A 72,089-nucleotide genomic window follows, 5' to 3' on the forward strand; every position below is an offset into this window, starting at 1 on the left:
ATTATCCATCTCTGAAGTATAAAAATCACTATGCAACACATACTTGTGCATAGAAATCTTCAAATCCTTATACACTTGAACATCCTCATCATCAACCTGTGCGTTTTCAATGTTTTTTGCTGGCACTTGCAATTTTTTTTCCAAGTTGACATTTATGAGATTTTTCTTGCAACCTAGATTTATAGACACAATGATTGTCTCCTTCTAAATCAATACATGAACCTACAATAAGGAGACACCAGTTGAAAATAACCTCTTACGTGTCTCATCCTTTTTTCTAGCACAAAACCATTTGTCCATACAGAGTTTTTCCAATTCTTTATTCGAAAATTTAGACAAATCTTTGATGCCAAGTGAGTACCACCATATGGTGGCCTCTTCTTTCAAACTAATCGGTACTATATACCTCCAAAATTCCCCATATTTGAACTTTAGTCCTTGTATTAATTCTTCAATAGTAGGGCTATCATATTTTCTTGTAAAATTTTCCATGAAGAGGGTTTGAGAAAAATTCACTTGGCGAAAATTTGAAATGGCCACAATTCCATCAATATTGCCCAAAATCTCTATTATGACCTATTTTCAGAAATGGAACAACCATTCTGCATCTACCCATGTAATAGAAATCTTGATCCAGGCACTAAAATTTCATATCTACGCTGCAACTCTCCCGTCGTCACCAAAAATTCTGAAAAAAGAGCTAATTTTAAATCAGCGATATCTCCCTCATCCAGACTTCGATTCGACTGATGTCTTTTTTGAAATTAGGTATTTTTTCACAAAGAAACCAGATCTACAATTAGATTTTGTATAATTTTCCCCAAAACGTACAGATCCACCCGCAAACTCATTGCCCCGAAAAAATGTTTGCAACACCACTGATTTTTAGATCAGCGATATCTCCTTCATTCAGACTAATTCAGCCGATTTTTTTCTTGAAATAGGGTATTTTTTCACAAAGAATCCAAATATGCAATTATATTTTGTAGATTTTTCACCAAAATCTACAAATATGATCTAAAAACTCGTCAGCCCCAAAAAGTTCCTGCAAAAAATAATAAAAAAGTTCTCCACTTTTGCCCAAGATAGTGCTCTGATACCACTTGTTATAAAGCTGATCCAAAAATATATGATAATAGAGATAAAACCAAGAATAAGAAGATCTGGATATAGAAATGTTTCACTTTATTAATCAAACCCTTAAGGTAGGGCAACACCATACATTCACTCCTTAAGCGAGGAGAACACTCCACAAGCCATATGCCTGTTCATACAATAATCTTTCACATCCCTCAATGTGGAGTCTCTAGCCTCTATATAGGCCTCATATATACAATGCCATGGGTCATTACCATGGTTCCCTCAATACCATCTATCTAATACCATGGGCCCATTACATTATTACTAACTACTTGTGGTCCCTTACATGATACCGGTTAACCAACTAATTTATTACTATGACCATCCCATTATTACATTATTCCCTTGGGTACCTCCCTTTGTACCCCATATTATCCACCCTAGGTATATAACAGGCCACCTCACCTCCTCACCACGGATTACGACATCAGTTAAGTATAGTGCAGTCTAAGCCTCCACCACCTTTTGTTTCATTTTCATTTACGAAGTTCTCGACTGCAGTACTCATCTACCACCTTCAGAACAACGAACCAGTTGTTTTCTGCCAGTTTTTCAAAACCCTACCACCTATCGCCTTCTACAGGAGCACTACTGCATTCTACAAGAGCAATAACACCTTTTACAGGAGGATTTCTACAGGAGGGATAGAGGGCAGCTCTGCAGCAGAAAGAGTTGGAATTTTTTGTCAAATTCAAGCTGGGAATGAGGTAGGCTCGAAAACCTGCTCTGCATATGATATGTCTAGATAAGGTGGTGGATTAAAAATAGAGTATTGGTTGAAGAAAAACAAGGAAAGAGAGATTCAAAACTTTGCTATGTGTTTTCTGAGCTCTACATAGTCTCTTTGTTTCCTTCTCTGCATTCAAAATATGCCTTTCTCTTCCTCACATCCTACTGTAAAAAAGGGGAATGCAATCATAGAAATAAAACCTGGGAAGGAAATGAAATTGCAAGTCTGTTTACTCTGTGAAAAACCATTGTTTTATATAGTCCCTGTTCTGTCAAAGTATTGATTTCTTCCAAGAACCAAGAAGCAAATTCACATTGAGAGCAATTTGAAGGAAGGGAAAATTGTGTTGGCATTATGATACATATGTTGTACTTGATAGCAACCAACTCATCTCAGTTGATAAATTATAGTGCAACAAATTTCACGCACTTTCATGAAGATAAAAGTTTCTTTCATGAAGATAAAAGTTTATTTCATGTAGAGAAAAGTTCACGCACTTTTATGCAGAGAAAAGTTTATTTCATGTAAAGAAAAGTTCACGCACTTTTATGCAGAGAAAAGTTTATTTCATGTAGAGAAACATTCACGCACTTTCATGCAGAGAAAAGTCTCTTTCATGAAGAGAAAAGTTCACGCACTTTCATGGTTGGCTCATGGTATTAGTCCGACAGTTTCTGATCCTATGGTTTTGGTCCGTGGTATTGCATCCAAAAGTGTTGATCTCACGCACTTTCATGGTTGGTTCATGGTATTAGTCCTATAGTTTTTGATCCTATGGTTTTGGCTCGTGGTATTGCATCCAAAAGTGTTGATGTCACGCACTTTCATGGTTGGTTCATGGTATTAGTCCAACAGTTTTTTGATCTTATGGTTTTGGACCGTGGTATTGTGGAAGGCCTAAGACTATAAAAGAGGAAGGAGATCATTTGGCAAAGCATCATCGAATAAATTGAATATCTAATAAGTGCTAGATCTGAAATATTTGTGATTCCGTTATGGTGCAGATCTGGATCTGAATGAAGGAGGAACCTTAGCGCTTAAAGAAGGATAAATTCTATTGATGGGTCATAATCTTTATGCTTGAATAATAGTATCTTTGCATGATTTTGATCTGTTATATGAGGCGCATGCTTGATCTATAAATCTGACAATCTGGGTTAATTAGTGTCTGAATATTTGAAAGAAGGAATTATCCTTTATAGATCTGCACGCAGGTTTCAGGTTGTTGAAGTAGCGTATATCTTTAAATTATGATCTAGCTGCCTCTTTCTATTGCTGCAGTATTCTGGGTTCATAATTTGGTGTGTGGTTACTGTTACTGTGTTCTGGGTACAACTCTCAGAGAAGTGTTTACTTGATTCAGTGCTAATTGGGAAAATGAGATTGTTTGATGCATATATACTTGATGATTGATTGATGTTCATGGATCCAGTCTGAAAATTTATGAAACGTGGTCCCTGGAAGAAAGAGAAGGTTGTAGCCTTCAGTAGGCCAGCACCTACGTACTAGTATCTTGGCTAGTACAAGAGCTAAGGGGGTTGTAGCTCCCTTCCAGGAGAAGCTGGAGAACGAGAGAGGGTTGTAGCTCTCTGCAAGTTGTAGCCTGCGTACTGGTAAAGGACTGCACCAGTACAAAATCATTGTAAAAGGAGTTTCTAATTGAAAGAAGATAGAGACATATTGCAGCAGGTGGTTTTCACCCACATTGGGTTTCCACCTTATATCTGGTGTTCTTTTGTGTGACTATTTGCTTTTCTTGTTCCTGCTCATTATTTTATGATACTAACATACAAAGTAATGATCAATATTTGAAGAATTATTCAAAGTATAAATAAGGAAGATAGATTGAAAAGAATTTGATAATATTGATTCACCCCCCCCAGTATTATTTCCAATAATTGGTATCAGAGCAGGTCCTTTTGAAGAAGCTTGATCGCTTGAAGGAAGATCTAACATCATGAGCAACTACGAGAGGGAAGCATCAATCAGGCCACCGATTTTTGATGGGACAAACTTCGTATATTGGAAGGTAAGAGTTACTGCCTATCTTCGATCTTTGGGTACAGAAGTATGGGACATTATAGAAACAGGGTATACTTTTCCATTAGCTACTCCTACAGATTCAGCTGAGAAGAAGAAATATGAAACAAATGCAAAGGCGGTTAATACTCTTCTAGGATGTCTATCTCAATCTAAATTTGTGAAGGTTATGCAACATAAATCCGCAAAAAAAATATGGGACAAGATTGTTTTGAGCTACGAAGGAGATGAACAGGTAAAACGTGCAAAACTTCAAACCCTCAGGATTCACTATGAGAATCTCAGAATGTATAATGATGAATGTTGAAATTTGGGACCGGAGGACAGGTGGTTCCCTTAGGCTTTGATCTTTGGCCTAGGGAAAAGTGTCCAAAAGAATTTAATTTTTCTCCTAAAGTGACTATAATTTTATAAAGTTAAATCTAATTTAAAAGTGACTTTAAGTGATAAAGTTATTAAGTCTAATTTTAAAGTGACTTTTATAAAGTCAATGAAAAATTAGAAAGGAAAAGTGACTTTGGAAATAAATGACTAAGTGGGTCTTTATTAAAGTGGGGTGAATTGAAAAATAGAAAGTGAGATTTAAATGAGCATTTAATCTCAACCATTGATCTAAATCTATTTTAGCCATTGGATTTAGAGATCACCCAAAAGTCACTTGGATTACGCAAAAGTCACTTGGAGTTATATTAAAGGAGGAAAAGGTCATTCATTCTTTCATGAGCAGATTGGGAGAAGGAGAGCAAGAGAGCAAGAGAGATTTCTGAGCAGGGAGAAGAAGGAGACAGCAGCTTGGCACACATTCCAAGGCAGCAGTTGAGCAGATTTGTACAGCTGATTCAGCACATAGTGAAAGGCAGATTTTTGCACAAAAATCGAGGAGCAGTTTGCTGATTTTTCTGCACACAAAACGGAGGCCGTACAACATTTATTGTTGTCATGTTTGCTGTAATTTCCAGATTGCTGTGAGGCACGGGAAAGGAGATAAGTTGTAAATTTGCTTGCTGATTTTTTGCTGAATAATTCTCACTGTAAAAAGGCAATTTTCAGAAATAAAGAAGAGCTCTCAAACTGGTTTTCCCCAAGAGTTGTAGGGGGTTTTTCCAGGGTCAAGTTGACCAAAAATACCAGTGTTTTAATGTGTTTTAATGGCTGTTTTTGATTGCTGATTTTTAATTCTGCAATTTCCAGCATTCTAAAAAATTTCCAGAATTTGTGTTTTCAGCAATATTTATTTTTTTCAGTCTGTTAAATGTATGGTTATGGGAATGGGCATTTAACTACATGGGAGAAATAAGGAGAAACTGAAAACCAGGGTGGGAAAACAGAAATTTTTACATGGTATCAGAGCTTGAGTGCTGAAGGGCAGTTTGGGACAGCAAAAGGAAAAATTACAGTTGCTGATTTTTCACTCAGAAAATTCCAGCAAGCTGATTTTTTCATAAACAGCAGTTTTATCTTTACTACAGCAGTGCTATTTTTTCAGTTTTAGGACAGCAGGATGTCATTGGGATTGAGGGTGGAGGATAGGTTGGATGGGCATACAAATTACAGTGTTTGGAAGGACAGAATGCAAAGTATCTTTGAGGAGGCAGAAGTCTGGGATATCATGGTGCATACCGCACAGAACCCTGTTGTTGTGCCCACTGATGTTACTCAGTTGGCTGAGTATAAAAAGAAGAACAATAAGGGTAAGAGGTTGATTCTAGACGGAATCAAAGACCATTGCATTCCTCATGTGAGAGGAAAGAGCAATGCCCATGAGATGTGGACAGCATTGTCCAATCTCTACCAGAGTACCAATGAGAACCGGAAGATGGTCCTGAAGGAGAAGCTGAAGAACATTAAGATGGGTAATGATAGTGCAGCTGGATATCTCACAAAGATTACTAATGTGAGAGATGAGTTGGCAGCGATTGGAGAGGCCATTCCACCCACTGAGTTGGTGCAGATTGCAGTGAATGGCCTCCCCCGTTCATGGTTGAACTTTGCTGATGGGGTTTGTGCACGTGAGACCCTTCCCACATGGGAGAGGTTTTGGGATGATTGCATTCAGACAGAGATCAGGAAAGGTCAGCTTGGAGCAGCCAAGCCAGTTGAGCAGGATGATGATGTAGCACTGGTGGCAGGAGGCAAGAAAGGCAAAGGGAAGAAGCAGGCTTCCACAAGCAGTGGTGGGGGCAAAGGCAAAGGTAAAGGTAAACAGGGGAACACACAGAAGGACTATTCCAAGGTGAAATGTTGGAATTGTCAAAAGATGGGACACTATGCAGTGGTGTGTCCGGACAAGAAGAAGAAGAAGGGGAAGAACCAGGACGTGGCAGCTTCAGCAGAGATTGAGGACTTTGCTGGTCGTTTTGACCGAGAGTTTGCGTTCACTACGTGTGAGTCCTCTAGTGCAGGATCACCTGCCACACAGGTTCAGAGGGAGCATGCTTTTCCCTCGATTAGCGGAGCATCTATAGGTATCTGGTATGTGGACAGTGGGGCTTCACGTCACATGACAGGAGTTCGTGAGTACTTCTCAGAGCTTTCAGAGGGTGGCACTGATATTGAGGTAGTACTTGGTGATGACAGAGTTGTTAGAGTAGTCGGGGTGGGGACAGTGACATTTCAGAGGGAGTCCAAACCTCCCTTGAAGGTGTCAGAGGTTCTTTATGTGCCAGGGATGAGGAAGAACCTCATATCCGTCTCAACTTTGGAGGACAGAGGATATGAGGTACTGTTCAGGGGAGGACAGGTGTTGATGTATCCCAAGGGCGCTACAGCGGATTCAGCTAGAGTGATAGGTGTACGCCATGCAAAGGTGTACAAGTTTGCATTTCAGCCCCTTTTGGCATTGAGCAGTAGTACCGACAGCAAAGCTAGCAGTTCTGAGCTGTGTGAGATTTGGCACCGTAGGATGGGACATATGTATCATGGAGCCTTGAGGACATTGCGGGAGATCACTACAGCTGTGCCAGATTTCAGTACTGATCACTTTGATACTTGCAGAGGTTGTGCGATGGGCAAGTTTGCCAAATCCCCTTTTCCCAGCAGTGACAGCAGAGCGACGGGGATACTTGATTTGATTCATTCCGATGTGAGCGGTCGGATGTCTCATGTTTCCTTGAGTGGATATGAGTACTATGTGTTATTCATTGATGATCACTCCAGGAAGACCTGGATTTATTTTTTGAAGACCAACAGTGAGGTATTCAAGCGGTTTCAGGAGTTCAGAGCTCTTGTGGAGACTCAGACAGGTCGAAAGATCAAGTCCTTGAGGTCGGACAATGGAGGAGAGTACACCCTTGGAGAGTTTGTTGATTATTGTGCGGAGGCAGGCATTAGGAGGGAGTTCACTGTTTCTTACAACCCCCAGCAGAACGGGGTTGCGGAGAGGAAGAACAGATCCATCATAGGGGCTGCCAAAGCCATGATACATGATCAGGGGTTGCCATTGTTCTTGTGGGCAGAGGCCCGCAACACAGCTGTTTACTTGTAGAACAGGAGTCCGCATCGTGCCTTGGGGCACATGACTCCGGAGGAGGCTTTCTCTGGGAAGAAGCCTGATATTGGTCATCTTCATATCTTTGGATGCATAACATACTCCTATATACCCAAGGAGAAGAGGACCAAACTAGAGCCCACCGCAGAGAAGGGTATCTTTGTGGGCTACAGTGAGACCTCAAAGGCCTTTCGGATTTACATTCCTGCACAGAGGAGAGTTGTTTTCAGACGGGATGTGAAGTTCGAGGAGGACAGGGCCTTTAGGAGGGCACGGGAGTTAGAGTATCTGGATCAGCCAGACCTTCAGCAGCAGTTGAGTCAGTGGCAGGGATCCAGTTGGCAGGGATCAGGAGGATCCAGAGGTACATCTATGAGGATGTCATGTCCATCAATGAGCAGTGGCTCGCCGAGCCAGAGGGGTGGTGCTCCGGGCAGCATGCAGAGCAGTTTACAGAGCAGTTCACTAGGGAGTCCACTGATGGACAGTTCACACGGTACCTCAGCTTCTACAGGTTCAGGTGCAGGCAAGAGGACAGCAGACAGACAGTCACGAGTTCAGGCTACTGATGATGATGAGGAGGAGGAGTTTCATTCTCCAGTGGGAGAAGTACGCTCAGGGAAGAGGAAGCCCAAGTGGCTTCAGGACACCTTGAGAGATGCCACATATGTTGCTGAGCCGAAGAGGCCGGTCAGAGAGAGTAGACCACCTGAGAGGTTTTGTAGCTATATGGCGATGGTTACCAGCATCCTTGACTCTGAGCCTTCTAGCTATGAGGAGGCAGCTAGCCAGCAGGTCTGGAGAGAGGCCATGCAGGAGGAGTATTCTTCTATCATGAAGAATGATGTTTGGGAGGTGGTGCCGAGGCCTGAGGGCAAATCCGTGGTTACTTCCAGATGGCTTTACAAGGTAAAGCATGCTGCAGATGGCAACATTGAGAAATTCAAAGCGAGGTTTGTGGCTAGAGGGTTCTCCCAGGTAGAGGGAGTTGATTATGAGGGGTCCTTCGCTCCCGTGGCTCGATATACTTCGATCCGCTCCATTATATCGATAGCAGCAGAGATGGGTTGGAAGATCCACCAGATGGATGTGAGGACCGCATTTCTCAATGGCTTCATACAGGAGGAGGTGTACATTGAGCAGCTACAAGGCTTTGAGGTGCATGGGAAGGAGTCCCATGTGTGCGGATTGAAGAAGGCCCTTTATGGCCTGAAGCAAGCTCCCAGAGCTTGGTACTCTAGGATAGATGCATACTTGCACGGGATGGGTTTCACAAAGAGTGAGGCAGATCCGAACCTTTACTTTATTGTGATTGGTGAGGAGCCTCTCATTCTGGTGCTGTATGTGGATGACTTGATCATTACAGGTGCAGAGAGACTCATAGAGCACTGCAAGAGAGATCTTGCGGCGGAGTTTGAGATGAAGGACATCGGCTTGATGCATTAGTTTTTGGGTTTGGAGGTGTGGCAGGAGGAGGGGCATTTCTTCCTGGGGCAGGGGAAGTATATTGTGGACATCCTTAGCAGATTCAACATGGAGGATTGTAGACCTATGTCGACACCGATGATCACCAACTGGAAGAAGCTTCATGCTTCGGATTCCGAGTTGGTGGATCCCACATTGTACAGGCAGCTGATTGGTTCCTTGATGTATTTGGTCAACACTAGACCAGATATCTGTTTTGCAGTCAACACGATGAGTCAGTTTATGTGTGAGCCTAGGAAGGTTCACTGGGTGGCTGCAAAACACATTTTGCAGTACTTGCAGGGGACAGTGGATTATGGTCTGGACTACAGGCAAGGAGATGGAGTGAGATTGGCAGGATACACTGATTCTGATTGGGCAGGTTGTGCTTCTGCTAGGAAGAGCACTTCAGGGTGTTGTTTTGGGTTGGGTTCAGCAGTAGTGTCATGGTTCAGCCGGAAGCAGCAGTCAGTAGCACTGAGTTCAGCGGAAGCAGAGTATATGGCAGCCATTCTAGCTAGTTGTGAGGCTATCTGGCTTCGCAAGATGTTGTTTGGATTATTTGGTCAGCCGTTGAGACCTTTAGTGATTTACTGTGATAATCAGAGTTGCATTAAACTCACGGAGAATCCAGTATTTCATGACAGGTCAAAGCATATCGGGATCAGATATCATTTCATCAAAGACTATGTTCAGAAGGGAGTTGTGAAGCTTGCGTATATTTCCACTGATGAGCAGGTTACAGATATCCTTACCAAAGCCTTACCACGGGGCAAGCATGTCTACTTCAGGGACAAGATGGGTGTGGTGAGGAACACCTTCCTCGGTAAGAGGGAGTGTTGAAATTTGGTACAGGAGGACAGGTGGTTCCCTTAGGCTTTGATCTTTGGCCTATGGAAAAGTGTCCAAAAGAATTTAATTTTTCTACTAAAGTGACTTTATAATTTTATAAAGTTAAATCTAATTTAAAAGTGACTTTAAGTGATAAAGTTATTAAGTCTAATTTTAAAGTGACTTTTATAAAGTCAATGAAAAATTAGAAAGGAAAAGTGACTTTGGAAATAAATGACTAAGTGGGTCTTTATTAAAGTGGGGTGAATTAAAAAATAGAAAGTGAGATTTAAATGAGCATTTAATCTCAACCATTGATCTAAATCTATTTTAGCCATTGGATTTAGAGATCACCCAAAAGTCACTTGGATTACCCAAAAGTCACTTGGAGTTATATTAAAGGAGGAAAAGGAGGAAAAGGTCATTCATTCTTTCATGAGCAGATTGGGAGAAGGAGAGCAAGAGAGCAAGAGAGATTTCTGAGCAGGGAGGAGAAGGAGACAGCAGCTTGGCACACATTCCAAGGCAGCGGTTGAGCAGATTTGTACAGCTGATTCAACACATAGTGAAAGGCAGATTTTTGCACAAAAATCGAGGAGCAGTTTGCTGATTTTTCTGCACACAAAACGGAGGTCGTACAACATTTATTGTTGTCCTGTTTGCTGTAATTTCCAGATTGCTGTGAGGCACGGGAAAGGAGATAAGTTGTAAATTTGCTTGCTGATTTTTTGCTGAATAATTCTCACTGTAAAAAGGCAATTTTCAGAAATAAAGAAGAGCTCTCAAACTGGTTTTCCCCAAGAGTTGTAGGGGGTTTTTCCAGGGTCAAGTTGACCAAAAATACCAGTGTTTTAATGTGTTTTAATGGCTGTTTTTTATTGCTGATTTTTAATTCTGCAATTTCCAGCATTCTGAAAAATTTCCAGAATTTGTGTTTTCAGCAATATTTATTTTTTTCAGTCTGTTAAATGTATGGTTATGGGAATGGGCATTTAACTACATGGGAGAAATAAGAAGAAACTGAAAACCGGGGTGGGAAAACAGAATTTTTTACAATGAAATTGTGGCTATCTATTTCCTTCGGGTAGATGAGATTATTAATTGTATGAAAAACTTGGGTGGAGAAATAAAAAAGGCTGTTGTGGTTGAAAAAGTCCTAAGATCATTGTCCCCCAAGTTTGAATCTAAAGTGTCTGCAATAGAAGAAAAGGAAAATCTACGAACTCCTACTATTCTCAGCTACACAGAATTATAACTGCTTATGAAATGAGAAAAGGAGGTCCATCAGACAGGAGAGAAGCTGCTTTTAAGGCTTCAGGCAAAGGAGACTACTATGAATCAAGTCACGTGCCAGAAGAAGAAGAAGAATCAAATTTTGTGAGAAATCTTCAACGGGGTACTGGAAGATTCAGAGGTAAGATACCTTTTAAATGCTTTGCTTGTGGAAGAGTAGGTCATTATGCTGCCAAATGTCCTCATAAGGATAAGATTGACAAAGGAAAGGAACCTGCCAGATGGAACAAGAAACAGAATGCAAATAAGAAAAGCTACTACACTCATGAAGACAGTGATGGTCTATCAAATAGTGATGAAGATGAACGAAGTAATGACTATAAACTTTTAATGGCATTTGAAGATGATAATTACATGGATCCTATAGATGTGTATAGTTTTTATGAAGAGATTTCTAGACTTAAGACATGTATAGAAGAAAAGAATATGATCATTGATACTCTACAATTTCAAATTGATGAAAAAGAAAAATATCTTGAAAAGTTAGAAGGTGAAATTGTTGGCCTTAGAAAAGAAATTGAGAAAACAAAGGCTATTAATCTTAAGTTTGTCAAAGGATCTGAAACTCTGGATGAGATCATCAATGTACAACGTTCTCCACTAAACAAGACATGTCTGGGGTATAATGGAGAAACATCTCAAGCATCCACCTCAAAGAGTTATCTTGATTGTAGAAATTTTTGTTTTCTCACCCCGGTTTTCAGTTTCTCCTTATTTCTCCCATATAGTTAAATGCCCTTTCCCATAACCATACATTTAACAAGCTGAAAAAAAATAAATATTGCTGAAAACACAAATTCTGGAAATTTTTCAGAATGTTGGAAATTTCAGAATTAAAAATCAGCAATAAAAAACAGTCATTAAAACAAATTAAAACACTGATATTTTTGGTCAACTTGACCCTGGAAAAACCCCCTACAACTCTTGGGGAAAACCAGTTTGAGAGATCTTCTTTATTTCTGAAAATTGCCTTTTTACAGTGAGAATTATTCAGCAAAAATCAGCAAGCAAATTTACAACTTATCTCCTTTCCCGTGCCTCACAGCAATCTGGAAATTACAGCAAACAGGACAACAATAAATGCTGTACGGCCTCTGTTTTGTGTGCAGAAAAATCAGCAAACTGCTCCTCGATTTTTGTGCAAAAATCTGCCTTTCACTATGTGCTGAATCAGCTGTACAAATCTGCTCAACTGCTGCCTTGGAATGTGTGCCAAGCTGCTGTCTCCTTCTCCTCCCTGCTCAGAAATCTCTCTTGCTCTCTTGCTCTCCTTCTCTCAATCTGCTCATGAAAGAATGAATGACATTTTCCTTCTTTTCCTCCTTTAATATAACTCCAAGTGACTTTTGGGTGATCTCTAAATCCAATGGCTGATATAGATTTAGATCAATGGCTGAGATTAAATGCTTATTTAAATCTCACTTTCTATTTTTTAATTCACCCCACTTTAATAAAGACCCACTTAGTCATTTATTTCCAAAGTCACTTTTCCTTTCTAATTTTTCATTTACTTTATAAAAGTTACTTTAAAATTAGACTTAGTAACTTTATCACTTAAAGTCACTTTTAAATTAGATTTAACTTTATAAAATTATAAAGTCACTTTAGGAGAAAAATTAAATTCTTTTGGACACTTTTCCCTAGGCCAAAGATCAAAGCGTAAGGGAACCACCTGTCCTCCGATACCAAATTTCAACACTCCCTCTTACCGAGGAAGGTGTTCCTCACCACACCCATCTTGTCCCTGAAGTAGACATGCTTGCCCCGTGGTAAGGCTTTGGTAAGGATATCTGCAACCTGCTCATCAGTGGAAATATACTCAAGCTTCACAACTCCCTTCTGAACATAGTCTCTGATGAAATGATATCTGATCCCGATATGCTTTGACCTGTCATGAAATACTGGATTCTCCGTGAGTTTAATGCAACTCTGATTATCACAGTAAATCACTGAAGGTCTCAACGGCTGACCAAATAAGCCAAACAACATCTTGCGAAGCCAGATGGCCTCAGAACTAGCTAGACTGGCTGCCATATACTCTGCTTCCGCTGAACTCAGTGCTACTGACTACTTCTTCCGGCTGAACCATGACACTACTGCTGAACCCAACCCAAAACAACACCCCGAAGTGCTCTTCCTATCAGAAGCACAACTTGCCCAATCAGAATCAGTGTATCCTGCCAATCTCACTCCATCTCCCTACCTGTAGTCCAGACCATAATCCATTGTCCCCTGCAAGTACCGCAAAATGTGTTTTGCAGCCACCCAGTGAACCTTCCTAGGCTCACACATAAACTCACTCATCGTGTTGACTGCAAAACATATATCTGGTCTAGTGTTGACCAAATACATCAAGGAACCAATCAGCTGCCTGTACAATGTGGGATCCACCAACTCGGGATCCGAAGCATGAAGCTTCTTCCAGTTGGTGATCATCGGTGTCGACATGGGTCTACAATCCTCCATGTGGAATCTGCTAAGGATGTCTACAATATACTTCCACTGCCCCAGGAAGAAATGCCCCTCCTCCTGCCACACCTCCAAACCCAAAAAGTAATGCATCAAGCTGATGTCCTTCATCTCAAACTCCGCCGCAAGATCTCTCTTGCAGTGCTCTATGAGTCTCCCTGCACCTGTAATGATCAAGTCATCCACATACAGCACCAGAATGAGAGGCTCCTCACCAATCACAATAAAGTAAAGGTTCGGATCTGCCTCACTCTTTATGAAACCCATCCCCTGCAAATATGTATCTATCCTAGAGTACCAAGCTCTGGGAGCTTGCTTCAGGCCATAAAGGGCCTTCTTCAATCTGCACACATGGGACTCCTTCCCATGCACCTCAAAGCCCTGTGGTTGTTCAATGTACACCTCCTCCTGTATGAAGCCATTGAAAAATGAGGTCTTCACATCCATCTGGTGGATCTTCCAACCCATCTCTGCTACTATCGATATAATGGAGCGGATCGAAGTATATCGAGCCACGGGAGCGAAGGTCTCCTCATAATCAACTCCCTCTACCTGGGAGAACCCTCTAGCCACAAACCTTGCTTTGAATTTCTCAATGCTGCCATCTACAGCATGCTTTACCTTGTAAAGCCATCTGGAAGTAACCACGGATTTGCCCTCAGGCCTCGGCACCACCTCCCAAACATCATTCTTCATCATAGAAGAATACTCCTCCTGCATGGCCTCTCTCCAGACCTACTGGCTAGCTGCCTCCTCATAGCTAGAAGGCTCAGAGTCAAGGATGCTGGTAACCATCGCCATATAGCTACAAAACCTCTCAGGTGGTCTACTCTCTCTGACCGGCCTCTTCGGCTCAGCAACAGATGTGGCATCTCTCAAGGTGTCCTGAAGCCACTTGGGCTTCCTCTTCCTGAGCGCACTTCTCCCACTGGAGAATGAAACTCCTCCTCCTCATCATCAGAAGCCTGAACTCCTGACTGTCTGTCTGCTGTCCTCCTGCCTGCACCTGAACCTGTAGAAGCTGAGGTACCGTGTGAACTGTACATCAGTGGACTCCCCAGTGAACTGCTCTGTGAACTGCTCTGCATGCTGCCCTGAGCACCACCCCTCTGGCTCGATGAGCCACTGCTCACTGACGGACCTGACATCCTCATAGATGTACCTCCTGATCCTTCTGATCCCTACCCACTGGATCCCTGCGACTGACTCAACTGCTGCTAAGAGTCTGGCTGATCCAGATACTCTAACTCCCGTGACCTCCTAAAGGCCCTGTCCTCCTCGAACTTTACATCCCGTCTGACAACAACTCTCCTCTGTGCAAGAATGTAAATCTGAAAGGCCTTTGAGGTCTCACTGTAGCCCACAAAGATACCCTTCTCTGCGGTGGGCTCTACTTTGGTCCTCTTCTCCTTGGGTATATAGGAGTATGTAATGCATCCAAGGATATGAAGATGACCAATATCAGGCTTCTTCCCAGAGAAAGCCTCCTCCGGAGTCATGTGCCCCAAGGCACGATGCGGACTCCTGTTCTGCAAGTAAACAGCTGTGTTGCAGGCCTCTGCCCACAAGAACAATGGAAACCCCTGATCATGTAACATGGCTTTGGCAGCCCCTATGATGGATCTGTTCTTCCTCTCTGCAACCCCGTTCTGTCGGGGGTTGTAAGGAACAGTGAACTCCCTCCTAATGCCTGCCTCCGCACAATAGTCAACAAACTCTCCAACGGTGTACTCTCCTCCATTGTCCGACCTCAAGGACTTGATCTTTCGACCTGTCTGAGTCTCCACAAGAGCTCTGAACTCCTGAAACTTCTTGAAGACCTCACTCTTGGTCTTCAGAAAATAAATCCAGGTCCTCCTGGAGTGATCATCAATGAATAAAACATAGTACTCATATCCACTCAAGGAAACATGAGACATCTGATCGCTCACATCGGAATGAATCAAATCAAGTATCCCTGTCGCTTTGCTGTCACTGCTGGGAAAAGGGGATTTGGCAAATTTGCCCATCGCACAACCTCTGCAAGTATCAAAGTGATCAGTACTGAAATCTGGCACACCTGTAGTGATCTCCCGCAATGTCCTCAAGGCTCCATGATACATATGTCCCATCCTGCGGTGCCAAATCTCACACAGCTCAGAACTGCTAGTTCTGATGTCGGTACTACTGCTCAATGCCAAAAGGGGCTGGAATGCAAACTTGTACACCTTTGCATGGCGTACACCTATCACTCTAGCTGAATCAGCTGGAGTGTCCCTGGGATACATCAACACCTGTCCTCCCCTGAACAGTACGTCATATCCTCTGTCCTCCAAAGCTGAGACGGATATGAGGTTCTTCCTCATCCCTGGCACATAAAGAACCTCTGACACCTTCAAGGGAGGTTTGGACTCCCTCTGAAATGTCACTGTCCCCACCCCGACTGCTCTAACAACTCTGTCATCACCGAGTACTACCTCAATATCAGTGCCACTCTCTGAAAGCTCTGAGAAGTACTCACGGACTCCTGTCATATGATGTGAAGCCCCACTGTCCACATACCAGATACCTGTAGATGCTCCGCTAATCGAGAGAAAAGCATGCTCCCTCTGAACCTGTGTGGCAGGTGATCCTGCACTAGAGGACTCACATGTAGTGAACGCAAACTCCCGGTCAAAACGACCTGCAAAGTCCTCAATCTCAGCTGAAGCTGCCACATCCTGGTTCTTCCCCTTCTTCTTCTTCTCCGGACACACAACTGCATAGTGTCCCATCTTCTAACAATTCCAACACTTCACTTTGGAATAGTCCTTCTGTGAGTTACTCTGTTTACCTTTACCTTTGCCTTTACCTCCACCACCGCTTGTGGAAGCCTGCTTTTTCCCTTTGCCTTTCTTGCCTCCTGCCACCAGTGCTACGTCCTCATCCTGCTCAACTGGCTTGGCTGCCTCAAGCTGTCCTTTCCTGATCTCTGTCTGAATACAATCATCCCAAAACCTCTCCCATGTGGGAAGGGTCTCACGTGCACAAACCCCATCAGCAAAGTTCAACCATGAACGGGGGAGGCAATTCACTGCAATACGCACCAACTCAGTGGATGGAATGGCCTCTCCAATCGCTGCCAACTCATCTCTCACATTGGTAATCTTTGTGAGATATCTAGCTGCACTATCATTCCCCATCTTAATGTTCTTTAGCTTCTCCTTCAGGACCATCTTCCGATTCTCATTGGTACTCTGGTAGAGATTGGATAATGTTGTCCACATCTCATGGGCATTGCTTTTTCCTCTCACATGAGGAATGAAATGGTCTTTGATTCCGTCTAGAATCAGCCTCTTACCCTTATTGTTCTTCTTTTTATACTCAGCCAACTGAGTAACATCAGTGGGCACAACAACAAGGTTCTGTGCGGTATGCACCATGATATCCCAGACTTCTGCCTCCTCAAAGATACTCTGCATTCTCTCCTTCCAAACACTGTAATTTGTATGCCCATCCAACCTATCCTCCACCCTCAATCCCAATGACATCCTGCTATCCTAAAACTGAAAAATAGCACTGCTGTAGTAAAGATAAAACTGTTGTTTATGAAAAAATCAGCTTGTTGGAATTTTCTGAGTGAAAAATCAGCAACTGTAATTTTTCCTTTTGCTGTCCCAAACTGCCCTTCAGCACTCAAGCTCTGATACCATGTAGAAATTTCTGTTTTCCCACCCCGGTTTTCAGTTTCTCCTTATTTCTCCCATATAGTTAAATGCCCTTTCCCATAACCATACATTTAACAAGCTGAAAAAAATAAATATTGTTGAAAACACAAATTCTGGAAATTTTTCAGAATGCTGGAAATTGCAGAATTAAAAATCAGCAATCAAAAACAGCCATTAAAACACATTAAAACACTGATATTTTTGGTCAACTTGACCCTGGAAAAACCCCCTACAACTCTTGCGGAAAACTAGTTTGAGAGCTCTTCTTTATTTCTGAAAATTGCCTTTTTACAGTGAGAATTATTCAGCAAAAATCAGCGAGCAAATTTACAACTTATCTCCTTTCCCGTGCCTCACAGCAATCTAGAAATTACAGCAAACAGGACAGCAATAAATGCTGTACGGCCTCTGTTTTGTGTGCAGAAAAATCAGCGAACTGCTCCTCGATTTTTGTGCAAAAATTTGCCTTTCAGTATGTGCTGAATCAGCTGTACAAATCTGCCCAACTGCTGCCTTGGAATGTGTGCCAAGCTGCTGTCTTCTTCTCCTCCCTGCTCAGAAATCTCTCTTGCTCTCTTGCTCTCCTTCTCCCAATCTGCTCATGAAAGAATGAATGACCTTTTCCTCCTTTTCCTCCTTTAATATAACTCCAAGCGACTTTTGGGTGATCCAAGTGACTTTTGGGTGATCTCTAAATCCAATGGCTGAAATAGATTTAGATCAATGGCTGAGATTAAATGCTCATTTAAATCTCACTTTCTATTTTTTAATTCACCCCACTTTAATAAAGACCCACTTAGTCATTTATTTCCAAAGTCACTTTTCCTTTCTAAGTTTTCATTTGCTCTATAAAAGTTACTTTAAAATTAGACTTAGTAACTTTATCACTTAAAGTCACTTTTAAATTAGATTTAACTTTATAAAATTATAAAGTCACTTTAGGAGAAAAATTAAATTCTTTTGGACACTTTTCCCTAGGCCAAAGATGAAAGCCTAAGGGAACCACCTGTCCTCCGGTACCAAATTTCAACATTGATGTAGCAAGAAGGAATTAGCAAAAGCACAATGGAGATCACCAGGTAAAGCAGGGACGAATTACATCAAGAACAAACAAAGACTATCAGGTAAACCAGGGGCAATCTGTCTTAAGGATGAACAAAAGCTACAACCAGCCACAGGTAAAATCTTCTCAATTTGCTTCAAAAATGGATGACAATAGAAATTACAATCATTTTGCCGGTAGATTTGATAATCGCAGAAGTTTCTTCAATGGGCAATGTTTCTCTTGCCATAACTTTGGTCACAAAGCAGCTCAATGTGTTGCATATAAAACAATCATGACTAGAGAAGCTCAAAAACAAAGAAGTATGATCAGGATTACAAAAAGGACCTATAACAACTTTTCGGCTCTTGAAAATGAAGTTGAATGTTCTATTTGCAATAACTTTGGTCATGAAGATTCTGAATGCAGGAGCAGGTTTCAACAGACAAAGGAACAAGCCTCAAGCACCAGAACATGGAGAATAAAGGAACCACAAACAGAAAGATGTGGGATAGCATTTTATGCAGAAGGACAAGAAAATCTATGGTACATTGACAGTGGATGTTCGAAACATATGACAGGTGATAAAGAAAAACTTGAATCATATTCTGCTTCAGAAAAGGGAAAGAAAGTCTCTTTTGGAAATGATACTCCTGCAACTATAAAAGGAAAAGGCACTGCTCAGTTAAAAGAAAAGGTCAAAGCTAGAAATGTTTTGTATGTTGATGGATTGAAGCATAATCTTCTAAGTGTCAGCCAGATGTGTGATCAAGGAACCGAGGTGATATTTAGATCAAACGGATGTCGTGTTCGTGATCTTGATACAGGTGAAACAGTGATCAAAGGTAGAAGAACTCCAAATATTCTATACATATTTGAAGAAGGAAAACAACAATGTTATTTGAGCAAGGATGATGAACACTGGTTATGGCACCGGAGGTTCGGTCATCTAAGTTTTTCACAAATAAGGAAAGCATGCAAATATCAGGCAGTTCATGGTCTTCTAGATATCAAAATTCCAGACAACACCATATGCAAATCATGTCAGTTTGGAAAGCAAACTAGAACTAACTTTCCAGAGAAGGAAGGATCAGCTAGCATGCCTCTTGAGCTAGTCCATATAGATGTATGTGGTCCATTTAGGAAAAGGACACCTCGAAGAGAAAAATACTTGATATTATTCATTGACGATTTCTCCAGGTTTGTTTGGTTAGGACTTATGAAGCACAAAGACGAAGCATTCGAGAAATTCAAATCCTTCAAAGCCTTGGTTGAAAATGAATTAGGTTACAAAATTAAGTGCCTCAGGTCTGACAGAGGTGGGGATTTTACCTCAAATGAATTTTTCGATTTCTGTGAAGAACATGGGATAAGAAGAGAATTCTCTACAGCTAGAACTCCTCAGCAAAATGGAGTGGTGGAAAGGATGAACAGAACAGTCCAACAAATGGCTTGTGCTATGCTGGATGAGTCTGGAACTCCTGCAACTTTCTGGGGTGAAGTCGCATATGCTGCGGTTGTTATTCTCAACAAAACAAATGTCCGAGTGAACAGCACTCAAACTCCTCATGAGCTCTGGTATGGTGAGACTCCTTTAGTAAAGCACTTCAAAATCTTTGGGAGCAAATGCTATATTAAGAATACTGATGAGCAACTTGGAAAACTTGAACCTAGAGCAGATGAAGGCATTCTTCTTGGTTATTCTCCACACAACAAAGCATATAAGTGCTACAATAAAAGACTTGGAAGAATTGTTGACAGCATTGATGTAGTGGTTGATGAAAAGGGATACATTCCTAGGCAAGTAATCATGAAAATATCGAAGAAGAAGAACCTCAAGAAGCACCAGAGGAACAGATAAGGATAGAAGGTAAGACTCCATCCCGGTACGTTCAGAAGAATCATCCAGAATCTCAGATTTTGGGGCAGAAAGAAGCAGGTGTACAAACAAGAAAAACAATTGTAGAAGCTTCAAGCTATTTGGCATTACTCTCCTCCACTGAACCACAAAATGTAAAAGAGACATGCAAAGATGAATGTTGGGTCAAAGCAATGGATGAAGAACTTGAGAAGATCGAAAAGAACAACACTTGGGAGTTGGTTCCTAGACCAAAGGATAAGAATGTTATAGGGACAAAATGGGTCTTCAAAAATAAGTTGAATGAAAATGGGGAAGTAATTAGAAACAAGGCAAGACTTGTTTGTAAAGGGTATGCACAGCAAGAAGGAATAGATTTTGAGGAAAATTTTTCTCTTGTTGCAAGACTTGAGGCCATCTGAATGTTCCTTGCTCTCTCAAGCTTTCAAAAGTTCAAAGTATTTCAAATGGACGTGAAATCAGCCTTTCTGAATGGAGACTTAGAAGAAGAAGTATACATTGAGCAGCCAGATGGTTTCATTCTTGGAAATGATCCAAATCTTGTATGCAGACTGAAAAAGGCTCTCTATGGTCTTAAACAAGCTCCAAGGGCTTGGTACTATCGTTTGGAGAAATATCTTCATCAACAAGGTTTTTAAAAAGGATCAGCAGATAGCAATCTTTATATAAAAATTTAAAATGACAAATTGCTAATACTTGTTGTGTATGTAGATGACATTATCTTTGGCAGCAATGAAGAATCTATGAGTTAAAGCTTTGGCTTGGTGATGCAGAAAGAATTCAAAATGTCCTTGCTTGGAGAATTGACATATTTTCTTGGCCTGCAAATCCAACAAAAGGAAGGAGGGATCTTCTTGTCTCAAACCAAGTATCTCAAGCAGATTTTGAAGAAATATGGCATGGAAGATGCAAAACCAGTATGTACACCCATGGTCACAGGATGTAGCCTCAGTGCAAATGATGAATCAGCAGCAGTACATCAACCAACCTACAGATCTATGATTGGAAGTCTACTTTATTTGACAGGTACCCGACCAGACATCATGCATGCAGTGGGAATAGTTGGAAGATTTCAGGCAAATCCAAAGGAAACTCATCTTCAGGCAGTAAAGAGAATCTTCAAATATCTTCAAGGGACTCAAAATTATGGCTTATGGTATCCTAGAGATACAGATCTCACACTTCATGCTTATACTGATGTAGATTGGGCCGGAAGCGTGGATGACAGGAAGAGCACAAGTGGTGGTGCATTCTTTGGGTTCCAGATTAGTATCTTGGTTCAGCAAGAAACAGAGTTCGATTGCCTTGTCTACAGCTGAAGCAGAATATGTTGCTGCTGCATCTTGCTGCACTCAACTCCTTTGGATGATGCAGACCTTGCAGGATTTTCAAATCACTTGTACACCACCCATCTCCATCTTATGTGATAATACAAGTGCAATCATCATTTCAAAGAACCCAGTCATGCATTCAAAAACCAAGCACATACCAATCAAGTATCACTTTCTCTGGGAACAAGTGCTTGAACAAAAGGTCAAGTTGGAGTATGGTCCTTCTAAGGAACAGGTTGCTGATATACTCACCAAACCATTGCCTAGGGAGACCTTTGAATACCTCAGGCAAAAGCTGGGGGTTGTTGATGCATCATCTTGTTGTTGAATCTCTTCTGATTGTTGGTTGTACGCAAGGTTCATCTGAAGTATATTCGTACATGTGCTGGGTTGCGGATTTGTCAAAGATCGAATGGCACAGGTTCAGGGGGAGCATATCATGCATTGTTGGCATTATGGAGGAAGTACAGAAGGAGATCATGGATGCTGGTCTGAATATTGTTGCAATACGTCTCTATCTCTTTCATGGTCATTTATAGTGTTTGATGGATTATGGTTCTTCTTTGCAGATCTGGTTTATAGTCAGGGGGAGCATGTTCTTAGGGGGAGCATAACCCTTTGCCCTTGATGTCAAAGGGGGAGAGTGATTGGTTGTTGTTGCCATCAAGTCCAAAGGGGGAGATTGTTGGCATTATGATACATATGTTGTACTTGATGGAAACCCACTCATCTCAGATGATAAATTATAGTGCAGCAAAGTTCACGCACTTTCATGAAGATAAAAGTTTCTTTCATGAAGATAAAAGTTTATTTCATGTAGAGAAAATTTCACGCACTTTTATGCAGAGAAAAGTTTATTTCATGTAAAGAAAAGTTCACGCACTTTTATGCAGAGAAAAGTTTATTTCATGTAGAGAAAATTCACGCACTTTCATGCAGAGAAAAGTCCCTTTCATGAAGAGAAAAGTTCACGCACTTTCATGGTTGGCTCATGGTATTAGTCCGACAGTTTTTGATCCTATGGTTTTGGTCCGTGGTATTGCATCCAAAAGTGTTGATCTCACGCACTTTCATGGTTGGTTCATGGTATTAGTCCTATAGTTTTTGATCCTATGGTTTTCGCTCATGGTATTGCTTCCAAAAGTGTTGATCTCACGCACTTTCATGGTTGGTTCATGGTATAAGTCCAACAGTTTTTTGATCCTATGGTTTTGGACCGTGGTATTGTGGAAGGCCTAAGAGTATAAAAGAGGAAGGAGATCATTTGGCAAAGCATCATCGAATAAATTGAATATCTAATAAGTGCTAGATCTGAAATATTTGTGATTGGGTTATGGTGCAGATCTGGATCTGAATGGAGGAACCTTAGCGCATAAAGAAGGATAAGTTCTATTGATTGGTCATAATCTTTATGCTTGAATAATAGTATCTGTGCATGATTTTGATCTGTTATATGAGGCGCATGCTTGATCTATAAATCTGAAAATCTGGGTTAATTAGTGTCTGAATATTTGAAAGAAGGAATTATCCTTTATAGATCTGCACGCAGGTTTCAGGTTGTTGAAGTAGCGTATATCTTTAAATTATGATCTAGCTGCCTCTGTCTATTGCTGCAGTATTCTGGGTTCAAAATTTGGTGTGTGGTTACTGTTACTGTGTTCTAGGTACAGCTGTCAGAGAAGTGTTTACTTGATTCAGTGCTAATTGGGAAAAGGAGATTGTTTGATGCAGATATACTTGATGATTGATTGATGTTCATGGATCCAGTCTGAAAATTTATGAAACGTGGTCCCTGGAAGAAAGAGAAGGTTGTAGCCTTCAGTAGGCCAGCACCTACGTACTAGTATCTTGGCTAGTACAAGAGCTAAGGGGGTTGTAGCTCCCTTCCAGGAGAAGCTGGAGAACGAGAGAGGGTTGTAGCTCTCTGCAGGTTGTAGCCTGCGTACTGGTAAAGGACTGCACCAGTACAAAATCATTGTAAAAGGAGTTTCTAATTGAAAGAAGATAGAGACATATTGCAGCAGGTGGTTTTCACCCACATTGGGTTTCCACCTTATATCTGGTGTTCTTTTGTGACTATTTGCTTTTCTTTTTCCTGCTCATTATTTTATGATACTGACATACAAAGTAATGATCAATATTTGAAGAATTATTCAAAGTATAAATAAGGAATATAGATTGAAAAGAATTTTATAATACTGATTCACCCCCCCCTCAGTATTATTTCCAACAAATTGCATAATGGTGTTGTGAAGAAGAAGCACACAGACAATTCCTCCTATAGTTTCAGAAAAAAACAAAACTCAGTTGTCCCTCTATTTCTGATTTTGAAAATTGTTGTTTTTTTCATCACCTGAGCACTTTCAGAAACCACTAAACACCATGCCAGGAGGTTTTATGAGAAAGGAGCCTTTGAACTCCAATAAATTGCATGAGCACCCCGAGCTGGTGGCCCTCTTCAACATGGCAAACTGGATGTCTTTCTTTGAAAGAATTCATGGATATGATGATGAGGTGATTGAAGGATTTTTTATGTCCTTAAGACCCAATTCGAAAACACATGCTACAGTCAATCTCAGGGGTCTGACCCTAGAGCTTATACCTAATTTCATTAGCAGAATCACAGGTCTTCCACCTGGGCTGCCTTGGATCAAGGAGGAAAAAACATTAGGGCAGGTTGTTAAGAAGACATTTTTTCAGCCTGAGGAGCATCATGTAGACGATAAAAATGGAGTTAGAAGGACAAGCTTACCTCCTCCATGGAGTGAAGTCAACTACCAGATAATGAAATATATCACTTGTGAAGGAAGGTTCAATATAATTTATGGTTATCACTTCATATTATTGCATGAATTGAGATATGGGATGGACCCACCTGCAGTTAGGAAACTCAGTCTCCCATATTTCCTCCTCCAATCCTTGATAGAATGTGGCACCAAGTTGAATGCAGGTGTCCCAGACCAACTGGCCCACCATGGCCTCATTAAATTATTGATGGAAGATTCCCTACACACATACACTATCCCCCTAGCTTGGGAAATTTTCAGGAATATTTCTAGAGGAGATGACATCAAAACTTTGATTGAGGATATTAGCCCATTTGGCAGTGAGGAGGAGGAAGAGAAAGAGGAAATTGAGAAGGAAATTCATGAGGAGACATAAAATATTCAAACATAGGAGGATCAGGAAATAGAGGAGAAGCAAAAAGAAGAGGAGAAACTTGACAAATCCACTATTGTACCTAAGGTAGAAAAGAAAACAACCTCAAAAATAGAGAAGAGGAAAATAAAAGAAGTTGAGAAGAAAAAGCCCAAGAAAGCCTAGAAGAAGACTGCCACAGGGGAGGCAGGGACCCAACATGAAAAAGAGAAGACACCACCAGAGATAGCAAACACACAAGCAAAAACAGCAGACACAGGAAAGACTGCAGAAGATGAAGGAAAAGAACAACAGAAAGGAACATCCCCTGAAACATTGGAAAAGGAAGCAGCAGCTGTGCTTGCTGCACTAAGCACTCCATAAAAAAGAAAAGGGGAAAAATAAAAAGACAAACATCCATGTATTTCAAGGCCAGGAGGAGCACCGAAATTAAGGTGGGCAAGCCCCAGCCACCATCAAAAGAACCTATAATAATTGAGGATGCACCTACTGAGAAAAAGGAGGAATCCCCCTCCAAAATCTCTATCACCTATGAGAGAGGGAGTCCCAAAACTTCCACCTAGAAGGAAAGAATCAAATTGATGGACTCCAAAGCAGTCCTACAAGAAGCTCAAACCTCTCTACATGAGACACTGGCCAAGCTGAAAGAAACTGAAAAATTAGAAGAGAAGGTAGCAGAATAGTCACAAGAGGAAGGCAAGGCCAAAGAGAACCTGAACCAAGACCTCAGCCTAATTTAAGCTCCTATTACAATCTCTTAGAAAGTGGGAAGATCATCCCACAGAGATTCGTTGTACCTCCTTTCTTTGAATTAGAACAAGAAAGGGTTAGAACCCACACCTGGATGCAGATTGATAAATCTAAAGGAGTTGAAGATATAGGGCACATGGAAGACCAGTTGAGAGAGTTGAGAAGGGAGGTGGGCATGGTCAAACACACAGAGAGCATTAGAAAAGCCCAACTACAGGAAGAAAATGAACAACTGAAAAAGCAGTTATAGGAACAGGAATTTAAAGGGGAAGACAAGCTATATATCTTGCAAGGGCAAAAACAACAAGAAGGACCCCTAGCAGAGAGTCAAGCAGCACAAAAATAGCAGCAAGAGGAAGAGCCACAGACCGATGTTGAAACACTGATGAAATAGCAGGAACAAAAAGAATCTCAGACAACAGTTGAAGTGCTGATTTTGAAACAGCAGTTGTAGGAAAAAGAATCTAAGATGGCCTGCATGGCCAGCTGGGCAATGGAGGCCTTGCAGTGCAAACAACCAGCTAGATCCTATGCACTATATCTCAAAGACCAATGGCTCCAATTCCAGATCAAAACATTGGCCCAAAGGGGCACCATCCCATTTCAGGATTATGATTAGTTTATGTATTTATGTGACAATAGTTCAGTCGAGGATAAAGCCAAATTATCATAATTTTACCTCCATAATATGACACTACCAGACATGAACTTATGGGATGCAAATGTTGCACTGGGAGACCTAGAGCTCATGGCTATGGTTTCCTGGATGAGCCACGAGGAAAAGAGAGCAGGGGAAATTCAAAAGATAATGGAAAAAGAACTAAGTGAGCCCCTAATGATAAGGGCAGAACCAGCAGAACCACTAGCTCTTATTTATGCCCATGAACACCTTGCAGCCAACCCCCAAGTTCTCCCTGATTATGTTGACAGGCAAGCACAAGCTATCACTCATTTTGAAGATATGGAGAGATTATTTGGCGATGACTACATTCATGCTTGCATGAGAAGGTGGAATACATTGTCATATAGCTTAAAGATCAAAGAGTATCACTCCCCAACCAGAATGAGGGAAGCTATGATGAGAATGCCCCTATACAAACAATCAATGCAAAACTTGAAGGCCAACTGGATTGGTCTTAAGTTCAGTCCTCCACTACTGTTAGGACTGTTGGAAGGGGTCAAGGAGGAGGAAAAAAAAACAATGGGAGGAAGTGGACAGAAAATCAGGTTTTCATGATAGAGAAGAGGACATCACCTCAGAGGCTTGGGATGTCAGGGAAGCTATTAAAGCTATTAAAGATGAAGAACTGGATTAGTTGCTCAGAGGATGAGCAACCAATTCAATAGGGGGGTGATGATGAGCCCCAGAAATGGGTAACTATATAGGCTCATTATTCCTAATATTTTCATTTAATCCACCATTCTCAATAGTTTTGTGCGTGTTTTTGAATATACTTATGTCAAAACAGTGAATTGGGATAGTCACTTTCCCACATAGTCTAATGAGTGTTTACTGCAGATTTTTAGACATTTTTGGACAATGACCAAGCATTTATGAGAAAATTGGCAGCCAAACTCAAGGAAACAGGGATGAAGACTTATAGAAGGGGTGTTTCCTGCATTAATGACCCCTTCCTCGAGTTCTCCACCAGTAGCTCGGAGTACAAAGGCCCACAATGATGATCAAAAGGGGAAGTCGAGCAAGTCTAGTAGAGCCGCTGTTATCTTCAGTTTAGGTAACCGAGTTCCTTAAGTTTAGGAGGATTGTTTGGATTCCCCCACTTGTACAAATAATAAGGCTTCAAACCTCAGTAGGTTAGCCATTTGATAGTCTATTTTTGCACTTTTGTGCAGTGTTGTACTCAGCTCATTTTCGAGCTCTTTTTGCAGACAATTTTGTGATGTAACTATTTTTTTTTATCAATGAAAATGAATCTAGCTTTGAACCAGCACTGATCTCTTCTAGAGGGCTGAAGCTCTTGGGTTAGGGCCTAACCCAAGTTCCCAACACCTCCTTTTTGTATTTATATGTTTTTTTCTTGCATTCATAAGCTGATTTATGTTGTTTAGGTTAAAGCTTTCTTTGGTAAAATAGGTTGCTTTTGATGGTTAAATTAGTTGTTCTTGCTTCAAGTTGCTTAAGTAATTTGTTGTAGTAACAGATAAAGATCCAAAAAGGCTACCAACAAGTCTTGATCTCCTTTCTCCCTCCTTGGGACCATGATTTGAGGTCAAGGCACTACTGCTGCCTCCAAAAACACAGTTTTTTCCTTTCATGCAATTGCTAGTGTGATGTTTTGAGTTGGAGAAGTTGATAATTTCTTGGATTCACATGCTCGACCATTTCATGTTCATTTACCATGGCTTTTTTCGCATAACTTTCTGTTCATAAAGTTCTGATCAACAATACTCTATTTTTAGGTCAGATTTAAGGTCAAAATAGACAAACCCTGTTTTTTCCAGTTCTTGCTTAGGTCAGTTGAGAAGTAAATGTGCAGCTCACTTGTATAACATTCTAGCTTGTTATTCCTCCATAGTAAAACCTCTACCAGTTCATATTTCTAAGATTTCGCCACTCTTTCACCATATTTCGCCAATCTGCCCTAATTCCTATATTTTTCCATAAAGTTGTTTTCTCGCCTCTTTGAACAAATCAGACCATCTTCTTCATTCCTAATCTTCATTAACAGAGTCCTAGATTCCTCAACACCTTCATCCAACCTTCATTTCCCTTTTCCCATCACTTTTCCACCTTCAAACCTCCAAAAAACTACTTTCGGCCTCCTCCTGTAGATCCTCCTGTAGAATCTCCTATAGCTCCCCTGCAGCCTCCTGTAGAAGTTCATGCGAGTGATTTTTTGAAGTCTTATCACAATGGAAGTCTCCAGAAGGGTGCTAAGGACTTCTTAGGACCTCTCCACACCTTCCTCACCTTCAACAAAAGTCAACTCCAGCTTCCTTGGCCACCAAACCTCTGCACAGTCACAACCAGTCAAACCATCAGCATAATAATTCCACATAAAAACACTCAAAAGTACAAAAAGATGTCTTCTCCTCATTTCTCTTCAGAAGTAGCTTTAATAAATGCAATTTACCTTTTCAGTAGTCAATGGCACCCATTTCAGTAGTTTCTATCTCTTTTCTTGCAAAATTAGGATTTGCTAGGGTTTGCTAGGTTTTGCACTTCCTTTCAGTTTTACTTCTCTTTCTGCAAGTAGAATAGCCCCTGTAGAATTAGCTCTCTTCCATCACAGTAAAAGCTTCTTCTGAGAACTCATATAACTTGGCTTAAGCTCCTAGCAAACTTGCACCAGGTAATCAAGTGACAGCCTACAGTAAGAGCTAGTACTTGTGCATACAACATCGTCACTTCCAAGTTTGTTATGAACTGCCGAGTTGATAAAAGTAAAGAAGGAAGCCCTAGGAGTTGCAGCATTATTGCTGCAATACTAGAGCTCACCACTCTTTTTGGTGCCGTTGCTGGGGAAGTGTCATAGTATTTCATGATTACTGCGTTTCTTTTATTTTCTACTGCAACTTTCTGCTAAGTAGTTTATTTCAACAAAAGTAGAGTAGTTGTTTTATTTCAATTCTGCAATTTTATTTCAGCAAGCGTATATTAGACATTTCATGCTTTCATTTCAATTCTACAATTTCATTTCAGCAAGCATAGATTAGACATTTCCTGCTTTCATTTCAATTCTACAATTTCATTTCATCAAGTGTAGATTAGACATTTCTTGCTTCCATTTCAATTCTGAAATTTTCATTTCAACAAGGTTTATTTTAATTAGTTGCAATTTTCTATTCAATCCATTTCAGTTTTTGCAGGTACAAGCAGAAAAAGAAACACAAAAATCACCAAAAAAAATAGATTTCCTTTCATGCCTCGTAGGAACAGAGTCAATTCAAGAAAATTCGTACCCAACACCCCCAACACATCACTAAGTCACCCTTCTCTCTTCTTTGGTGGCAGTGATCTAGAAGATCCTATAGGTGAACCTTCAGAGATATACGAAGATCCTATAATAGAAGAAGAGAAAGAAATCATTCCTCCTGAGACCATGGCTAAAAACGAAAACGTTAAAGGGAATGGGGAAAGAATAGAAGGTGCCTTTCCTATCCGGGAGACCAATGGGGACACAAAAATGAAAAACATAAGTCCTTCAGCCTTACCTCACTTCCATGGACTAACTACCGAAGATCTTGATACTTTCTTATTTTAATTTGTTGTTCTCTATCGAACCTATGACTATGCAGAAGACGAGCAGAAGTTGAAACTATTTCCTTCTACCCTCAAGGATGTAACCTTGCGTTGGTTCATGGGGTTATTTGGAAACAGTATCACAACTTGGGCTCAAATGCAGCAAGCCTTTAACAACAAATACCAGGACTATTTCAGGTCAAAGGAAACCAAGGAAGAAATCTTTCGAATGACCATGGGTAGTGATGAATCTTTAGATGACTATGAAGAGAGGTTTCAACTCAGTTATAGAAGGGCCAAGTGCACACTTGATTCTGAATCCCTGAAGTTGGTTCTACTCAGAGGAGTTCCTAAAGACCTTCTTGATACCCTCCATTTGATGGCTGGGGGAGACATTTACCAGCTACCTTATGATGACATAAAGACTATGTTTAGAAACCATTCCAGGTTAACTAGAAAGAGAGGTAGATCTATAATAATCACATTTACATTAAAGAAGACTGTAAACTAGTTAGGCAACCTCAAAGTAGGATGAATCCACCCCTTAAAGACATTGTCAAAGAAGAACTGCAAAAGTTGTTGGATGCAAGATTCATCTACCCCATCTCTAACAGCGAATGGGTTTCTCCTTTGGTGCTAGTGCCAAAGAAAAACAGGAAGTGGAGAATCTGTATAGATTATCGAGAACTGAACAAGGCCACCAAGAAGGACCATTTCCCTTTGCCTTTCATAGATCAAGTGTTAGATGGCCTGGAGGGAAGAAGTTCTTTTCCTTCCTAGATGGGTTTAGCGGGTACAACCAGATCCAAATCAGTCCGAAAGACCAAGATAAGACCACTTTCACTTGTGCATGGGGTACTTTTGCATACCGGGTCCTTCCTTTTGGGTTGTGCAATGTTCCCGCCACTTTCCAGAGAGCAGTACTGAGCATATTTACTGAACTGGTTCATGATTCAGTGGAGATATATATGGATGAATTTACTCCTTATGGTTCTAACTTCCAGGAAGATTTGACTAACCTGGGAAAAGTTTTAGCCAAGTGCATTGAAATGAACCTATCCCTCAGTCCTGAAAAATGCGAATTTTTGATGACTGAAGGGACCATGCTAGGTCATACAATTTCTCAACAACGATTACAGGTGGATCCCAACAAGATTATTATCATCCAAAGGGTCCCACCTCCTCAAAAGGTAAGAGATGTTCGGAGTTTTCTAGGCTTAGTAGGGTATTATAGGAGATTCATTAAGGATTTTAGTAAGCTAGCCTCTCCATTGTTTGGTCTTTTGGGAAAAGATGTTGAGTTTATAAGGACTGACAACTGTCAAGAGGCTCTGGATGCCTTGAAAGGTAAGTTGGTAACTGCCCCAATCTTGAGAGGTTCAAACTGGGCCCTTCCTTTCCACATTCACACAGATGCCTCAAACAAAGCGATAGGAGCAGCCTTAGGGCAAGTTGAAGAGAAGCTACCTTATGCCATATATTTTGTCAGTAAAAACCTGTCCAAGGCAGAATTAAACTACACTGTAACCGAAAAGGAGCTCCTAGCTGTAGTCCATTCCCTGAACAAGTTCAGACACAACATCATTGGCTATCAAACATTCATACACACTAATCATGTTGCAATTAGGTATTTGATGAATAAACCAGAAGTAAATGCTTGTATCATTATATGGTTACTTTTATTGCAGCAATTTGATTTGACTATTGTTGATAAGGCAGGTAAGAAAAATGTTGTTGCTGACTTTCTGTCTAAACTAGATCTGCCTGCAGGTGAAGAAGGAATGATGGATGATCAAATGCCAGATGAACACCTATTTGCTATTTCAGTACTCTCTCTATGGTTTTTTGTTATAGAAAATTACTTAGTTTCAGCATTGTTTCCACCACACCTGTCCTCAAAACAGAAGAGAAATATCATGAGGAAAAGTGCCCCATTCACTTGGATTGGGGGCAATCTTTTTAAACTTGGCCCAAATCAGATTTTAAGGTGATGTGTCAGGGAGGAGGAAGTCTTTGACATCCTCTTAACCTGTCATGATGGGCCTTATGGGGGCCACTTTGCAGCAAAGAGGACTGCCTTCAAAATTTTGTAAGCAGGTTACTATTGGCCCGCTCTTCATCAAGATGTCAGGAGATACATCAACCAACGTGACCGATCTCGAAGGATGGGGAAACTCCAAGGGATGAGATGCCCCTGCAACCTCAAGTGACTTTCGTGCCATTTGAGAAGTGGGGCATGGACTTTGTGGGTCCTATCAACCCTCCTTCAAAAAAGAAATCTTACATCATTGTGTGTACTGATTATCTGAAAAAATGGGCAGAAACAAAGGCAATCAAAGTAGCAACAGAAGAAAATGTAGCAGAGTTTTTGAGGGAAAATATCTTCTACAAGTTTGGATATCCAAGAGAATTAGTCACAGATCAAGGGAGTTAGTTTACCTCCAATTTGGTTGAATATCTACTCACACATCACAAGATTAAGCACAGAACTTCCACCCTTTATCATGCACGAGCAAATAGATAGGTGGAAGTCACCAACAAAGCTTTGGAAGGGATTTTGACTAAGGTAGTGAGTAGCAGCAGAAAATATTGGGCAGATCGATTAGTTGAGGCCACCTGGGCCTATAACACCACCTAGAAAACCACCATAGGGTTTACACCCTATGAGCTGGTCTATGGGAAGAAGGCTCTGTTGTCAATAGAATTTGAATATAACACATTAAGGATGGCATCTTAGCTGGACCTAGATCTCAGCCATGCACAAAAGGAAAGATTGTTTCAGCTAAATGGATTGGATGAATAGAGAATGAAGGCCCTACTCCACTTAGAGGTAGTCCAACTTCAAAGAAAAATATGGCATGACAGACACCTAAAAGAAAAACAATTCCAGCAAGGAGATTGGGCGCTGTTGTATGATTCAAGATATAACGATTTCAAGGGAAAACTGAGGACAAGATGGCTAGGACCATATACAGTATAAAAGTGCAATGAAAATGGTTCAATCCTTATCCAGGCCATAGATGAAGAAGCCATTCCCATGCTCGTCAATGGGCATAGGTTGAATATCTACAGGAAGCCCTTTTCCAAGCAATAGTTCATTGAGAATCTGGTAAAATCAGTGTTGGTAGTGGAGCAGGTAGCTGTCTCCACTCCACCCACACCATGAGAAAACACAAAAAAAAAGCACAAATTTAAACAGAAAAAATAGAAAAAGGAATAAAATACCCCTGGGTGAAAACCTTTTGGAGGCACCCAGGGTAGTAAGTGAGGGTGAAAACCTCTTGGAGGCACCCCAACTGTCTCAAAAAAAAAGCCTAACTTCTTTTGAATAAATTGCAGCTTGCAAGAGGATCACATAGGATAAAAAAGACATTGCCAGGCTGCATACACCCTTCATATTCCATCCCTCCATCACCGTTATCCTTTTCCAGGCCTTGGTCTCATTTATTTTGAAAATTCTTTGTCCTACAAAAAACTCTGTGTATTCTATAGGAGGATCCTGTAGAAACTACAGAAAGGCCAAAATCAAGTTTAGAAAAGAACCCGAGGGCTGGGAGTTTGTCTAAAAGGCCTGTGGACCTCCCTACCACCATCCATCTACCTAACTCTCCATTCCACCCCTATGCACTCACACTTCCACTTGCATTTCTTTCCCTGCACAAACAAAATACAGAAATCCCGCTTCTTTCATTCTGTAAAGACAAAAAAATGATGACAAATAAAGTAGCAGTGTTCTTCTTGCTTATTCTTACCTAATACCTCCCAGCTGCTATTTCTTTCATTTAGAATCTTTGTTAGCTGTCTTTTTAAGCCTGTTCAAGCATCAAACTGAATTTCAGAAGGAGAAGCAGCTATATGAAATCATGTAGGATTCTTGTAGCAGCTGACCCCTTTGAAAAACAAACTCCAGAGACAGGGTCAGCGCAACAAGATGTATGAAGCATGTAAGGAGCGGATCTTGATTGGGAAATCATCAGCATAAGCCGATGGCCGAGCATGCAGAACACTAGCAGCAACAGCAACGAGGAAATGAAGTGCCAAAGTCCGAAGCATGCATAGCACAACAGCGACTAAGCAGGTAAGTGGCTAAACCTATTCATTGATTGCATGAATATTATTTCAAAACTGCATGAACTATGGGAATGGTCACGATTAAGTGAAATGAGTGGCCAACTAACTGGCCACCCTCATTTAGTTTACACATCCTTGTGGAATTCAATTGAGCCACATCCAATTCAAACTGTCGATCAGATACGCAGTCAGCACGTGTGGCATGTCAACTCAAGAGGGAAACATTTGAAACAGATAGTGGTGGCAGCATATAACGGGAGTAAGGGAGGTGATGGTGGTCAGGTGGCATGAAGAACCATAATTACACTGGCATAGGACCAATGGTCTGGATGAGGATAACGTACCCATCCGGCCACCTCACCTCCTCATCGCAGATTACGCCATCAGTTAAGTATCGTGCAGTCTAAGCCACCACCACCCTTTGTTTCATTTTCATTTACGAAGTTCTTGACAGCAATACTCATCTGCCACCTTCAGAACAACAAACCAGTCGTTTTCTGCCAGTTTTTCAAAACCCTCCTGCCTATCAGGTTCTACAGGAGCACTACTGCATTCTACAGGAGCAGTAACACCTTCTACAGGAAGGACATAGGGTAGCTCTGCAGTAGAAAAAGTCAAATTTTTTTGTCAAATTCAAGCTGGGAATGAGGTAGGCTCAAAAACCTGCTCTGCATACGATATGTCTAGATAAGGTGGTGGATTAAAAATAGAGGATTGGTTGAAGAAAAACAAGGAAAGAGAGATTCAAAAGTATGTTGTGTCTTTTCTGAGTTCTACACAATCTCTCCATTTCCTTCTCTGCATTCAAAATCTGCGTTTTTCTTCCTCACATTCTACTATAAAAAAGGGGGATGCAATCATAGAAGTGAAACCTGGGAAGGAAATGAAATTGCATGTTTGTTTACTCTGTGAAAAACCACTATTTTATAGAGTCCCTGTTCTGTCAAAGTATTGATTTCTTCCAAGAACCAAGAAGAAAATTCACGTGAGAACAGTTTGAAGAAAGGGAAAATTGCAAATTGGTGTTGTGAAGAAGAAGCACACAGGAAATTCCTCCTACAGTTTCATAAAAAAACAAAACTCAGTTGTCCCTTAGTTTCTGATTTTGGAAATTGTTGTTTTTTCCTCATCTGAGCACTTTCAGAAACCACTAAACACCATTCCAGGAGGTTTTATGAGAAAGGAGCCTTTGAACTCCAACAAATTGCATGAGCACCCCGAGGTAGTGGCCCTCTTCACCAGGGAAAACTGGATGTCTTTCTTTGAAAGAATTCATGGATATGATGATGAGGTGACTGAAGAATTTTTTATGTCCTTAAGATCCCATTCAAAAACACATGCTACAGTCAATCTCAAGGGTATGACCCTAGAGCTTACACCTGATTTCATTAGCAGAATCACAGATCTTCCACTTGGGCTCCCTTGGAGCAAGAAGGAAAAAACACTGGGACAGGTTGCTAAGACGACATTTTTTCAGCCTGAGGAGCATCCTATAGAGGATAAAAATAGGGTCAGAAGGACAAGCTTACCTCCTCCATGGAGTGAAGTCAGCTACCAGATAATGAAATATATCACTTGTGAAGGAAGATTCAGTATAATTTATGGTTATCACTTCAGGTTATTGCATGAATTGAGATATGGGATGGACCTACTTGCAATTAGGAAACTCAGTCTCCCACATTTCCTCCTCCAGTCCTTGATAGAATGTGGCACCAAGTTGAATGCAGGTGTCTCAGACCAACTGGCCCACCATGGCCTCGTTAAATTATTGGTGGAAGATGCCCTACACATATACCATCCCCCTAGATTTGGAAATTTTCAGGAATATGTCTAGAGGAGATGACATCAAAACTTTGATTGAGGACATTAGCCCATTTGGCAGTGAGGAGGAAGAGAAAGAGGAAATTGAGAAGGAAATTCATTAGGAGATATAAAATGTTCAAACAAAGGAGGATCAGGAAACAGAGGAGAAGTAGAAAGAAGAGGAGAAACTTGACAAATCCACTGTTGTACCTATTGCAGAAAAGAAAAACAACCTCAAAAATAGAGAAGAGGAAAAGAACTGAAGTTGAGAAGAAAAAGCCTAAGAAAACCCAGAAGAAGACTGCCACAGGGGAGGTAGGGACCAAGCAAGAAAAAGAGAAGACACCACCAGAGATAGCAGAGACACAAGCAAAAATAGTAGACAGAGCAAAGACTGCAGAAGATGAAGGAAAAGAATAGCAGAAAGAAACATCCCCTAAAACATTGACAAAGGAAGCAACAGTTGTGCTTGCTGCATTGAGCACTCCAAAAAAACAAAAGGGAAAAAGAAAAAGACAAACATCCATGTATTTCAAGGCCAAGAGGAGCACCAGGATTAAGGTGGACAAGCCCCAACCACCATAAAAGAACCTATAATAATTGAGGATGCACCTACTGAGAAAAAGGAGGAATCCCCCTCCAAAATCTCTGTCACCTATGAGAGAGGGAGTCCCAAAACTTCCACCTAGAAGGAAAGAATCAAATTAATGGAATCCAAAGTAGTCCTACAGGAAGCTCAAACCTCTCTATAGGAGACACTAGCCAAGCTGAAAGAAACTGAAAAATTAGAAGAGAAAGCAACAGAACAATCACAAGAGGAAGGCAAGGCCAAAGAGATACATGAACCAAGCCCTCATCCTAATTTAGGCTCCTATTACAATCTCCTAGAAGGTTGGAAGATCATCCCACAAAAATTCGTTGTACCTCTTTTCTTTGAATTAGAACAAGAAAGGGTCAGAACCCACACCTAGATGCAGATTGCTAAATCTAAAGGAGTTGAAGATATAGGGCACATAGAAGACCAGTTGAGAGAGTTAAGAAGGGAGTTGGGCATGGTAAGACACACAGAGAGCATTAGAACAGCCCAACTATAGGAAGAAAATGAATTGCTGAAAAAGCAGTTACAAGAACAGGAATCTAAAGGGGAAGACAAGTTTCTGATCTCACAAGAGCAGCAACAACAAGAAGGACCCCTAGCAGACAGTGAAGCAACACAGAAACAACAACAAGAGAAAGAGCCACATACCGATGTTGAAATGCTGATGAAACAACAGGAAGAAAAAGAATCTCAGACAGCAGCTGAAGTGTTGATTTTGAAATAGCAGTTGCAGGAAAAGGAAGCACAGATGGCCTACATGTCCAGCTAGGCAATGAAGGCCTTCCAGTGTAGACAACTAGCTAGATCCTATTCACTATATCTCAAAGACCAATGGCTCCAATTCCAGATCAAAACATTAGCCCAAAGGGGCACCATCCCATTTCAGGATTATGGTCAGTTTATGCATTTATGTGACAATAGTTCAGCCGAGGATAAAGCCAAATTCTCATAATTTTACCTCCATAATATGGCACTAACAAACATGAACTTATGGGATCCAAATTTTGCACTAGGAGACCTATAGCTCATGGCTATGGCTTCCTAGATGAGCCACGAGGAAAAGAGAGTAGGGGAAATTCAAAAGATAATGGCAAAAGAACTAAGTAAGCCCCTGGTGATAAGGGTAAAACCAGCAGAACCACTGGCTCTTATTTATGCCCATGAACACCTTGCATCCAACCCCCAAGTTCTCCCTGATTATGTTGACAGGCAAGCACAAGCTATCGCTCATTTTGAAGATATGGAGAGATTATTTGGCGATGACTACCTTCATGCTTTCATGAGAAGGTGGAATACATTGTCATATAGCTTAAAGATTAGAGAAATCACTCCCCAACCAGAATGAGGGAAGCTATGATGAGAGTGCCCCTATACAAACAATCAATGCAAAAATTGAAGGCCAACTGGATTGGTCTTAATTTCAGTCCTCCATTACTGTTAGGACTGTTGGAAGGGGTCAAGGAGGAGGAAGAACAAAAACAATGGGAGGAAGTGGAAAAAAAGGCAGGTTTTCATGACAGAGAAGAGGACATCACCTCAGAGGCTTGGGATGTCAGGAACGCTGTTAAACCTATTAAAGATGAAGAATTGGATTAGTTGCTCAAAGAATGAGCAACCCATTCAACAGGGGGTGATGATGAGCCCCGGAAATGGGTAACTATATGGGCTCATTCTGCCTATTATTTTCATTTAATCCACCATTCTCAATAGTTTTGTGCATGTTTTTGAATATATCTATGTCAAAACAATGAATGGGGATAGTCACAGATGAAACAATAGGAAGAAAAAGAATCTCAGACAGTAGCTGAAGTGCTGATTTTGAAATAGCAGTTGTAGGAAAAGGAAGCACAGATGGCCTACATGGCCAGCTAGGCAATGGAGGCCTTCCAGTGTAGACAACTAGCTAGATCCTATTCACTATATCTCAAAGACCAATGGCTCCAATTCCAGATCAAAACATTAGCCCAAAGGGGCACCATCCCATTTCAGGATTATGGTCAGTTTATGCATTTATGTGACAATAGTTCAGCCGAGGATAAAGCCAAATTCTCATAATTTTACCTCCATAATATGGCACTACCAAACATGAACTTATGGGATCCAAATTTTGCACTAGGAGACCTATAGCTCATGGCTATGGCTTCCTAGATGAGCCACGAGGAAAAGAGAGTAGGGGAAATTCAAAAGATAATGGCAAAAGAACCAAGTAAGCCCCTGGTGATAAGGGCAGAACCAGCAGAACCACTGGCTCTTATTTATGCCCATGAACACGTTGCAGCCAACCCCCAAGTTCTCCCTGATTATGTTGACAAGCAAGCACAAGCTATCGCTCATTTTGAAGATATGGAGAGATTATTTAGCGATGAATACCTTCATGCTTTCATGAGAAGGTGGAATACATTGTCATATATCTTAAAGATTAGAGAAATCACTCCCCAACTAGAATGAGGGAAGCTATGATGAGAGTGCCCCTATACAAACAATCAATGCAAAAATTGAAGGCCAACTGGATTGGTCTTAAGTTCAGTCCTCCATTACTGTTAGGACTGTTGGAAGTGGTCAAGGAGGAGGAAGAACAAAAACAATGGGAGGAAGTGGAAAAAAAGGCAGTTTTTCATGACAGAGAAGAGGACATCACCTCAGAGGCTTGGGATGTCAGGAACGCTGTTAAACCTATTAAAGATGAAGAATTGGATTAGTTGCTCAAAGGATGAGCAACCCATTCAACAGGGGGGTGATGATGAGCCCCGGAAATGGGTAACTATATGGGCTCATTCTGCCTATTATTTTCATTTAATCCACCATTCTCAATAGTTTTGTGCATGTTTTTGAATATATCTATGTCAAAACAATGAATGGGGATAGTCACTTTGCCACATAGTCTAATGAGAATTTATTGCAGATTTTTAGACATTTTTGGATAAGGACCAAGCATTTATGAGCAGATTGGCAGCCAAACTGGAGGAAACAGGGCCGAGGACTTATAGGAGTGGTGTCTCCTGCATTAATGACCCCTTCCTCGAGTTCTCCACCAGCAGCTCGGAGTACAAAGGCCCACAATGATGATCAAAAGGAGCAACCGAGCAAGTCTAGTAGAGTTGTTATTATCTTCAGTTTAGGCAGTCGAATTCCTTATGTTTAGGAGGACTGTTGGGAGTCCCCACTTGTGTAAATAAGAAGGCTTCAAGCCTCAGTATGTTATCCATTTGATAGTCTATTTTCGCACTTTTGTGCAGTCTTCTACTCAGCTCATTTTTGAGCTCTTTTTGCAGATAGTTTCGTGATGTAACTATTATTTTTTGATCAATGAAGATGAATCCAAATTTGAACCAACGCCGATATTTTCTAGAGGGCTGCAGCTCTTCGGTTAGGGCCCAACCCAAGGTCCAGCACCTCCTTTGTGTATTTATACGTTTTTTTCTTGCATTCATACGCTGATTTTTGTTGTTTAGGTTAAAGCTTGCTTTGGTAAAATAGGTTGCTTTTGATGGTTAAATTAGTTGTTCTTGCTTCAATTTGCTTAAGTAGTTTGTTGTAGTAACATAGAAAGATCCAAAAAGGCTACCATCAGTTCTTGATCTCCTTTCTTCCTCCTTTGGACCATGATTTGAGGTCAAGGCACTACTGTTGCCTCCAAAAACACAGTTTTTGCCTTTCATGCAATTGCTAGTGTGATGTTTTGAGTTGGAGAAGTTGATATTTTCTTGGATTCACATGCTTAGACTATTTCATCTTCATTTACCATGGCTTTTTCGCATAATTTTCTGTTCATAAAGTTCTGATCAGCAGTACTATGTTTTTAGGTCAGATTTTAAGTCAAAATAGACAAGCTCTATTTTTTTTTCGGTTCTTGCTTAGGTCAGTTGAGTAAGTAAATGTGCATCTCACTTGTAGAACATTCCAGCTTGTCATTCTTCCATAGCACAACCTGTACCAGTTCATATTTCAAATATTTCCCCACTCTTTCGCCATATTTTGCCAATCTGCCCTAATTCCTATATTTTTCCATAAAGTTGCTTTCTCGCCTCTTTGAACAAATCCAACCATCTTCTTCATTCCTGATCTTCATTGACAGAGTCCTAGACCCCTCAACACCTTCTTCCAACCTTCATTTCCCTTTTCCCATCACTTTTCCACCTTCAAACCTCCAAAAAACCACTTTCGGCCTCCTCCTGTAGATCCTCTTGTAGAATCTCCTGTAGCTCCCCTGCAGCCTCCTATAGAAGTTCATGCGAGTGATCTTTCGAAGTCTGATTGCAATGGAAGTCTCCAAAAGGGTACTAAAGACTTCTTAGGACCTCTCCACACCTTCCTCACCTTCAACAAAAGTCAACTCCATCTTCCTTGGCCACCAAACCTCTGCACAATCACAACTAGTCAAACCATTAGCATAATAACTCCACATAAAAATACTCAAAAGTAGAAAGAGATGATTTCTCCTCATTTCTCTTCAGAAGTAGCTTGAATAAATGCAATTTACCTTTTCAGTAGTCAATGGCACCCATTTCAGTAGTTTCTATCTCTTTTCTTGCAAAATTAGGGTTTGCTAGGGTTTGCATTTCCTTTTAGTTTTCCTTCTCTTTCTGCAAGTAGAATAGCCCTTGTAGAATTAGCTCTCTTCCATCATAGTAAAATCTTCTTCTGAGAACTCATAGAAGTTGGCTTAAGCTCCTAGTGAACTTGTGCCAACTAATCAAGTGACAGCCTGCAGTAAGAGCTAGTACTTGTGCATACAACACCATCGCTTCCAAGTTTGTTACGAACTACCGGGTTGATAAAAGTAAAGAAGGAAGCCCCAGGAGTTGCAGCATTATTGCTACAATACTGGAGCTCACACACAATAAGACACACTCCCTATGAACTTGTTTATGGGAAGGAAGTTCTGCTCCCCATTGAGTTCCAAGTTAAGACCTTCAAGGTGGTAGTTCAATTGGGAATGGATCTATTAGAAGCCCAAAAGCCTAGACTGGAGCAGTTGAATGAACTAGATGAGATTAGACAAGAAGCAATTCAAAGAACTGATCTAGTTCAACACCAAAGAGCTAAGTGGCATGACAAATACATCAAGGAAAAAAAGTTTCAAGAAGGAGATTGGGCATTGCTATTTGATTCCAAGTTCAAAGATTTTCAAGGTAAATTTCAGACTCATTGGCTTGGGCCATATGAGATTGAAAAAAAAATTAGCAATGGAGCAGTAAGAATTAAAACAATTGATGAGCATCAAACTCCTCTCATTGTGAATGGTCACAGATTAAAGATCTATCATAAGCCACTCTCAAAGGAGGAGTTTATCAAAATCATTCAAGATAATTCTGCAATGAGGCTGGTGAAGAAGAATCATTCTTCTCCACCAACCTAGTATTTCTTCTCATCATCATCTAAAAAAAGAAAAAGAAAAAAAAATAATATATATATATATATATATATATATATATATATATATATATATATATATATATATATATATATATATATCTATATCTATATCTATATCTATATCTATATCTATAATGTATAATCCTGAAAACCAATCACTGATTGGCAGTCTTATACAAAAAATCTAGGGTGAAAATTAGAAGTTTCTGACGCCTTCTATTTTCCAAGAAAAAAAATCTCTCATTTCACTCAGTTATTTCATTCCATTTCATTTCATTTAATTCCATCTCACCACCACATTCCATCATTAAATTTATTTTAGTTTATCTTCATATTCACCTTTCCATATATCATCCATACATTCATTTTTCATTTCCATCCATTTCCATTCATTTTGCCAAGTCATGTGTTGTTCACTGTGTCAGTTTCCACAACCGAATTCTAATTTAGCAACTGAATACTGATTCCACAGCTGATTGTTGATTCTACAGCTAATCCTCTATTACTCTGCAGTGACAATCAAGTGATTAGCCAAATATTGATAAAAGCAAGATGCAGGTATGGAAGAGGAAAATCTTTTGAAGATGTCAGCACCTAAAAGCACCTACAGAGGCAGCCAATCTAAAGTTAGCAAACGAAAGTGGTATGATTCCAAGGTATGAGCAAAATCATTTTTCAAATAGCATTTCAAACACATAATTTCTATAGTTCATAAATTACAAGCTCCATAATGTGTAATGATTTGATTTGATAGCCACCTTAACTCCACCATGTCCACTACATCAAATTCTAACGGTCTCATAATCTTCTTCCGAGTTTAACTCATACTCAATCGTACATCCACATTACACCTATTAAAATGGCCAATCATGAAGACATGAGCCAATTGACCACAACTCTCTGTTAGAATATTATATATTATGGAGTAATGGAACACATAAAATATTGCAGAAATATAAACATAGAAAACGCACAAAACAAGAGAGACACATATATACGTGGTTCACCCAGTTTCGGCTACGTCCACCCTGAACAGCCAGCCCTTCGTTTCTATTATCCAGCAAAATGAAGAGACATAACCTACAACAAATCCGCTGTAATATCCTCTGTTTTCTCTCACAGCCTCACCTCTCTGTTTCTCGCTCACAGAATACACATCTATTTCACAGCCTCAAATACAATGCCCTCATACAAAGAGAGGGGTTGCCTTCTAGGGCAAAAAACCCTAAACTAAACATAAGTTCTACCGTCAGATCATCCGCCTAATGAATGGCCCAGATTGACTAGAAATTACTATACTTTTACAAGGCAATTTTACAGTTGTTTTTAGCTTCGAGTGCGCTGCCCCCGAAACCCCCCGCTAGGGGGGGAGCTCCCCAAAGGTTGCTGCCACCCCCCCCAAACCCCCCTTGCAGCGAATATTTTACGGGCGGCGTTGCCGCCCCCATTTTGAACTAGGGTCCAATGTGGCGGTACTTTTGAATATAGAAGATAATCAGGCTCCACACCCAACAATCTCCCACTTGGAGATTGATTGTAGCAACTCCACCACTGCTGCATTTGCTCGACAATGACTCCTCTTTTGACCTAGTTGTTTCTCGTCTTCATTGTCATCCTTGAAGACCAACTGAAACTGAGCATATTCTCAGTTTCTCCCTGGTTACAACTTTTGTTAGCATATCTGCGAGGTTCTGGCTAGTGTGTATCTTTTCCAGCTTCAACTCTCCATCTTCCAACACTGATCGTATGAAATGGTACTTGAGCTATATGTGTTTAGTCCTGGAATGAAATGTTGAGTTCTTTGCAAGATAAATGGCACTTTGACTATCACTGTATAACGTGCCCATATCATGCTCCTTACCCAATTCACCCATAAACCTTTGTAACCAAATCATTTCTTTACTAGCCTCTGTAGCAACAACATACTCTACTTCTGTTGTTGAAAGTGCAACAACACTTTGGATTTTTGAAACCCAACTGACAGCTATTCCACCAACAGTGAATACATATCCTGTAGTGCTCCTCCTGTTATCTCTGTCACCTGCCATATCTGCATCAACATATCCCTGTAGAGAAATGTTTGAACCACCAAAGCATAATGCTTGATTTGTGGTACCTTTCAAATATCTGAGAATCCATTTCACTGCCATCCAATGTTCCTTTCCTGGATTGTTCATGTACCTACTTACAACTCCCACTGCATGTGCAATATCAGGCCTTGTGCAGACCATTGCATACATTAAGCTTCCAATTGCTGATGCATATGGAACTTTAGACATATAATCCATGTCTACTTGGGTCTTTGGGCACATTTCCTTGCTAAGTTTGAAATGGCTAGCAAAAGGTGTACTAACTGGTTTTGCATTTTGCATGTTAAATCTTTTCAACACCTTTTGTTTGTACTCATTCTGAGAAAATGTTAATTTACGATTTTTCCTGTCTCTAGTTATTCTCATACCAAGGATTTGTTTTGCAGCTCCCAAATCCTTCATTGCAAATGAATTTGCCAATTTTCTTTTGAGCACATTTATTTCCTGCATGTTAGATCCTGCAACATGCATGTCATCTACATACAATAACAATATAATATAGCTGCCATCATTTTCCTTTTCCAAATAAACACAATGATCAGAGTGACATCTAGTATAACCTTGTTCAGACATAAACTTGTCAAATTTTAGATACCACTGCCTTGGAGCCTGTTTTAAGCCATACAAGCTCTTCTTCAACTTGCACACTAGTTTCTCCTTCCCTTTCACCTCATATCCTTGTGGCTACTGCATATATATCTCTTCCTCCAAATCCCCATGGAGAAAGGTTGTCTTTACATCTAACTGCTCAAGATGCAAATCTTCAGCTGCTACAAGACTTAAAATAATTCTAATTGAAGTCATTTTAACAACAGGAGAAAATATTTCGTCAAAATCAATACCTTTCTTCTGTGCAAACCCCTTCACCACAAGTCTATCTTTGTACCTCTATTTTCCTCCATCTTCTTCCTTCAGCCAATAAACCCATTTATTCTTCAATGTAGTTTTTCCTGCAGGCAACCTGACTAAATCCCAAGTTTGGTTATGCATTAAGGAGTCCATCTCTTCTTCCATGGCTACCTCCCACTTCTTCCTGCTTTCAACCTGCATTGCTTCTTCATAACATTTGGGTTCACCAGAATCAGTCAACAATAAATAATATAATGAAGGAGAGTATCGTTCAGGGGGTCTACTTATCCTGGTATATCTTCTAACACCACTTTCAGGTGTTTGGGGTGCATGTTGTTGTGATGATGGTTGTTGTTGTTGTGGTTGTTGATTATTATTATTTTCAAGCACCTTTACTTTTTCAGTGATTTCATCAAGAACTGCATATTCCTTGTTTTCCTTTTCTTGTTTCTTTTCCTGCAACTGATTCTTATACAAGACCTTTTCATTGAATATTACATCTCTGCTCCTAATTATTTTGTGATTTTCATAATCATATAAGCGATAACCAAAATCATTAACACCATATCCAATAAAGGTACATTTCTTTGACTTTGCCTCAAGCTTTGTTCTATTTTCTTTATCAATATGGACAAAGGCCTCACAACCAAAAGGCTTTAAAATAGAGTAGTTTACCTTTTTTCCTGTCCATGCTTCCTCTGGAACACCACCATCCATGGAACTTGAAGGCCCTCTATTTATTAGATAAACAGCAGTATCTACAGCATTTGCCCAAAACTGTAAAGGCAATCCCGCATGCAATCTCATGCACCTTGAATGCTCCATGATTATTCTGCTCATCCTTTCTGACACACCATTTTCTTGTGGTGTTCTTGGGACTGTCTTCTCTCTGCGAATTCCATGCTCTAAACAGTACCTATCAAACTCTTTGCTGCAATATTCACCTCCATTGTCTGATCTAAGACACTTCAATTTCTTTCCTGTCTCAATCTCAACCAAAGCTTTCCATTTCTTGAAAGTATCAAATACATCAGATTTATTCTTAATACAATAAATCCAAGTTTTTCTAGTTGCATCATCAATACAGGTAACATAATAACGAGAGCCACCGAGAGATGATACCTAAGCAGGTCCCCATACGTCTGTATGCACAAGCTCTAACTTTTCGCTCTTCTTTTCTTTCCCAACTCTAAGAAATCTGACTCTCTTCTGTTCTCCATAAATGCAGTTCTCACAGAAGTCCAAATCAACATTCTTCAAACCTGGCAACAAATTCCTTGAGTGAAGAATCTTCATCCCTTTTTCACTCATGTGTCCGAGTCTATGATGCCATAATGCTGCATCTACTCCTTTGGAAGTCAAAGCATTAATAGAGTTAGAAATACCATTGCATAAATACAATGTACCAACCTTTTCGCCTTTTTCTATTACCAGGGCTCCTTTGGTGACCTTCCAAGCTTTATCTGTGAAAGTTGTCACACAACCTTCACTGCCTAACTGCCCTGTTGAAATCAGATTTTTCTTTAAATCTAGAACATGCCTTACCTCCTTTAGTAGCCATTGGTTTCCATTCTGCTGTTTTACAAGAACCTTACCCATTCCAACGATTTTACAGGGTTTATCATCACCCAAACAAACTTGTCCAAAATCTCTGTGAACATAGTCATGAAAATATTTCTTATCAGGTGTGGCATGGAATGAGGCCCCTGAATCTACCACCCAGGAATCAGTAATATTTTCGAAAGAAAGAATCAAAGCATCTTGTAACACCTCACCTGTCACATTTGCTTCATGATTTCTTTCTTGTTGTGCATCTCCTTCTTTTCCCTTCCGAGATCTACAGTCTTTCTTTAGGTGTCCTTTCTTTCCACATTTCCAGCACACTATCCCCGATCTGGACTTGGATCTGCCTTTCCTTGATTTATTGTGATATCCTGAGCTCTTTCCTCTTTCCATTTTTCTTCTTCTAGACTCTGCACTCAAAGCATTTCCCGATGTCTCACCGAAGCTTTTCTGTCGCATTTCCTCGCTAAGGATAGCACCGACAACATCATCAAACTTTAAAGTACTAGATCCAGAAACGGAGTTACTAATGGCCATTACCAAGCCATTCCAACTTTCTGGTAATGAGCACAAGAATAATAGAGCTCTAACTTCATCATCAAAGTTTACCCCTACAAAACTTAACTGACTTGTAACTGTATTACAATCATTTAAATGGTCTGCAATAGATCCACCTTCCGACATCTTCATATTAAATAACCGTTTCATAAGAAATACCTTGTTTGAGGCTGAGGGTTTTTCATATAGTTTCGAAAACGCCTGAATCAAACCCTCTGTCGTGGTTTCCTTCGAAATGTTGAAGGCGACTGACACAGCAAGGCACAACCGTATTGTTCCGAGTGCCTTTCTATCGAGAAGGTTCCATTCTTCGTCTTTCATACCCATCGGCATATTTGATTTTCCACCCAATGGTAGATATAGATCTTTCTGATACAGATAATCTTCCATCTGCATCTTCCATAGCGAGAAGTTTTGGCCGTTAAATTTCTTGACCCTAAACTTACCATCTTACGCCATTGCTCCCACTCGAACCAAGAACACTTCTTTCCTGCGAGTTTATCATCCAAATAGACCTTCAGCTCTGATACCAGTTGTTAGAATATTATATATTACGGAGCAATGGAACACATAAAATACTGCAAAAATATAAACACAGAAAATGTACAAAACAAGAGAGACACAGATATACGTGGTTCACCCAATTTGGGCTATGTCCACCCCAAACAGCCAGTTCTTCGTTTCTATTATCCTGCAAAATGAAGAGACATAACCTACAGCAAATCCGCTGTAATATCCTCTGTTTTCTCTCACAGTCTCACCTCTCTGTTTCTTGCTCACAGAGTACACATCTATTTCACAGCCTCAAATACAATGCCCTCATACAAAGAGAGGGGTTGCCTTCTAGGGCAAAAAACCCTAAACTAAACATAAGTTCTACTGTTAGATCATCTACCTAATGAACAGCCCAGATTGACAAGAAATTACTATACTTTTACAAGGCAATTTTACAGCTGTTTTTAGCTTTGGGGGTGCTGCCCCCGAAACCCCCCGCCAGGGGGGGGCTCCCCAAAGGTCGCTGCCGCCCCCCCTAGACCCCCCTTGTAACGAATATTTTACGGGCGGCAACGTTTTGAACTGGGGTCCAATGTGGCGGTACTTTTGAATATAGTAGATAATCAGGCTCCACACCCAACACTCTCTCCCTCTGTTGCTCCACTCCGCAGTCATTTTATGAATCCACCAACGTCCACTCCACAGCCTTTTATTTCAAACTCTGTTCAGTTTCACCAGTCTCACTTTGTCTCCACACTTTCACACAGAGTTTTATGATTCAAGGTTTGTTTACACAGACCTCTGCTCCGTGAACCCACTCTCATTGCATGCTCTGTATTCTTCCTGCTTTGTAATCACTGGTTTTCTCTGCAACCCTCTTCCATTTTCTACTCATATAACCGTTCTTCTCTCGTGAAACCATCATCTACAGAGGTATCTTTGAAGTAAGAAGGAGGAATGGGTCTTATAGTAAGAACAGAGCCTGACGGAGCTAAATGTATGTAGGGTTATCCACAACTAAAGAGCACGTTAAGGAAAGCAAGATGGTTCCAGTTTATTAAGAAGTTCAAGGGTCATAATAAGGAAGTCACAAAGATGTTTGCAAGGTCCTTCAATGGCATGGAAGTCGAAATTGGGGATATTAGATTCCCGATAACGGAGTCATCCATTACAACAGTAACAGAGCTTCCACAAGAAGGAGAGTGAATTTCTTGGAGAGTGAAACCATCAATCATCCTTATTTCTTGTTGAGTATCTTGACAAAGATGTCCACCACTGTGCAAAAGAATCTAGATGATGTGGAGCCTCATCTCTATCATCATGGCCTTATTAAAATTCTGGTTGAAAATCAATTGAAGAGAGGAAGGATACATGGGAACAATTCCTAATTAGGAATTTCTTCCAAGACCCACCTGAAATGTCTAAGGGAAGCTCAACAATAAAAATTAGGAGAAAAAGAACAAATATAAATATTCAAGATACTCCTACTAGTATAACCAAGGAAATCGATAAAGAAGAAATGTTGTCTGAAACATTGATTGAGATTAGAAAACAAGTAAAACAGAAAGGGAAAATAAATGTTGAAGATATTTATTAGACCCCAGAACCTTCTTTGGAAGAAGAACAAGTATTTTCTAAGAGACTAATTCATCTTAAGGAATAGTCAGCTAAGGAAAAAGAAGAAGGAAATGAGAAGCAGAGTATAGAAAAAGGAGATACAAGCTCACAGGGTTTAAGGAGCTCTAGACTAAAGGGTAAATTGAAGAAAACGCAAATCAAAGGAGACACCAGATCAGTCACCAAAAATCACTCCTCCTGATCATATTCCACAGTATTCTCCTTCTCCTCAATTAGATTTTGAAATCAATCCAAGGAAGAGCACACCAGAAATTGATCAAACTCGGAAACAGATGTATTAGTTTATTAAATCATTGGAAAATACTGCAACAGAACATGGAACTTCATCTAATCAGCCTAGTACAGCTCAGGAAACTTTGGTCCAATCATTAGAAAAAAGAAGTTTATGTACTGGAAGCCTTGAACAGACATATCCAAAGGGAAAATGAGACATTGAAAGAGCAAAACAAATTGGACAAAATTATCCATGACAATACCATGCTGCATTTAGGATTATGGCACAAGAAAAATAGGAAATTGAAGAAGAAGAATAGGAGGTTGAGCAGAGCCCTTATCAACCTCAAATATAGGTTCCTTATGATGAAGCCCAAGATGACAGTGACACTAAGGAAGAAGAAGAAAAGGTTAGATGTATTAGAAGAAGTCTCAGAGCAGTTGAATTGAAGGAAGGATAGTCACAGTTTTGGTTGCATGAGGACATGCAACATCTTCACAGTGGGGGTATGTTGAGCCCCAGAACTACCTCTCTTCTACATAATTTCCTAAACCTTTTCTCTTCTATTTTCCCACATCAGTGCCTCATAAGCTATCAAAATTTTTTACATATTGATTTCAGGAGTGCATTTAAGTGATTTTCAAACTATATCCTTGTGTGTGCTATTTGATTTAGATTTTGTTCATCATCTACGGAATGTAGCCACTTTTCACAGCTAATTTGCAATTCTGCTGCCATTTCCATTGTTCTATAGGTTTCAGGTGTCGACAGGAGAAACAAGACACATGGGTAGCTCAGAAATGATCCAAACATGGGCAAGGTCCTATCTTCTTAGCTTAATTTGTGAAGAAAGGCATCAGTCAAAGGATGGTCAACAGATAGTCCTACGTCAACTAGGACTCTGTTCCAAAATGTGAAAAAGTCTGAAACCATTCTTGGATTCATGGATCCATTCTTGCCATCTACAGGCTGTCTCCATAGTGCAATCTAACTTCCACTTTGTGTAGATTTAATGTTTATGGCAACCAAGAGGCTAAACTTTCGGATCCTGACCTATTCACGTGTCTATTCCTGAAGAATTTTCTCCAAAAGATAGTTATCTATTTTCCTCTATAAATATAAGCATTTGCAACGCAAGTAGTTAGTCTTGATGCGGTTTTTTTAGAGTTATTTTGTTGTTGTAACCGAGAGACATATCCTCAGTTTCATAATACAAAAAATCTATTTTTCATATGACTGTTTAAAGCGTGGTTTGAAGTGACAGTGTATTAATCCAAGGTTGTGTAGGGGGCCCCTGCTGGTTGAGGTTCATCTTTCATTTTGTATAGTTTTTCATGCATGTTGTCTCTTATTTGAACTATACATTTCTCATGTTTTTTTAATGTTTTAATCGTTTTAATCCTGTACATGTTTTTGCAACATTGGTATATTTTCCACTAACACTGATCAGTGCATTTCAGGATAGGCTATGCTCGAGCTTTTTAATGTAGTTTTTTGCATCAAGTGGTGATCTGAGACTTGCTTCCTCTACTGAACTTTAGCTTTTAATTTCAGTTGTTATGCTTTGATTTTAGTGAGATTTGTTTATTGCTTTTAGAAGTTTAGATATCAGTTCTTCATGCTATATGATGATATCTCCGGTGCCTTTAGCTTAACCCCGTTTTAGAAGTTAATTAGCGAGCTATTGTGATTGTAGGTAAAGCAATTGATTTTTCTTTCATTAGTCTGCAAGTAGATAGTTTAAATGTCATTATTTCATGCCATATGATGATATTTCCAGTGTCTTTAGCTTAACCCCATTTTAGAAGTTAATTGATGAAATATTGTGATTATGGGTGAAATCAGTGACTTGTTTCTAGCTTCTTTACTTTTTGGTTTTGAGTGCAATAGTTTATTAGATTTTTATTTTGTAATTAGATGGACAACAGAGACAGTAACCTCATTTCCAGTACTTCATCTTTTGCTTGATTTATGTAGCTGCATGTTTACACTTTTGTTCAAGTTCTGATTTTATAAATAGCATGTTTTGAGAACTTTGAAGTGCTAAGTTTGGAAATTACCATAAAAGGAACAAACCTTGTCTTCAATTCTACATCCATACTTGATCTTTAAAAGTATTCTTGAAACCTTACACTAGGATTTCCATTTTCATTAAACACTTTAGGAAACCAACAAGAACAAAACCCCAAAACAAGATAAAAATTGAAAACAATAAAGTAAGAAAGAGGTTGTCTTGCACATACAGTGCACCACACTTCATTAGTTTACGACTCCCAGATTGATAACTTATCTAGCGATTTCGGACACACTAAATTGACTAAACACTACATCAGCATAATTTGCACATGTTCAATTTAAAGTTGACAAAGCTACCAATTTTATTGGAAAAATTCAACACATTCACTTGTAAATCCACGATATATTATAAAAATAAAATACCAAGTATAAATAATGTCATGATCAATACCGGGTGCCATGCGAGTTTGAAGTGGGAGACAAGGTTTTGTTGCATTTCCATAAGGGATACCTTATAGGGGCCCATAAAAAAAAAATCACTCCTCTATGGACCTTACACCATTACAAAGGTTGTGGTGACGACGCTTTTGAGCTAAGAACCCCCCCTCATTGGTCGACAACAAGTGTTCAATGTGGATCACCTTCGTCCATAGTTTCCACCATTGCTAGACACATGAGAAATCATAGAGAAACTAACATTAGTATAGCTCAAACTAGATTGCATTGAATAGGACACAAATTACCAGATCATTGACATGCATATTAGGAGCACTTTCCAATATAGGATCCAACTGTGTCGAGTTTTCAAAGTAGGCTAGCTCCTGCACTAAGGCAAGTGGCTCACTAGGGGCCAAGCTCAACAGAAGTTTCCCCATCTCATGGAGGCACTCTAGGCAATGGATTCCAAAACTTCCTAAGGGGGTATGACTAATCCAAGAGGATAATGTTGGCTACTCGCCTACTCCACTAGATCACAACACAATTTCCCTATTTTGGCAATTTTCTAATTTTGGTAGTTTTTGGGTCTTGAAATTTTGGAGTTGTTTTGAGGCCCTAAACAAATGTTTTTGGGGAAACGGAAGCTACAAATAAAAGAATAGCACTCCTCAAATAAACATTTCCAATGGGATATTTTGCGTGCCAAATGTAGATCGTATTTCAAAGTTATGACCCCGGGAAGTTGGCATTCCAACTTACCCCATTGGGGAACATAAGCCTTTGGCACTTCATTTCCTAGGGTTAGGTATTTGGATGTTTATGGTTTATCATTGCTTCCTTTTGATAAAAATTCCTTCGAGCCTCATTGTAATACAATTCAGGAAGGCATATAGCCATCACATCTCTTCTCATAGGTAAGCTAGCAACATTTGAGCTAGTTTGCTTTCATTTTTAATGCATACAGTTTTAGAATTTCCCATTTATTAATTGAATTATAGTTTTACTGTATATATGTGTTTTGGTTATAAACATATATTTCATTTCGTTTCCTTAATAAATTTGGATCAATATTCATATAAAAGCAAGTTTCTTTGGGTATATTGTGGATATTTGTAGGGGATCAAGATCGGCTAAGTCAAAATACATAAAACCTTAATCATGGCCAATGAATCTATGAATAAACCTTATGATATTGTAGAGGATAGGTTTTTAGTTGTTGAAAGCACAAGATGTAAATATATTAAGTAATTTGATTCTCTTATTGTCAGCCCTAAGTAATAAGATCAAGTTATTCAGAGAATATGGGGGTTCTAACATAGAGGAAAAATCATAAGAGAGATCAAAACACCAGGAAGAAATGGAGAATGAGATGGAGAAAGGACCTAAAAAAGAAAACCTAGTTTTAATTTCATGAATCATTCATAATCCCTATTCAAAATCAAAGTGAAGGTTGATATCAAGCCATATCGAGGAGAGATTGATGCTCTTAAGCTAAATCATGAGCCCAAGAAAGGACCTAAAAAAGATCAACCCAGCTTCAATTTTATGAATCATTCATAATCCGTGTTAAAAAATGGAAGTGAAGGTTGATATCATGTTGTACCAAGAAGAAATCAAAGCTCTTGAGCTAAATCATTGGTTGCAACAATTAGTAGTTTATTTTATTTTTCATCATATAGAGGAGGAATACAAGATTTCATTTGTGCAGCTAAAATTAGATGGTCATGCTTCGACCTTGTGGGAAAGCCACATGGAGACCTTAAGGTTGGAGGGAGATTCTCCAGTGACTAAGTGGGAGAACTTGAAAACCCTCATAAAGTCACAATTTTTCCCTATTGGTTATGTAGAGGACTAGTGGATCCGGTGGCATTACCTCCAGAAGAAGCAGGGGTAGAGTGTACAAGATTACACCACATAATTTATAAATATGGCCATAATATATCTCCCCAAGGAACCCATATTTACTTCTCATGTATCTAGGTCATAAGAAGTAGATATGGGTTGACAAAAAAAAAAGATTTTTAGTCTGGGTTCTCCAATTTCTAAGTTACAAGATATTACCACAGAGGTCTTAAATCTAGTATCTAGGTCATATAAATAGCCATTTGTGGAAGTACGTGATTTTTTTAAATCCTAGATCAATGGACGAGGTTTGTATATAGACACAGTATCTAGAAAACATAGGCCTAAAGAAAGGGAAATCAAGTGGATCAAAGAAAAAATGAGTAAAAAGACACTTCTAAGGAGGGGAATAGGGAGTGAAAATATAGAAAAGATAAAAATATAGCAACCAAAACACACTAGTGCAAAGATCCTAGAAACCACTACAACCATTGCAACATTGACAACCATTCAAAGCAAAAGTGTTCGAAGTTGCATACAGAGCTTAACACAAAGAACAGAAAGAAAGACTATAAGAAGAAGAATCTCAATTCCACTGATTTAAGCAACCAAGTTGAAACTAGCTCATATGTGGATGAGAATCTTTTTTGTACATAAGTGTCAAAGGAGGTGAATTTGAGTAGCCTTCAACAATAGGAAGAGAAAGGAATGACCAAACTCTTCCACATAAAGATACAGGTCAAGAAGTCAAATATTGATTCTCTGTTTGACTTGGGATTGTAGGCAAATCTAATTGTAGCATATTTAGTCAATAAATTGGGATTATAAGTTCATAATCATCCAAACCCATACCATTGTGATGGGTGAATGTTAAAAATACAGATTTGAAGGTAACAAAACAGTGCATTATTATATGTTCCATCAATGTTTATTTTATTGATGAAGTAGAACTAGATGTAGTTTCCCTTTATCTATGTGGAGTCATGTTTGGAAGTCCCTACATCTACGTGCAGGATCTAATCTTCACATGTAGAGTCAATCAGTATCGGCTTGTCAAGGATGGAAAATCATTCACCATCAACATACACAAAGGCAAGTTGAAAATTTCATTGGTAAGTGCCAACTAAGCCAAGAAGCTAATTAGTTCGAGCAAGAGGTATGTTTTACATTTTTTAGGAGAAAATAAATCTATGGAAGAGTCAATAAGAGGAAGGGCATCCTTAGAGGGGTGTACTAAGAAACAAAGACAACAACTAGAAGAGTTTCTATAGGCATGCGGAGATGTGTTTTGGTAGCCTAAAGGGTTACCACCCAAGAGGAAAGTGGACCATGAGATCCAACTATTGTGAGACTCTGCATTTCCAAACATTGGACTATATAGGTAGTCCATTGTAGAACCAAGTGAGGTGAAGATATTGTTACAGAAGCTACCGGAACAATGTGTCTTTCAACCAAGTACATTTCCATGTGGGTCACCCATCATCATAGTGCCCATGAAGGATGGGATTTGGTAGAATTAGAGGAAATTTCAGCCTAAAAGTGTCTATGAAATTTTCACATAATTTCCATTTCATAATCTGTAAACCAATCAAAATCCTTTAAATTTAAAAAGAGGTACATTTCTTGAATAATTTTAAATTATTTAATTTGAGTATTCAAGAAATATTTTATTACTAATTTTGGTATCGGTGAAATATTTCATTATTAATTTGGGTATTTGTGAAATATTTTATTAATGTTATTTACCTACCTTATCCATATGAAATAAAATATTGAAAAAGTTATTAATGTAATGTAAATTTTGATATAGTGAAAAAATATTAATTAAAAATGTGGGCCCATTTGAAATTAATAACCATGTCGCAAAAAAGCACCAAAACAAAATAGTTAAATATAAAAGATAAATATAGACAATTATAGTTAAATATAAAATAGTTTAAAAGTAGTTAAATATAAAATATATAGAGACAACTGATTATAAATAATAATATAGGCAGTTAAATTTAAATATTATATATATATAGAACTATTTTAATAAAGTTTCCATATATTGAGGGATTTCGATAAAAGTAAAAAATAGAAATAATATTTTTTTTTAATTAAATCTTGTGCTAATAAATATTGTGGAACAGAGATAAAAGTAAAGTAATATTAAAAAAATGTCTGCATGGCAATTTTTATTAATTTCTTGATTTTATTTTTTTAGGTGGCCACTTTTAGGTGAAATTTCCTCTTATGTGTATTACTTACAATACATTGAACAAAATCATACTTAAGAATAGGTACCCCTTAAGTAAGATAGATGATTTGTTGGATTAGTTGCAGTAAGTGAAATACTTGACCAAGCATGAATTAAAGTCTAGATGTCACCAAGAGTTAAAGTCTAGATGCCCTTACTTATGAGCAAAGGGCCACGGAGGAATCCACACTATCTTCAGTCACACCCACTTGGGAATCTTTCAAGGATGTTATCAAGGAAACATATTACCCTATTGGAAACTACAAATACCAATACATGAGATGGACCACATTGTAATAAGAAATGGACCAAGTAGTGTTATATTTCACAAATCTCTTTCATACCTTGGCCACCAAGCTTTGTATCAAAGACTCTAAGTGACATATGTTGCTCAAGTACCATGTATTTCTGCACATATACATCAAAAAGGAAGTGGATTTTATGGATATCTCCTTGCTTGTCACAACATACCATAATGTTGTTAAAATTGAGAAAAAAAAATAAACTGAAGAAGTGAGAGTTTTTATCTACGAATCTTGCATAGTAAAAGTAGGGAAAGGGCATCCCCAAATAACAAAAAAAGGACATATCCAGGGTGGATTAAACCAAGATAACTCATCGAAGAAACAAACAAATAATAGTAGTGGAAAGACATGGGAAAGTAGCGTGAGTTCCACAAGACCCACTCATAAATTAATGTTGCGTACAGAAGTTGTTCGTGGTGAATCTAAAAGCTTCATAGTTAGATGTAGTTTCTCACTATGAATTATACGTAGACAAGGAAAAAGAGATCATTGATGTAGAATCTAGTGCCATAGTTGCCACCATGAAGTTCCAAAAAAGCGAGCCTGAAGATTCAGAGCAAGGTCGCTTCCTCCTTCACTCATGAATATGCATGAAGAGTGATCCAATGCATTTCACTATATATAGTGGGAGTCAAAATAACCTCATATTGGCAAAGGTCATTAAGTGATTGGGCCTAACAACAACACCATGCTTGTAGCCATATACCATCGAGTGTTTCCACCAAGGATGAGATCTTGTGTCAGGTAATAGTGTTTCTAAGTAATAATAGTGTATTGTTATTATTACTTTGGGCCAAAAACTGTACAATAATACTAGAGGTAACCCCGCCTACTACCATTTCTTTGATCTTTGCTAAGAAATGCAGTAAGGTCATATCTCAAACTGGGAAATTTTTCTTCTTCTTGATTCCCTCAAAGAAAAGGGAATATTGTGGCCAATTCCCTTTATGTAGGGCTCATCCATGTAATAAAGGCAAGTGGATAAGATTGTAGAATAATAGATAGACATCTTCTCCTCGCCCATAGACGTAGATCTACACTGTCAAGTCAAGTATTCAATTTATCTGACCCTATTAGTGTCAGTCTTTGCAGCCTTCCTCCAGTGATCAAACATGCTCTTACACAAGTGATTTTAAGGTGTCAAGGTCAAATTTTATCATTTCAGTGAGTCTTCAAGTAAAATTTGGTCACTAGGCATTGGGTCTAGGGTTTGCTTCCACTCCTTTCAAAGTTGTCAAGATGTCGGTCTATGTCACCATTCAGCTGAGTCTACCATCATTCATAGGGTTTTCATCATCATGTCAAGTTCCATTGGGTCATTTTACACCTTGTTCATGCTTCAGTTGTGCCTAGGCAAGGTTCATTTCCCTCTCCTAGGGTTTTGAAGGAAATTTCTCTTGGATGGTCAAATCATCAGCAAAACTTGTATCCTGATGTTCATACACCTTCCCCTATCCTTAAAATACCTTATCAAACACTTCCCCTCATTGAAATTCCCAAAATTCCTCATTTTCACACAAACCCTAGTTTCTTGCTACAACCTAGCAATTTTCTATGGTTGGGCCTGTGTTTTTCCTTTTTGGACTCCTTCCCCTCACTCAATTTCTGAGATTCCACTTTCCCCTACTTCCTAACATCCCTCCATACTTCCCAAAATTTCCTCAAGAATTTAGAAGCTCCCTATCCCCTTCATTTCGCTTCATTTCGGCAAATCCCTTGTCCCACACATCGGGATATGTTTCACTCAAATGATGTTTCTGAGAAATAAAATATGAATTTGGAAAACTTGAGAGAGGTTTTTGTCCACAACAGACCAAGAAAGAAAAACCTCCTTCACGTTTTACACAGGTGTCATGGTTTTGAAGAAATGTCAAATATACAATTGTCTCGGGAGAATTGATGCACCTCTGGAGCGACCTCGGGAAAATACAATTTTCTCCTAGCTTGGTTGGCCAAATGACTTACTTGATGATCCAAACGATAACTCGAGACAAGTATCTTTCAAATGAGCTATCATGAGCTCAATTTGGGGTTGAGGAAGGCATTCAAAAGTTGACCGCAACAGCACTCTTCCTTGAGGTAGCCTCACTGGGCACATTTTGACCAGTCTTGGGAGATTTGATTTTTGACAGAGCAAATGAACTCCAAATTGAGAAATTCTAGTTAGGTTGGAAACTAGACTCAAATATCTTTCCAATGCGCTATCCTAGACCCAATTTGGACACCAGGAAGGCCTCCAAAAGTCACCTGTAAAAGAGCGCGACGCACAGAGGAGGATTCCCTAATTTTTGTAAGTGGGCCCACTCATATGCACTTCAGTTTTTCGGCATGGTCAGTTATCCAAGTGGAAAAGGAAGGCAAAGGGTCACCCAAGCCATTTTTCATGTTTGTGGTGTTGCACCTGTAGCTGATGTTTGGCTCTCCACCTTCATTTTGTGACTCTTGGACGTTCTATCTCTTCATGGCACATTCTATATATTGTATGCAAACCGTTTGCAAAGCAATTGGTTGGTTGGCTTGTAACTTCTCGGGACTGTGGGAACAAGGATAATTTTAGGGGCGAATGTTCGCCCTTTGGCGAAATTAAGGGGTTTTAAATTTTTAGTGGGCGAATATTTTGTATCATAGTACATTTTTACAAATCACCTCAAAATAGCCCACCTTATTTTAAGGGAGAGGGTAAAAAAGGTAAATTTAGCCCTTGAAATTAGGACTTACAACCTTCCATTCGCCCATTTTCAAGAATAGGTTTTATTTAAGTGAATCCATTCGCCCATTTTCAAGAATAGGTTTTATTTAAGTGAATCCTCTGGGCCAAATACCATATTTATAAAAGAGGTATGGTAAATTAATAAAAATATAAATAAATGAGAGGTATGGTAAATAAATAAAACATTTTTTTATATTTACTCCATAAGTCACCTTATATACATGTAAGGGTGTAGACAAATAAAAATATAAGTAAAGTGGAGGTATGGTAAATAAATAAAACGTCTTTTTATACTTACTCAAAAGGTATGGTAAATAAATAAAAATATAAATAAACTAGACGTATCGTAAATAAATAAAACCTCTTTTTATATTTAGTCCATAACCCTCATTCTATTTATGAAGGCTCAAGAAAGAGGTTTTATTTAAGTGAATCCTATGGGCCAAATACCATATTTGTAAAAGAGGTATGGTAAATTAATAAAAATATAAATAAACGAGAGGTATGGTAAACAAATAAAACAATTTTTTATATTTAGTCCATAAGTCACCTTATATTTACATTTACGAACACTCAAAAAATGGGTTATATTTAGGTGAAACCTATGGCAAAAATACTATGGGACAAATACCATGGACTAGATTGTTATTAATACAATGCAAAAAACCATTATTAACCCTAATATTAGAATTAATAAAAATAAAAATGGCACATGGTATTGACCCATGGTATTCACCAAAATGGCACATGGTATTGATCCATGGTATTCATCTGGAATGTAGCCTATTTAAATGGGGGAATTAAACCAGCATGTAGCCTATGATAAGATTCACTAGGACTTTACAAAGTTTTATTATTTAGTGAAAGACTCGCCAAGATCTTACAAGATTTTATAATTGAGTAAAATATTTGTCATGCCTGGTGAGAGATTTGCCAAAAAATTATATATATATATATATTATATTATTGATAAAATCGCCTTCCATTTTTCCTATATACCATGGAGATTCGCCCATTTATTATATTTATAAATTTAGGGGGGGTTCTTAAAATTTTCCCAGTGTGGGAAAGAAACTTTGCACTATATATTTTTACAGAGAATTAATGAAAGGCAGCGGATCTGTTTCATGAGATTCATGTGGTTGTGAGTGTAGCAAGTGTGTCTCTTATGTTTCATATGTATCTTGTTATGTTTCATAGTTCATTTCATATTCATTTCTAGTGAAGTTTTTCGAGTGAGATTAGGTAGAATTCAATTTTATTGCTCTACCTGTGGGAAAATTTCATGTACAGTGTTCATTCTTCTGTTGAAAAGGATTCATGTTGTCCATGCCCTTTTCACCTTCTTAATCAATCTCTCCATTCCGCCATATCTTAAAACTAAATTGCTATGCTTTCCGCCTACCTTGCCTCACGAAATAATATGTGCCTTTATGTTAAGTTCTCTATTCATTGAGGTCCAGTGGTCCCATAACATCCCAGAAACACAGTCATTCATAAAAATCACTCCTTATATTCATTTTCACTTACTAGCCTAAGACAAATAGTTCATTGTAAGTCATCTCAGGCCATTTCATTTACTTATTCACTGAGTGTGACTCAGAGAGAGCCCTCTCCTGTTCTGGTAGGGATAGCTACCAGACTGAGCGTGGTTTGTGGCTACCCTAATTTTTTCCCTCCTTCAGCCTAGGGCAGATTTAGGTGATAACAGACCCCCAGTGGGCCAATCTACCATCATTCTCTGCTTGAAAATGAGGAATTCAAGCAACAAATCTAGGAGTTTCTACATAAAGGGAACATCCAACCAAGTTCATCACCCTGTGGAAGCCCAATTGTACTCGTGTAGAAGAAAGATGGTATCTAAAGGCTCTACATTGATTATTGGGCTCTTAACAAAATCACATTTAGGTGTCGAAATATGGAAACAATAATATTCCAATTTAATGTTTCCTTGAATTAAATTGTGAATTAAAATCGAATTTAGCCTTAACAGCTACTTGGAAATAATTAATTAATTAATTTTAAATTAATTAGTTAGAGAAAATCAAGTTAGAAATCTTTCTGAAGTCATGCAAGAGTTATCTCTTAAATTAAGGAGATAAGATTGAGTTATATTTGAGTTGTAATTAGTTAACTCAGTTTATTGACTTAAGTCCAGTTAAATTAGTTCCAAATTGTTTGAGGAACTAATAGCGAGTTAACAGTTAATTGATGCATTAATGCACTCAACTAGTGCTACTTCAGTTAACTGAAGATTCCCTCATCAGAAACTCATGCATGTTTATTCTGAGAAAGTCCTAGTTGAGATTAATGTTCAAGGACATTGTACTATCAGTTGCACGTGTTTTCTCATGGAGAAAACTCATGCATGCAGTCAAGGATTTATCCTTGAGGATTGTGCAGTTTTGGAGGAAGTTGTCCACTTGGTAATAGGCAAATCATCCACAAGGAACAGCGCAAGGAAATAGGAGCTTGGAGGGGAGAAAAGAAGGCTAGAGAAACGCCAAGATTTCCTGTGAGTATCTGTGAGGATTGTATTGAGAGCTAGCTAGTTGTGAGAGCTAAAGCTTTGTATAATTCCTATGTATTTCCACCATGTATGATAATAGAATAGTGTGGAGTTTTTAGCTGAGGATTTCCCCAAAGCATTTTCATGTTTATTGTGTCATTGATTCTTCTTCTTCTGGTTATATTGTTCAGATCAATATTTAAGCTTCAACAAATTGATAGTAGAAGTAGGTTATAGTATTATTCTTTGATTTATATTGCATTATCGGGTTAACCTACCATCAGATTTTCTACATTAGGAACAAGTACCCGATTCCATAAAGTTATGACCTTCTTGACAAACGCAAGGGGTCCAAGTACTTCAGTAAGATCAATTTAAAGTTTGGCTATCACCAATTCCCAATAGAACCAATTGATGTGTGGAAGAATGCTTTCAATTCCAAGGAGGGTGTTTTTTAATGGTTGGCCATGCCTTTTGGCTTGAAAACTGCCCCAACAACTTACATGAGGTTGATGGATGACATCTTGTGGAATTTCACCAACTCTTTCATGGTTGTATATCTAGATGATATCCTCATCTTCAGTAAGAATTTGGGTCATCAGTTCACCATTTTTTGTAGGTCCTTTACACTATGTGGCAGTGCATGTTATGTGCTAACTTGGAAAAATGCTCCTTCATCGTGGAGAAGGTCCATTATCTAGGTTACATTATTGATGAGCAAGGTGTGCATGTAGATCCAACCAAGATCCAAGTCATTTAGGATTGGTCAACCTCGACGACTCTAACAAAGCTTCATAGCTTCTTAGGCCTTGCTAATTTCTACCTAAGATTCTTGTTGTTGTTTTCTTATATTGTGTGGCCCTTATTTCAAGTGACCAAGAGTGGAGAAAAATAAATTATTTGTTCATCTAAGTCACAAAAGAAGGCATTTGATGAACTTGAACACCACCTTTGCTTTGCGCCAGTCCTCACCCTACCATATCTACAATATCCATTTGAGATTGAGATAGATGCCTATCTCTATGCTATTGGTGTTGTCCTCATTTAACAAGTAAATCATGTGGCCTATCACAATTAGACACTCTCCAACACTTTCTAGAGTTATCTCACCTATGATAAGGAGATTTATTTCATCGTGTAGGCCTTCCAGCAATGGAAACATTATATTTTAGGGAAGGAGGCGATCATCAATGTGGATCATAGGCCTCTTCAATTTATGTAGACATAAGGGAAGTTATGGAATGATTGCCATAAACAATGGTCCACATACCTACAATAATTCCATTTTAACATTAAGTACAATAAGGGTAGCACTAGCCACATTGTAGGCTACCTCCATCGACCCCCATTTGTGGCACTAACTACCATTCTCAACTCTTATGGGCACAAGACTTCTGGACTTCCTTTTTGTTTTGATGAGATTTGTTTCATGAACTTTTTCATCATAGGCCTAGAGGCCTCCTAATTGGCAAGTGCATTTTGTTTGGCTTGGATTCGTATGGACAAAGCACTAATCCTTCTGACCCTCAGCTTTCTACAACAAATACCAGTTACTAACTTTGGCTATGTATAGGAAGGGTTTCTAATTTTTGTTTGGATGTAAGACCATGGCTAGGTCATGGGCCTATTTTGATGCTTGACTATCCATTAAAGAGAGATTATTACATAAGTTTTGTTTTTGAGAAAACCAATCTAGGATCAAAGATTAACCTATGAAAAGGGGACATAGGAAACAAGTTTTAGAGCTTGGTCTCGGTTGTTATAGCTTGTAGAGGACCATTCATAAACATTTTAGGGTCAGTTTTGAGTAAGGGTAGTCCAGTGACGTTAGGACTACAAGTTACCTAGACCATGACTTGACACCTTGATTGTTTTGACAAATAATGTGTGCAACATACATCTTGAATTTGACATAAGAAATTTTAACTTGAAGTGGTGATAAGTTGTAAAAGTAATTTCTGAGTATAGGTAATAATATTGATATTCTCTTGTGTTAATATGACAACCTTAGTACATGAAGTAACAACATATTTGAACTATGTTGATAGACTTAACACTGATGCCTTACCGTGACAAGTACTATGATGAGTTGCTTGCTTTGACTCAACTCATTTGACCTTGAGACTAATATGACAGTAATACACTGACTTAACTTTGACAGTGACAACATGTAATGGACAACAAGGTAGGTGTGAGCAAGATCTTGTGACTGTCATAAAATTTGATGACAGTAATGAGACTATAATTTCTTATACAGTGAGAAGGGGACAACAAGTAAAATTTGACCTCATGACAATTAGACATAACAGTTTGCTTGACCTAATGACATAACAATTTTCTTGACAAACAATATGCTATCAGACATAGCAGTTTGTTTGACATAACAATGTGTTATTAGAATGATTGACATGAAAATTGGCTGTGGACTCTGACTCATTGATAACAGATGACATTGTGAGTAGATTTGACATCTCACATACAAGATAACAATCACCTTGACCTTTGACACACTAAGTCATAACATGTATGATGACAACTACCTTGACTTTGACTTACTAAGAATGGGCTAGATTTGTGTGGTGACATTTTTCCTTGACTTTGACTTTGTAAGAGTAGATCTTATAGACATGACACATATGTTGACATTTTGACTTTGACTAGACTTGATATTCTACATGCATAATGATGGTTTACTGACATAACAAGTTATTAATATGTTGACTTTGGCTAGTAGAACCTTGAGTTGACAACGACTATGATAACCTAGGATAACTTGAGCAACATAATATGAGCTTACAAGGTAACAAGTTTCTGAGGATACATCACCTTGTTGTATAGCTTATTGAAGTAATGATGGATAGCAGTGCTTAGAAGTGAAGGAACATATGCTAGTAACTCTCCGAGGACAGAATTTGAAAGCATTAGAGGCAGGTCATAGGGATGACCTGAGGCACCTTGGTTTGTGCCATCATTTGATAGAAGTGACGGATGGTTGCATCATCGTGTGCAACTTAATATGATGTGGCAGCATGATATTTATTGAGTCTTGATGTTTATTCATTCGTGAGTAGCTCAATGCAGTGACATGCAGTGGCATCCAGCAGATGTGCAGGGATCTATGTGTGCAATGACAATGCTTGTGAATTGATGACTATTCATTCATGAGCAGTGACATGTAGTGATAGCCAATAGTTTTGAAGTGATTTGTAATGGCATTGACATAAAGTGTGTAGTGACAATGATGTGCAGTTGAATAGCGATAACTTGATGTGTAGCATTGTGCAGTGATCAGTTCGTGGGAATAGTGATCAGCAACTACCAGGATTCGAAAATTATTCTACATCTTTCTTACAACTATTCTACATTGATTCAGAGTATGAGGGATCTAGTGTGAAAATTGTGAAACTTTATCTACCGACTCTTCTAGGTGACTGGAGTCACCTTCAACTTGTGGCCTGAGAACACTTCAGGGCGGCAGGGTGGTGCTAGGACAAGTTGTGGCTTGCACAATGTGTTGTGGCGTCTATTTAGTTATGGTTGATAAACTAACAGGGCATTGAAGCATTCTTTCTGATACTAGATGGTAAACGGAGTGTTAGGGCACTCCTTAGGTTGTGGCGTGATCTACAGGGCGTTGGGGCATCCTTCTGGTTGTAACAAGATATTAGGGTCTAGAATCGTCCTACAGCTTGTAGTTTGTGAATTAGCGGGTTGATGTATTCCTCAATTGTAGCTGAAATCTTGATGTAATCAATTTTCTTTTAATAGGGAGAAGACAATTACTAAAGAAGCATTCAGTGGCTTTTGACCCACAGGGGGTTTTCCACCTAAAAATATTTGTGTCCTATGTTTTATCTTTTTTCATTGTTGTATGGTGTTGTCTACTCTTGATTATTTTTTATGATCATCTGAAGAAGAACAATAATAATAACTGAAGATTAACTAATGCTCTGAAAAAAATTAAAAGTTTTAATTGCTAAGAAATACCGATTCACCCCCCTCTAAGTATTTCCAACAGAGTAGGTCATCTTGTTTCTAATTATCCATATGCAAAGTGCATAATAGAGGATAATGATGATGAAAAAGAACATAAAAATAGAAGAAAATATTACAGACACAAAAAATGAAGATATAACAAAAAGATATGTGGACAAAGAAGAATTTCCATTCATAGCCATGGATGCCCAGAATGTTAATCAATAAAATGGAGATAATAAAAAAGAGAAACTAGATTCAAAGGATGAAGATATTGATGGGGAAGTAAACCATGAAGCAAAATTGGTTAGTTCCCTAGAAGAAATAGATAGACTCAAAGGTGAGATCAAAAAGAAAAAGGAGATATTGCAGAAATATGAAAACAAAAAGGATCATGATTTTGATGAAACAAAAATTCCCATTCTGAAGACACAACTAAAAGAGGCAAAGATAATAGAAGTGAGAATCGAGAAAAAATAAAAGGAAGAAATTTATGAGATGTTAGAAGTAGAAGTTATTCCCTTAAGGAGGGAAATGGAAAAGGAAAATATTCAGATGAATCAAAGCTTGAAATTTGGAAAATGTTCTAAAAGCTTAAATGATATTCTCAGCTAGCATAGGTCACCTTTCATCAAAATAGGACTTGGTTACAAAGAAAATCACAAGACCCCCAAAGAAGAAAGAAGAAAAGGACATGACAGAAAGAAAATGAAGAAAAACCAAAAATATATGTAGATGTTCTCAAAGTTCTATTAACAATGAAAGAAGTACAAGGAAAGTTGTTAAGTACCAATAGAGACATTATTTTTCCAAAGGATGTATCAACAATGTAAGAAACACTAGAAAATGAATTGAAAATTGTTGACAGTGCTGGATCTGCCAACATTTAGGGGATCACCCCGATATGAAGTCCAAACTAGACCTCACACCGTTTGGTGTGGGAGTCCCATCCGTTACGATGGCTCAGTTGTAATTATCTCAAGGATTTGCCTCAACTCTTTCTTCTCAGTACATGAGAGTAGTCTGCTTTGTCTTCGAGAAGTGAGGTTCACATGCCTGGTGAGAGTAAGTGTCACTTGTGTCAATGATTCTTTCATTATCGAGGGAGAGCATAAGAGTGAGTCCCAAGTCGATTGGGAGTAGTCCCAACGCTGCTAGGAACACACAACACAATAGGATGTGCATAGCTTCCGGCGGAGTAGTCCACACAGATGCAGTAGTCACAACACACAAGGGAAGATAACATATATAACACCCAACAGATCAGTCCACATGAGTGCAATGGTTTTTTACAGAAAGTTTTATGTGAAAGGTTTGTCTGATGTCCAGGAGAGTAGTCTACATGGGCAAGACAACATTAATAGCATATACAACACATTTTCATTAATAGATTATGTATTACAGCAAGTGAAATAGTTCAAATGTAGAACACAAGTTGAAGTAACATGCATCAAAAATGTTAAAGACTAGTCTTACAACAGTTACAATACATGTATGAAAATGTGTCAGCCTATTAGCAGGCTTCTGAATTAAGCGAAAGTTCCAAGACACAACGCTACACCATACATCACTAACCCCATGTGAGGGGCGTTGGAGCCACTTCTTACTCCTCAAAGAAAATATTACAGACTCTCTTAGTTATGTGGGAGGAGTTGAGGTGAAAACTCCCTTATATTTACAAATGAGGGAGTATTTATAGCCAAGGGTGAAACTGACCCTTGTGGTTGTTCGACTACCCTCATGATTGTTTGACTTCCATGACTTTTCGACTTTACATGACTCTTTGTACAACAAGTGGGTCTCCTGGACTTCCATGTTACATTACATTGATTGACCACATGGCCTGCAGTAGAGATGTGTACAACATGACACATGACACGACTCGACATGACAGTGTTGGTACATTCATGCTGCTGCTGGGGTGCATGTTGAGCTGCAGTGCTGCCGGTGATGGATGTCTTCATGGTGTATCACATCTTCACCTCTGCATGGCAAAGTGCGTGGAGTCTTCGATGGTCATTGGTTCGCTTGATGTTTCTTTGGCACGTTTCCCCTTGCTTGTATGTTGGAAGGCTTGACATGCTCATATGTTTGTGAAAGATGCATGTTCGTCCATTCGTCCATCCGTGAGAACATCTTACATGTTTTCTTGTTCGTTTCTCTATGAACGCATCTTTGCATGATCATCCATTTGCGAGCACATCTCTTCACATGCATCATTCATTTGTCCATTAGTGAACCTGTCCTTTTGCATGTGCTCCCTTCGTTCATCCCCTCTGTCGTCGCGCCATGTTTATTGGTGTACCTGTGTCTGCAGTCACTCATGACGGGACGACATCAAATCCAAAAACCTCCTAGTCTACCATGACACATGATCATTTCGCATGTAGGTGACTGAGAGAGGCAACAAGGTTGCGAAGCGAGATGATGGCTCCAAGCACTACTGATGAAAATTACGCAAGGATCATTACGTGATGAAGATGGGCAATACAAGTCGACAATGACTGTCAGCGAGGTCTGGCTCGGTTGGAAGGCAAAAAATGCTCAAATTTTGGGAGAGCCATTCTGAGCTACAAGAAGGCAAGGTAGACAGATTCTACACATTTTCTGGAACGAGCAAGCAGTAGGGGCTGGAAGGCAAAATTTGAGTAATTTTCTTGAGGAACAAGTCGGGCTGCATGGAGGATCAACAGACAGGAGTTGGGAATTTTTTTGGAGGAACTGGCTGAGAACCTTGCATTCAAAACTGAGCAATTCCCATAGGGAACTGACAATTGGCTACTAGATCACTAGTAGCAGAAACCGCACAATTCCCAAGGGGAACAGGCAGTCAGCTGGTGGGAGTTTGGTAGCATAAACTGTGTTGTTCCTAGAGGGAACTGGCAGTCTGCTGCTAGGAGCTATTAGCGATGAAGACTGCACTAAGGCTAGGAGGTCGGCTTGCTGATCATCTCTGTGCAATTTCTGAGCTGAGTGAACTATTGGGAAGCAGAAGGCCCACTCATGAAAACTGCCCAATTTCCTGGAGAGCAGTTAGTCGACTGTTGGGAGGACTGTCTAAAAAAACTACGCAATTTTCTGAGGAAGGTAGAGATGGGCACTTGGTGTCTATCTAGCCTGTCTGCATAATTTCCTCACTTAGCAGAGCAGGAAAGGTTAGTAGCCTCTGTGCAATTTTTGAGGGGAGTCAGTCCTGGGGTGGTTTCTAGGTCTGATTCTCCAAGTGGCTAGCATGAAAGTTGATTGGATCGCTTGCAATCAGCGTAGCTTTAAAAGACTTGCTTGGTGCTTCTGCACTTTTCTGGGTGACAGTCAATTGAGTTGATGTTGGGTGATGGTTTGGCGGTCAAACAGGAGTCTAGTCGTCAGAACTTCAGTAAAATGACTAAGTGTGTGAACGATCAAAAGATGCATAAGTGATCATGCAAACATACACTCACGTGACTCGATGATGAGACGACTCAAACCATCCAAACACATGTGTTCAACATGACTGATTGACGGTGAAAGTGACAAATGCGACACTCGTGATTGATCGTTGATCGACCATGACAACGCTTATGCGACAGTGAATGTGCCTATGTGTGTGAGTGCAACAAATGCTTTCATAACGAACATAACAAGTACACATGAAGTGAATACTTTGAGCATAACTAGAACATGGTCACAAGCATGACTTAGATACCAACATGCAAAAAATTGGATGAAATGAACAAGCAAGGCGAATGCAAAGACTCACACAAGCTCACAGAGTGAACCTGAGAGTATGTAGTCATCAAGTGAAACTCTCAAGGGAGGCTCTGAAATTGGGTGCAGGCCAAAATTTTGGAGGGTGTTGTAGCCACTACAACACTTGGCGACACATTGGTAGAACTCCAGCTTCTTTGTTTTGGTTCATTGCTAGCACAGGGCCTTGGTATTTTGGGGAGTATTGAACCATTGTGTGGATTACTTCAGCTTCCCCACTTACCCCATGGACATACATGGTTCACCCTTTTTCCAACTCAGTCAAACATAATCAAAATTGCAGCTTGATCACAGTGTTTTGAATTGGGGAAGGGTAGTTTAGGTCACGAGTTAAATATTTTTAGATTATGAGTTTTAATCTTTGGTGTTGCTTTGTTGCTAGCAGGCTTGGACAGTACCCCAGTGGAGTCATGCAGGAACACACACATCGCTCCACTACCAACGAGCTTCGTTAGTGCCCCGGTGGAGTTGTATGATTCACCTCTCTGCACTGGAAGCCTTTCTCTTCTTTCGCCTTTGTATTTTTCAAGAGGACAATGCATAGGCACTTATTTATTTTTGGGGCAGAAGAGGGCTCCTAACTAATTGAGAGCAGAAGATGTTGTTCCTTTAGAGAAGTTTGTAAGACCTCTAACATAGATTTTCTCGTTTAGATTTTCCCCTTCTTCGTTTCTACTAGTTGGATGAGCTTGAACACACAGAGCAGAAGGCTAAGTACATGCATGGAGCTTCCCAGTGTGGACATGCGTTCATGGTTGGACCAAAAGTTCCCTTGCAGACGATTCATATTTTCTATCAAGACTATTAGTGTCAGTCTTTGAAGCCTTCCTCCAATGATCAAGCATGCTCTTACAAAGTGATTTTAAGGTGTCAAAGTCAAATTTTGTCATTTCAAAGAATCTTCAAGTAAAATTTGGTCACTAGGTATTAGGTCTAGGATTTGTTTTCACTCCTTTCAAATTTGTCCAATGTCAATCCATTTCACCATTCGTCTGAGTGCACCATCATTCATATAGTTGTCACCATCATTTCAGGTTCCAATAGGTCATTTTACACCTTGTTCGTGCTTCAGTTGTACTTGGGTAAGGCTCATTTCCCTCTCCTAGGGTTTTGAAGGTAATTTCTCTTGGATGGTCAAATCATCAAAAAAACTTGTGTCCTGATGTTCATACACCTTCCCCTATTCTTAATTTACCTTATTAAACACTTCCCATCACCGATATCCCTCAAATCCCTCATTTTCCCACAAACCTTAGTTTCTTGCTACAATTTGACAATTTTCTAGGCTGAGCCTGTGTTTTTCCATTTTGGACCCCTTCCCCTCACTCAATCTTAGAAATTAAACTTTCCCATATTTCCCAACATCCCTTCCTACTTCCCAAAATTTTCTCAAGAATTTAGAAGCCCCTTATCCCCTTTATTTCACTTCATTTCAACAAATCCCTTGTTCTACACATCGGGGTAGGTTTTACTCAAATGATGTTTTTGAGCCAAAAAAAAATGAATTTGTAAAACATGAGAGAGGTTTTTATCCATAATAGGCCAAGGAAGAAAACCCTCCTTCACTTTTTACACAGGTGTCATGGTTTTAGAGAAATGTCAAAAATATAGTTGCCTCAGGAGAGTTGTTGCACCTCTGGAGTGACCTTAGGAAAATCAAGATTTCTCCTAGAGTGGTTAGCCAAATGACTTTTTTTGATGATTTAAGTGATGACTAGACACAAATATATTTCCAATGAGCTATCATGAGTTCAATTTGGGGTTGAGAAAGACCTTCAAAAGTTGACTTCAACAACACTTCGCCTTTAGGCAGCCTCATTTTGCACATTTTGACCAGTCTTGGGAGATTTCACATTTTACAGGGCAAATGAACTCCAAATTGAAAAATTAAAGCTGTGTTGGAAATTAGACTCAATAAGCTTTCCAACGAGATATTGTACACTCAATTTGGACACCGGTAATGCCTCAAAAACTTGATCTAAAAACGGCACTACACACAGAATCAGTGGTGCTACACATAGAAATTTTTAACACAGGCTTTTCCAACAGGTGCATAGTGCCACTGGCACTACACTTTTGAGGGAGGAATCTTCTTGAAAATTGGCTTACATATTTGGAATCAGCATGAAAAAATATGCATGCTCAAAAATGGCTAAGAATTTTGGACAAGTTTTAGGTCCCCAAAAGGGAAAAAACCACCCAAAAAATGCCCTCTCTGCCACTTTTTTGCCACACAAGAAGCAGTCTTGGGAGATTGCATTTTTGGAGGGGCAAATGGACTCCAAATCAAAAAATTCAAGTTTTCCCAAAAATTACACTCACCAAGCTTTCCAATGAGCTATTCGAAACCTGATTTGGACCTCAGGAAGCCTTCCAAAACTAGCCTGGAAAAAGCATTATGCATCAGATCAGTGGCGCTATGCATAGAAGAAAAATTTGCCAGTTTTGCCTGTTTGTTCATAATTTCACCCAGTTTGTTGTCAGTTTGACTTTTTCTTCTCTCTTTGGTAAATTGATGATGTAATATGATGTAACTTGATGTACTATGATGTAAAAATGATGAAATATGACTTGAGGAGGTAGATACATCAGTTTATAGTTGGTTTAAGGATGAATGAATCAGTTTCCATGGTTTTAGAGGCAAGTTGTTCCACTGCCTATTTTTCAGTTCCTAGTTTAGATCTTGTTGAAACATCTCCTTGACTCATGGATTCAATCCCTAATGGCTAGAATAGGTGGTTTTATGCCTATATCTTGTAATTTCTTAGTCATTTGTCAAGGTTGGACTCTTGTGGATGCATTAAGCACTATTGTACATCACTTCTGCAGTTTGGCAAGGAAATAAACTAGGGTTTTGCAACATTTTGTGGGATTCTTGTGGTAATGTGAATTAGCATTGTTTTCTTCTTTGTAATTCAATTGATATTATGTTTATGTGTACCATCATCTCTCTTATTCTGCATAAACTAAATGAATCAAGTGTAAAAGGTAGAATCCATTGTTATTTCAGTGCTTTGCCTTAGGGTTTTTTTAGTTTTGCATGTTTTCTACTATCTGAAGAGGACTCATGACATTTTCATGCCCTCTATAGCTCCTCACCAGCTTTTAGACTCACCATTACACTTATTTCAAAGTGCTAAAAGACTTTCCTACCTCACCCCACAGAAACCTCTGCAAATGTGTGTTGATTTCCTAGACCCAAAGCCACCTTCCCCATCTGATCCAGCAACCAACCATCAAAATTTAACAAATTCCTCTAAGAAAACATACCTAGCCTAAAATTAGTATTCATATCAGTCATCTCAAGCCCTAATTGCCAATATCCTATTTGAGATTGACAAGGAGAGAGCCCTCTCCAGACCTGGTAGGGCTAGCTACCAGGTTAAGCGTGGTTTGATGTTACCCTAGACCTTCCTTTCTCAGCCTGAGGTAGATTTAGGCCCTAACATAGTGGCGACCATACTGGGGAACATAGTTTTATGTTCCTCGGAAAAATGTATCAAGTTAGATATGATTGTTGAAGGTGGAACAATCAGACACCAGAAGGC

The sequence above is a fragment of the Pinus tabuliformis genome, chromosome 7 (assembly GCF_031772625.1).
Source record: "Pinus tabuliformis cultivar Carrire ecotype Pingquan chromosome 7, CPIR1, whole genome shotgun sequence".
NCBI classification, from domain to species: Eukaryota; Viridiplantae; Streptophyta; class Pinopsida; order Pinales; family Pinaceae; genus Pinus; species Pinus tabuliformis.